Source organism: Amblyomma mixtum, chromosome 1 (genome assembly GCF_055824585.1).
Source record: "Amblyomma mixtum isolate Tamu chromosome 1, ASM5582458v1, whole genome shotgun sequence".
Lineage (NCBI taxonomy): Eukaryota > Metazoa > Arthropoda > Arachnida > Ixodida > Ixodidae > Amblyomma > Amblyomma mixtum.
The window spans coordinates 291,694,723-291,766,811 of NC_143012.1; the positions used below are offsets into that span (position 1 = coordinate 291,694,723).

A 72,089-nucleotide genomic window follows, 5' to 3' on the forward strand; every position below is an offset into this window, starting at 1 on the left:
GAAACGTATATATGGCGTGAATATGAGACCCATTCTAGTAGCGCCATGTTTAAATAGCCATGTTTAAAAAGAACACGTTTTTCCTTTTAATTCTTTCTGGCGGTCAAAAGCTTTCTATATATAACAATAAACAACGCGTTCTTTACCACAGCTTGAGGATGCACAGAAGCCATCGAGAGGCACCGACCGCGTAGTGAAGTGAACTTAATAGCATAGACTCCCTAGTACGCATTGCAGCGGATTGAAAGACAGAGCTGTGCCATGCAAAACAATTCTATCGATAACGGTCACAAAGCCGAAAGTATTGTCAAGGGATCAAACAAGAGAGAACACGAAGAAACCGGTCACCAAAGCACATGATCTGTCTCAAAGGTGCCGCAAGGCGCGAACGGCAAGAAAAAAATGACTAAATAGCAATGTGACAAATGAAAGTTCTTGAAAGGTTTATAAGACGCAAGGTGTCGCCTTGAGTTACGCGCCCCCAGACGACCGTCACTCCCGGCGTAATTTCAACGCGAGCCCTATGGAAACAGCATCACGCTCGGAGCACTTCATGCAGTACTACTGCTGCTGCTTCTATACGGTGATCATGACAACGTATAGGGCTATAAGATCAAAAGATGATTCTATTGCTGCCTTGAAAGCCATCCGTGCTCCGCAGGTCGCCACAGGGCAAAGAACGGGCCGGCTTGAGAGCTGTCACGTAGCGTGTTCGTCTTCGCACGTCCCACGAAGGCAATAAACGCCGTCTAAGCGTGGTAGGGAAGGAACCTTTTCTTTTTCCTTAGCTTCAGAACGATAGGCGTCGGATTCCTCTCAGCGCTTCGGCGGTGGCGTTGATGCGAAGGCTGCTGATGGCAGCGATGCTGATTGACCATAAAACGTCACCTCTAAAAGGTCACTAAAACGCTGCAACTCCTCTGCAGGCGCTGTAAAAGCAGTGTGACGACCTCACCAGCGATGTTAAATTCCGCTGCCGTGATGGCTTAGAGATGAGGAAGTTTTCTCTGAAATTGTGTTCGTTAGGAACGTTGTGAATAAAAAGAAGGAAACCCCGGAGATGACTGCACTACCTGTATTGCAACGGTCAGGAAAAGTAAAAAATAACAGTGTGGTGAGCACTCAGTAAACATATTTACCACCTCTTTATCCTTGTCATACAGCTAGAACGCTTGACGGATAGCGAAATGGAACACGAATCAGAAAATGTTAAGACTAGTTCGCGCGCTTTTCTGAAAACGTTTGACCTTTAGAATGACCTCTGGCGTAGCAACCGTCGCGGTGGACACCTGAACCACACCGTACAAGAAGGGAGGCAGTCGGAGTGAAAGAAGAAAGACAAAGAGGAGCCGTAGTGAAGAAGAAAATGAAAATTCTATTTGAGGAAAGGAAATTCGCAGTAACTGTCTCGCATTCCTCGGTGGGCACCCGTCAACCGTTTGCAGAGGAAGGGAGGAAGTGGGAGTGAAAGAAGGAACATAAAGAGGGCCCGTAGTGAAGAAAATGATTTAGAGGAAAGGAAATTACGAAGGAGGTTGCGCCGCTGCGCGGAGGAGAGGCCGCAGTTGGCACTATTCCAGCGCACGGACGGACACCGCGAGCATGGACGGACGCATGTACAGACAATCCATCGCCGACGGATTGACCATCACCCAAGTTGAAACCAAAAGCCATTTCTTCAGGGATCACCAAAGCGTACTAAATAAGCTGCAACCACAGTAGAATCCATATCTGGCCTCAGTTCAATCACATAGCCAAACAATACACGGGTACACCATTAGCTTGACCCAAAGTGAAAGCCATGGAGAAGGCATGTTTAACCAAGGGCACCATCAAGCTACACCACAAGCCGTACTAAGGCGTAGCCAAGGTGTATTGCTTTCGCAACCTACCAGGCTTAACCAAAGCTAAGCCCCCGCCATTTTTTTTCCCTACATCATAATGTAATGTAATTTAGCCTCCTGCAGCACCTGACGACTGCATAGGCAGAATGTGTTTGCTGAAAACTGGAGTTGCTTGCAATCTAGCAAATGTATAAGCAGGGGAATAAGCAAAATTTTGCCTGGGAAGAATGCATTCCGCGGAAAGCATTATCTCGTTAGGCATCGCTGAAATGCCTTCAATGCGAAATTGAGATACTTTAATAGCGAGATACTAGGATTGCTAACGGTATTGGCATGAGTTATTGAGCAGTTTTTTTTTTTTTACACTGTGTAGTTAACAACACTAGGATTCGTTTCGCTCGTTACATGGAAGTATGGAAGTATGAGACAGGCACGTTCCACTGTAAAAAAAAAAAAAAAATCTACAGTAGAAAAATACCTCACTGCGTTGCTATATAGAACAGAGATTTATTAGAAAGCATTGCATTTTCAAGCTAGCCTTGCTTAGCGAACCGTGCGAACGCGCGCGCAACGGAGCAACAACGTATGCGGGAAAACTAGACGTGACAAAGGCGCCGAGGGCTTTGGCAACTGTCGTCGGCGAGAAGGAGGGAGTGAGAATAAAGGAAAACAGAAACGAACGGGAAGGAGGTATGTAATACGTGCAAGAGGAGTCGTCGTTGTTCGCTAGATAAATACTACATTCTGGAAACAGCGGAGAGGCGAATGACACAGAAAGAAGTTTTGGAAGCTCTTGGCCCTCACGGGGGTTTCCACGGGTCGCGGGACCCGGGGCAAGTACGGGTCATAAATAAAATAGATGAAGGCTCCCGAAAGGGGAAGGCCTGCATGCGGCTAAACCACACTTCAGTGTCTTAATCGCCTGCGTTGCAAGGCGAACCGCGCAGTACGAAGATCATTAAGTAGAAAAGCAGCTGTGCTCCAAGCCGGAAACTTACCGAGGCGGAAAGTTAACCAGCGCGCCACAGTTAGCCCAAGAAGATGGGAGAAGTTTAGAACTTTATATTTGAAAAGTACGAGTTCAGTATCTGTGCTTAGCTCGAGATTGAGATCCAGTTGACACCTAAGACGATGCAGCACCATCTATCGTACCTTATTATTTTCCCTGGCCTGCAGAGCAAGCGGAAATGACAAATAGTATGGCGAGCCGACCTTGATGCACAATGCCTAGGCAGTGTTCAGTGTTTTCAGGAGGGCTGCCTCACTCTTCACAATATTCTCCGGTGCTATCAGCAATAAAATGTCGGAACATGATTCTCCTGTCCTCTGCTGTTGTCACATCACTGCCTTATGTAACTCTATAGGTTTTAAATTTTTCGCGCTCTCTGCAATAAAAACGTCAATACCTTATGTAACGCTATAGGTTTTAAATTATGTGACATCTGAAAAGCGTCCTTTAGACAGAGACAAGGCGGGCTAAGACAACGGCAGCTTTATGTTAAAGCACATGGAGGCGAGATGGCGCTCAAGGTGGCCGAATGCATGCGGCACTTCATGTTAACGAAGTTATTATTGGCCATACCATTTTCAAAGCACGCGGCTAGCTCCATCTATGACGGATTCCATTATGTGCTACGTTAAATCTGCAAAGAATCTGATGCTTACACACGCTCTTTACAATGAAATAGGCACTTTTTTATTATTATTGAGCAAGTGTAAAAAAAGGACATTCAGAAATAAGAACAATACAGTTTATATTGATGCAGTCTTGAGAGAATGCCTGTTTATTTCGCGTTTACTGTAAGTTTTGTAGAACCTCAAGCAAATGTCAAAGCTCTCAGATACTTATTATAAACGAGGCACGTTTTAATTGGCGTCATATGAACTTAACAATAAACTTAAAAAAAAAACGTTTTATTGCAGCTCTTAGTAACTCTTACATTCATTTTGGACATATTGGTGACAAGACTACATAGTCGTTAAGTGAGAACGACCGAATGCGTATTTTAGTGAATGTAACTTCCGCTAGTAGAAACGTAGCGCCCGGATAACGATCAATCTTACATGAAAACGCAGATTATAGGCTATTCAGGAGAATCACAAGAATAGGCAAGGATGTAACCACGGGCTCATTACATGATAGAGGACGAGCGCGCACTGCTCAACGGCGTTGGATGTAGAACTGTGGCACGAGGAGATAGGCATGAGGCAAGAGGGGGACGCTTTCATCCGGACACGAACGACTACGCGAAATCTGGGAAATAAAGATGAGGTAGTTAGTGTCGTAGAGTGGCTCAAGGAGCTGGATGCTGTCTAAATTCACGCTGTCGACAAAGTTCACCAGGCGGCCTCCGAAAACGCGTCACTGCCTGTGGAAAACCGGCAGTGTCGAGGGCATTGCTTAAGGTTGTGTAGATGTTCAAAAAGACGGAAGGAAATCCATAGAAAAACAAAAGTAGTTCTTCAGAAAATCGGAAGGCGCACTAACTGCCTCACTTTTCCTATACACCTCATGCTCGATTTATTTTTTACTTTTTTTCTTACACACGCCCACTGAGTGAGTGCATATTAAACTACGTGCGTAACTTAAACGCCACCTTCAAGAAGAGATTGCCCAAAATACTGTGGTTGCAATCTGCCTGCCCGTAGTAAAAAGTGATTGGTTTGCGCGACTGATTAGGAAACTCCCGTCTGTACTGCAGCTGTCTAGAAGAACTAATAAAATATGCACGCGTAAATTCTCTGTTCTTGAACGGCATCGCCAGAGCCGCGAAACGCCGCATGTCAAAAGGTACTCTTCTACACTTGGCCAACCATGAATTTTCAAAAAATAAGCTTTCATCCTTTTGAATATTGCACAAAGTAAGGAACCAAACAAAACGACTGCGCAAAGGAATATCGAAATTTACTCACTTATTCATAAAAATTCATAAATTTCAGTCATGATTTAAGGTTACGCCACCGCATGCAGTAACAGTCCGACAACAACATGCAAAAATGAGGGCGTTGTATAGCCATCCAGCCATTTTTCGTTGACGGCCCTAACCGACTGCGCTAACTTCACCAGGAGTAGAGCAAGAACCTACTGAGAATGAACAGAGGCGCCGAGTGAAAAATATGTGGAAGGGACTCGTCAAGCTAACCATATCCGCATTATCCTCGCACTACTGGATAAATTCTATTTCAGGCGGCAGACAAGACACATACCGGCGCCAGTGCTGCTTTACGGCCACTATTTTGTGTTTTGTGCGTTCACGCGGGCCGAAGAGAACGCATAAATGGCGGACGCGCCTTCTTGTCCACTAGACGAAACGAAACATGCAACTGGCTTGCGTAAGAAGATTCTCTCGCAGTGAGCTGTTGTGGGCAAATTTACACCTCGCACCGCAAACAGCGGGAGCCATACACGAGATGTTGCCGGGGGAAGGATTTCGCACGTGTTTTCCAGTGTACGAAAACGCGCGCTTTTCTCGGAGAAAAACGGTCGATAATCAGCCTGTACGGTGCAAGCGAGATGCTGCTGTCTGACGGCGAGAGACTGAGCGATGGCAGCCGCCCTGCGCCAGCGAATGCTGTACGGGCACAATATCAGGGCCGCGTATTAAAAAGGGCACAAAGGAGATCAGGGCTTGACCGCCACCACAGCCCGATTTGCTCAGAGGGCGTAATTAGTTCGCACGCCACTTGTATACAGCCATCAAGGGTGGTAAGCACGGCAGATGGGACGTCAGCTTGGAGCATTGGTGCTTTGACGAGAAGCTTGCTGTTTTTATTGTTATTCTAATCTTCGGCGGGGAATTTTCCGCCCGCAAGAGGCTTTGGAGTTGGATGATCCGGTAAACTGCGTATGAAAGTTTTGGACTTAGTTCGTGCAAAGGGGCTTTGAGGCAAAGCCCTCAGTAGAGGCAGCGCTGGCCTCGTCAAGAGCAGTTTGAGCGTTTGGGTTTTCCGCACAATCTGTGCCTGCCGCTTCAGCGTTCTGTGCTTACGCGTTCACGCCCCACGGAGCCCGTACATACTTATGTATAAGCGACTAGACCGCATTAGCCGCCGGGGCAGCCGATCAGGACGCCATCGCGTTTTCACTCCAGGCTCTTTCGGTTGCTTGCTGCAGATGCAAATTCCTGGCTGAAAAATACAGAGTATTGAACTGGCACTGATCAACTCCCCGAGTTCTGATCACTACAGGCTTGTAGCGTGATATATGACTGCATGCACTGCGCACCATTCGATCTGGAACTGGCTGCTCATCAAACAAGAGTAGGAGAATGACGGGCTTGTAGTGACTTGCATATAAGGACGTGAACAGACACGGAAACCAAGCAGACCATTAGGGAAGATTTGTATTACTTTCTATTTATTGTGTTGATCAATCGAAAATTTAGATGTAGTCGCATGCATTTAGATGTAGTAGCATGGTAGTCTCAGCTTCTACTCTTCTGCCGCAAGTGCTGAAATCAAGGGCTACGCTCCTTTTTAGTCATTATCTTGAGAGTGCAAAGGCGCACCAAGAGACAACATTCGGCGACCTATGGAAGATACAAGGTTAATCTGTGACAGGACCTCGAAGTTGATAGGGGGGCCCCAGGCTGTAGACGCTTTTGTTATCGTGTCATTGGTTTTAAAATTCCCAGGCAAGGGTACACGGCTGCAGGTTGAAACTTGATTAGTCTAGTGCATCAGCCGATTGCACTACCTTCTTCTACAATTTCCTGCAATATTCCTTAGCTGCAAGGAAGAGACGGCGTTAAGCAATTCATGCCGACATTTTAAAAACATTCAAAGGTGTGAATTTAGATGCAACAGAAAGGACCATAACGCCAATTAGCCGTTGTGTTTTCATTGTTTTATACATGTGATTTAAAAAAAAAATATTGTTCTTATACTGCGCGAAGAACATAGTGCGTGCCCCTACTCTTCGGACTTAATGAATTCAGCGATGCACGAAGTGCTCGCATTGAACAGTGGAATGCGGCTTGCCGCTCTCAAAATATTGCTACTTTTTTGTAAAAGTTACAGAACACAATATGCGACGTGTTTCGCATAGTTGCCACAAACCGTGCTCGCTTTTTATTTTCTTCCAGGGGCCCTTGATGCCTGTTGAAGCGATAGGGCGAAGACCAACTCTCTAGAGCACAAGTAAACACGCCCAAAGAAAGCTTTCTAATTTAACTTCCGCGCGATTTTACGTGGTCGGAGATTCCCTCTGCACTGCGGCTTCAATTTGAAAGTACCTTTTTAGCTCCCCTTCATGGATGGGTGGCTTGCCCTGACGGCTTACAGTCGCAGATCTCCGAACTCAGACGTGCGGTAGCCGGCCCTCCTTAATCTTGGACGGAAGGGATTAAGCCTAGAATAATAAAGCCAGAAAACGAGACCGCAGGCCAATTACCGGCGGTGAGTTCTTTTTGCACAGTCAAGAGAAACTTCGCAAACTTTTCTTCCTTTATGTTTTTTTCCTTCGTGTTTACTCACTGCTTGGAACGTCTTCTCTCAACGCTGTCGCAACAATTCATTTTCACTCATTTACTTGATTCTAGAATTTCTCAAACACCTCCAACCAATTTTTTTTTTTGCAGAACCTCGATCAGTATGCACAGTAATATTGACGCCAGCGCTCGTGCAGACGGAAGCGCCTCTCAAGAAGAAGAGGAAGTGTGTGTGTGAAAGTGAATGTGCCATTCAGCCCGAGGACATCATCATCATCATCATCATCATCGAAAGTGATCTGGAAGCGCACGTCTGTTGATCCGCTGTTGACCTTCAGCAGCTGATTACCAACGTGACATCTGGTGCAGGTGCTGCGTACGTCGTTAATGGACTGTACGCCCCCTTCAAGCCGCAATTCAAGCCCCGTACAAATACTGAAGGTAGACACGCCAGTCCATCAGGGCAGTCGCCGATTACAGGGCTTACCTCCCGAATTTGGACTGCTCCCTGTGTCCCATTGTTCACGGAGGGCAGGTGCTACAACGATGAATCCTCCAGCTACAGTGTCGCCGGTCCTGCTCCACCACCAGCGAGAGCCACCCCATTTCCACGGTCAACCACACGAGGACGCCGAAGACTGGCTGTACCAGTATGACCGGGTGGTCATCTACAATGGTTGGGGCGCTGATTGCAAGATGCGGCATGTTTATTTCGCCCTTGAAGACTACGCGAGGACCCGGTTTCTGAACAATGAATCTGGCCTTGGAACGTGGGATACGTTCAAAACAGAGTTCATCCAAGCATTCAAGGACAGCACGTTGCGCAGGGAGAAGGCCGACCTGCTTTTAAAAGCCAGACATCAACTCCCCAGCGAGAGTGTGACGGTGTATGTTGAGGAAATGAAGAGGCTCTTCCGGCGTACTGATCCAAGCATGTCGGAGGAGAGGAAGGGGAGATTCCTTACGAAAGGTGTCAAGGAGCAGCGGTTTGCCGGACTGGTTCGAAGTCCTCCAGTCACGGTAGCTGACTTCGTAAAGGAGGCGAGCACCATCGAAAAGTCTTTGGACATGAGGGCCCGGCAGTACGACCGTACAACAGCGTCGATGCTCCCGGCCGCTGTGGAGGGCGCCACGGTGAATTCGACAGACTCCTTACGTGAGATGATTCGACGTATCGTGAGGGAGGAACTGGCGAAGCTCTTTCCGGAGAAGGAAAAACCTCAGCCTAGCACACTTGCTGACGTTGTCCGTGAGGAGGTGCAGCAAGCTCTAGGCACTTGTACAGCACTACCTGTTCCCGGCCCTGTCAGCATCAGCCCCCGAATCTCAGCTACGCTGCCGTCACACGCCGTTTTATTCGATCCCAGCCGAACCGACGTTACGACACACCTGCCTCCGCCGCTACACGAACTCCACCTCGCCAGCCGAATTCTCCACAGCGGCTAGGATGCCGCAGAACGGATGTCTGGAGAATGCCAGACAATCAGCCGCTGTGCTACCATTGCGGTGAGGCTGGACATGTTTATCGTCGCTGTCCATACAAGGAGATGGGCATTCGAGGATTCCCCGTCGGTTGTCATCGTCCGATGTATGGAGAACGACCGCAGGAGATCGCGGACTACATCTCGCAAGCGGACTCCGTACAGCGTACAGGTGATTACCAACCTGACAATATGTACGCAGTTTTACACACCAGAAACTCTCTGCTCTTTCGAAAACAAAACTTCCTTCGTTTTTTGTTCCACGGACAACGAGTGCTATTCGCCTGTTAGATGCATAGTATGGGATTGTGTCATGGGGTTCTCGTCTTTCAACATCTTTACAATTAAGCAAACAAGGGAAGGGGGGAGGGGCTCGTTATAAACATCTTTACAAGTGTAACATGCTATTGTTTTCTTCTGCTAACAACTCCCCCCTTCTCCCATCCCTTGTACAAACAAAAACGCTATTTGTTTCGTCCTGAGGAGGGATAGGGTTGCGAAAACGGAGTGGGGATAAGACTTTCTCGAAAGCTTGCTGCATAACGTCACAGTGAAATTACACGCTGTGCATTTCGGCCTCAATGTAGCAGCAAGGGCTTCGTGACGAATAATATACAGCTCTGATGAGAGCGTCCCGTGTTCAAAAATATCTCCGAAACAAATAAATGAATATTTGCCAGTTTATTCACCTTTCTCTTGGACGAAAGGTGCGCAGAATGCACGAGGATGGCCATGCTTTGCTTCTGCATCAGATCATTTTGGATGAGCAACCTTAGGTTAGGCACTTCATGGAATCTATGACGGTATGTATTTTATGATGCTCAAACAGAGCTATATGCCTAAAAGATAAAACACGATTGCCTTGCGCGTCGATATTAGGCAGCTTCAAAATTAAAACTTCCTATCGACTGGGGTAAGTGAAAGTTTTGTTGTTGGGTCAGCAACCACTGAAATAAAAGAAAGAGCAGAATCTTTGGATTGGCTGAAAGCCTGCTACTACTGGTACTGCGCTGAACACCTCACATACTGCACTGAAGAGGAGTTTTTGCGGTGCGAACATATTGTGCGAACGCGGCATTTGAAGCAACTTCAATTAAAATCTTGCTGCAACAGAATGATAGCTACATTTTCAGCAAATTATTTGAGAACTGTTTAGGAAATGATACAACTGCGTTGTAACTGCCTCTCCATAAACTTTCTCAAGGTGTTATAAATGCTATGCTTAGCGGGTTGAAAAAATCAGCAAGCCAACTTTTCTGATAAATAATTTCACGATGTAGCACATTTATCGTTGTTGGTGAGGTCTAAGAAGGCAACCAACACAATACTTATCAGGATAGTCGAGGAATCACATTAGCTGGCCTTTTTTCTGCAAAATAACATTCTAGACCTCTATCTTTTGAAGTAAGTATGATATGTTTATCGTAGTCATATGGTCGCTGTTGTTTCTTCTTGTGTGACAAAGCTTTGAGACAGGCTCTCGAAGTGCGCTTTAGAAATGTGTCGGATGGTGTTTCTGACTATTTATGTGGCATCATATAACGTACTAGTCCGTGAGCAGAAACAAGACTGGGTTAGTCTGCTCAACTATTACCTGCAGCGAACAATTGTGTATTGGTTGGATGTGTGGGCGCGTGTGTGCAGGCTTGCCTAATTTTTTTGTTTTTCTAGGAACAGCACCACTGTGAGTTTGCTGTTCTGAGTATAATAAACTAGTAATTTTTTATCGCGTGGGGGAAGTAATAAAGCCTAAATTTGATTACTTGAGAGAGACATTGTTCGAGTCATTGTTATTGCTTTCACTGCCTATGCCCTTTTAAGACAGCAGAAGAAACAAACTGAGACTGTGAAGGAAATTATTACGAACAAGCGCTGACATTTCGCTTTTTTTTTTTTAAGCCAGGACACGTTGACGCGTCCTGAAAATTGTTTTAAAGGATACAGATATGGCTAGCACGAGGTCTGCCCCACAATCGCCTGTCAATAACGGGAAAAAATAATTGGGGTTCATAACAGGATGCGCAGTTTTTTCTCTTTACATTTTCGATTACTGAAGGCACGAACAGCACGCTAACGAAGATTGCCAGCGCAACCACATCCATCGCTTTGTCTCCGGGCAGAGGACCGCAATGATGGCCAATCCCGCCATACGCTGTGACGACGGCCTAAAAGCGGCCGGGCAGAATTCGGAGAGCGGCATGTGTTTTGTCTCGAGACTCGAACAGCCATGCAGCGAGGGGTGGCTTCGCCATTGCTTTCGAGTACCTCTCCGAGCAGAAATTATGGATTCCGTAAGTTCACCTTGGCAGAACACGGGACGTGCCCCGCGTGGGAGAAGACCTCCCGCCCACCGTTTGCCTTGCCGTTGATTCGATGCCACCCAGCGTTCTTTTCTTTCTTTTTTCTTCAGTTTTTTTTTTTTATGACCATTCTTCCTTCCTTATTTAAGTCACCGCTGTGCGGTTCTTAGCGGAGAGAAAAGAACGAAGACAAAGGACGAGAACCATGCGTAGCCTGTCTTCCTCTGGGTAAATTTTACCTTTCAGCATACGCCTCGAAAGAAGCAGCAACGCAAGTTGAAAAGCAGGGATAAAAGTTTTCGAAAGGTGTTTTCTTCGCCCGGTGATTTATGGGCCGAAGAGTGTTTCCCTTTACCTGCAAATGCACTGCTCTAAAGTACTGTGGCTTTCTGTATAGGCTGTGACATGTTTACTATTTCTTTCTTGTCTCCTTCGTTAGTCGGCCCCACTTTATGCGGCCTCTCCTCCGTTGTTTATAAAACACGCTTGCTCGTTTCTGTTCAGTTAATCCCCAGAGTTGCTTTTTCCTGGGAAGTTTTGCGCGGTGAGCGCCGCAGGTTGAGTGTCTCTGCGCACGTCGCCACCGTATCTAGACGACCGGCATGCACACAACCAGGACCCAATGTTTTCTCTTTGTTCCACGAAAAGAAACGCTAGCTCTCTTGCTTTCACTTCATTGCCACTCAACATAAGTGTATTTAAGGCCGCATTCAGGTTGCGCTTTTCGCAGTTTGAGTGTGTTTGTTGGAAGACCTTTGTTGTGTCTAATAGCTTCTGGCGCTATTATAAATTCTTCATGCCAGAGCTTTACCAGCTTTACCAGCAAGAGATTGATCAGGTACTCCTGGCGGTAGACCAGCGCGTTACGTGATAAGCACTTGTTCAACCAGTAGAATGAAAGACAGCCCGATGAAAAGAAGGTAGAGCGAAAAACTCTTACATCGAATGAAGAAGCTTAGAAAATTGTGTAACCAAGTCTTTCCAGTAAGCCTGGCTCATAACAACGTAGTGGGCGTTAAATTCGAGACTTGAACTGGTTTGGTTTTGGTTTGGTTTTATGGGGTTTAACGTCCCAAAGCGACTAAGGCTATGAGAGACGCCGTAGTGGAGGGCTCCGGAAATTTCGACCACCTGGGGTTCTTTAACGTGCACTGACATCGCACAGTACACGGGCCTCCAGAATTTCTCCTCCAAAGAAATTCTAGCCGCCGCGGCCGGGATCGAACCCGCGTCTTTCGGGTCAGCAGCCGAGCACCATAACCGCTGAGCCACCGCGGCGGCCAGACCTGAACTGAACGGCGGTACGTACGAAGAACCCTTCAAGAATTTGTTTTTAATTTCCTCATAAGCGCCTCTCTCAGTTTGTGTATCACACTGCATAGGGCAAAAAACAAAGGTGTTAGTAGGCTGCCTTGGCCAACAGATAATTTCTTTGGAGCTGGTATGGTAAGCACATTTACAATGATCAGCTTTGCATTCGACCCTTTGTAACACAGAATTATTTATGCCCTTACGCAATACGTCGAAAATGCTACCAGGCTACAAGAGTGCAAAAAAGAAATAACTACATTTTATGAAACGCCTGCGCAAGATTCGTCTGAATAAAAGCAACTTGCTGAGCGTCATCTGCTACGGTCTCGAACACGGAACGTGCATTGTGGATTTGGTATCGGGTACTGAGGTCTCGACTACCACGCGCGTGATGCGAGTCTTTTTAAGTCCATTTCAACAAGGTGAAGACGCCAGAAAAATCAAGCCTTAGCAATCGGAGCCTGCTCTGGTTCTTGCATGATGGTAACCTACACAGCTATCTCTAGCATATCGGTATCCCCGATTTATGCCGTGTGGCAAGTGTTGGAATTTAAAAAAAATATTTTGTAATGAGCATCGCGCAGAAAATATATCCGTCCACAATCTTCGACTGGGTCCTATACGTATATTTGGTATTAAGTAGCATGTGCACAACTGGTGGTGGGAGGCAAGGAAGGTGCGTCAAGAAATGCTTTGAAGACTTTCATCAAAACAAGCGCAAGGAACGGCGAGGAGCCGTAGGCTACCACGACGAGTATTTTAGCAGGCAGCATCTGGCGCTACGCGTTCTCATCTCGTCTTCTGTATCTTTCATCTGTTTGTTCCTTTCATCAAAGGGAGACTCCAAACGAGGTCCTTTCTTACCCCCTATCTATTATCAAAAATGTACCCGGACATTCCTGGCTAAATTTAACATGCTTGCAATCATAAAGCCGTGCAAAAAGAAAAAACTCGTCAATGCTGAACTGTGGGAAAAATTAACATGCAGAAAACGAAAGTAATGTTCAACAGTCTAGCAAGAGAGCAGCAGTTCGCAATGGGTGGCGTGGTGCTAGAAGTAGTAAGGGATTATGCCTATGTAGGGCAGGTAGTGACAGCTGCTCTGGATCATGAGAGGGAAATAATTAGAAAAATAAGAATGGGGCGGAGAGCATATGGCAGGTTCTCTCAGATCATGGATGGCAGTTTACCCATATCCCCCAAGAGAAAAGTTTACAACCGCTGTATCTTACCGGTATTCACCTATGGGGAAGAAACGGGGACGCTATAACAAAGAGGGTTCAGCTTAAGCTAAGGACAACGCAGCGAGCTAATAAAGGAAAATGATTGGTGTAACGTTAAGAGATCGGAAGCGGGCGGAGTGGATGAGGGAACAAACGCGGGTTAATGACATCCTATATGAAATCAAGAGGAAGAAGTTGTCTTGGGCAAGGCATGTAATGCGAAGGGAAGATAACCGCTGGTAGTTAATATATCTGTGGCATTCGGTTTGCAGCCTTCGGGCTGCGGCCGTGTATCTGTATTTTTCAGCCAGCGTCCGTTCCGGCGGACGCGGTTGTTGCGACGCGCGTCTTTGCTCTGTCCTCTTATCTTTCAACTCTCTTCTATCTGCACGTGGCAGCGGTGGTGGCTCGGCTTGAGCCAGTTGGCAGGCCCGTGCACTTTCCTTTTCATCCTTCTCTCAGTCGCAACCAACTAACCAACCCTAAGGGTAACTGAGTGGATACCAAGAGAAGGCAAGCATAGCAGGGGGCGGCAGAAAGTTAGGTGGGCGGATAAGATCAAGAAGGTGCCGGGGATACGGTGGCCGCAACTGGCGAAGGGCAGGGTTAATTGGAGAGGCCTTTGCCCTGCAGTGGGCGTAGTCAGGCTGATGATGAATCTCTCGATCACCGAACTGGCTGTCATGTCGGGCAGCAACTTAACACTTCTAACTTTGAAATCACGGTAGCGCACTCTTCCTCGCTTTCTTCTCGTGTGAACACGAAGTTGTTGAAAACGTCCAAGCCTTCCTCACCCGCAACGCTGAGCAGCAGGACCGTCTTTGACGCCTCTGATCTTGGTTTGTCATCGCATGCCATGGCTCGAAGAAAAAATTCGTACTTCCGACGAAATAGCTTCCAATTCCGTCCTCCGTCCGTTGTAAAACGCAGGTGTTCCGACTGCCTTACTTGCTCCATTGCATCCCACTTCTGGCGCCATGTATCGTCCTTGAGTGGAACGACAAAAGTGAACAGCCAGGTTGTCAAGAAACAGTGAACGCCCTGATCTATTGATCGGAGTTATTTATACCCGAAGGTGGAAAGGGGTCAGTGCACGCAGATGGCATGGGAAAAGCACGTGGCAATGCATAGCACCCAGATGATTTGCAGGCCACGATTTACGATCTGATATGATACAAGGAGTGCTCCAGCTGGTGCTGTGACGGTAAGCTAAATTAATTCCATAGCGGGTAATCTCAATGTAACGGCTTTTCGTGTAATGTAATCTTTCTGACGGTGTCAGTCCGACTATATCAAGTCGACGAGGGCTGCGTCACCGCCGGAAGCGGTCTTGCTGGAGCCAGGGTGAAAAAAAAAAATGCCCGTGGACCTATTTACCTATTACATTTACCTATTATTATTAACCAATTTACATGGTTAGCAATGCGATAGCATTAAAAGCTCGTGGCGTGTTTACTGAAAGTGAAGTAACTTCTGGCTGGGGACGTCACTTCTGTCCAATGGAAATGTTCCCGTCTTGTGAAGTCAGTTTCCTCCAGCCAATAGGAATGCTGCTGTAGAAGCAGCACTGGTCTCGCGCAGCACCGGTGGCAGCGGCCGTCCATGAAGACAACACCTAGCAGCATCCTGCCTGGGCTCCCTCCTCGCGCTGGACCCTCGCGTATGTTCCTGCTGGCTCAAGGCAGCGCATTGAACCGCGACACTACTGCCACTAAATCAGTCCATGTTTTCCTCATCACGGCCTCATACTTGTTGACGCGACTCTCCCCTATGGTGACGTCAGTTCCTTCCAGCCAATTGGAATGCTGCCGTCTGGTGAAGTCGGTTCCCTCCAGCCAATGGGAATGCTCCCGTCTGGTGACGCCACTTCCCTCCAGCCAATGGAAACGCTATGGTCTTGTGAAGTCACTTCTCTGCAGCCAGTGAGAATCTTCATCATCATCAACCTTAATACGCCTACTGCAGGGCAAAGGCCTCTCCAATGTCAGTGGAAATGCTCCCGTCTTGTCACGTCGGTTCCCTGTAGCCAATGGAAATGCTCCCTTCTGACGACTTCACTTACCTCCAGCCAATGGGCATGATCCCGTCTTGTGACGTCACCTCCTTCATGCCAATAGCAATGTTCCGGTCAGGTGATTTCAGTTCGATCTCAAAATAGAATTTTTTTACCAGCGAAGCATTTTAAAACTCGCGGGCGATCATACGATGTGACGCTGAAAATGGGCGTTCGCAGTATTGTTTGTACATTTCATTTTTACATTGCCGCCTTCACATTGAGTCTTTGAACTTGACTTCGCCTCCGTTTTCGTTCCGCTTCTGCGTGAGCTTCTGGTGGGTGAAGGTTTTTCTGACCGCTCACCCACCGGCGGATGTTGGTGAGCTCCATTTACTTTTAACGCTAACGCTCCTGTTTTGTAGAAAATCCGGCTTCGTCGTTGGTGTCCTCATCGGCACCACTTTTTCGCCCAGGCCCACGCCGTTGGGTGGGTGGGTGGCGCTTCTGGAAGGTGGCGATTTCTCACCCCGAGGCTTCAGAACACCACCGTTTCGCAGGGAATGTCGCAAAGCAGTGGCGTCCCTTCCGGCCGAAGAGTTCTTCATAAACGTCTTCATGGACAACATACATACAGTATTTCTCAAAAATATGCAGCCCATCACCGCGAAGCGGCTGCTTGAGCCGATGGTGGCGCCCGTCTCCCACGCGCACTTGGCACCTGGGTATGGAGCGTGAGGGTGAAAGACTTCCGCGCTCTTGGGCGGGCGAGGAAGTCTGAGTCGCGCTGGCTGGACGACAGTAAGTGCGGCGTTCGCGTTATTACTTCGTTCGCAGCGCCTGTGCGGGGGCGCTTGCATTGGTGCACAGTGGAGACTGACCTTCGGGCCGCGCTTCCAAGCGGGCGCGCGCGGTGCGAGTGGCGAATCTGTTCCGGGCGCTCAAAGATAAGCCGTGGCTTCGACCTCGTGCTAGTGCCGACTATGCCTGAAGAAACTACGAAGATCGAGAATATTCCACGCGTGCTTCGCCAGCGAAAAAAACGAACCAGGGTTCAAGCCCACTTAGCAAATGTCAGCCGTCCATGCGCTGCACTCGATTTCTTTCAGGCTCCTTTTCTGCGGTTTGCGTCAGTTGTCGTGAACTTTTCATATCTTAGCTTCCCGCAGTCATCCTTTCCAACTTACTCTGGTGCATGCCCATGTGCACTGCACGCAATACAATCAGTTACTGCCGGCAGCCCGCTGAAACCAATGAGTGCGAAACTCCTTATTTTCACATATCGAATAAACAGTGGCCACACTCCGTTAACGTAGTTGAGAACTCTCGTGCCATTTTTGCCGCGAAGATGAATGAGAACCTTGGAAGGAAAAGCGTGGGCGTAAGGCACAAGCGGAGACTGGTTGCCACGGGAACCGCCTGGAAGGCAGTTACTCCGGAAGAAGGGGGAGAAGGATGGTTACCGTAGAAGGAGAGAGGGTAGTGTGGCGAGAGGGGATGAATGTAGCACGGTCCTGCTGCTAAACCAACACCCTCTTGTCAAAATTCTTCACAGGGTGTTGGCTAAACGCGCCGCCTGAGGAGAAGGTCACTGGTGACGCCGAGCGCCTATATAGCGGCGGACTGGACAGGACCGCTAGTCGAACAGGGAGTATGCGTAATAAACATAAAAGAGCGCTCTGGAGCAATACAGATATATGAAGTCACTCTCGTATTCTCTACCTCAACATATCGTAAAATATACCATCGTGCGAGTTTTCTTCTCCGTCTCTCTCCTAATGTAGTTTTTGCATTTGGAGGCTGCTTACTTAGAATCTCGGGGCGCGTAATTCACGCTAATGAGATATTTGCGAACACAGGACCTATCTGCCCAACGAACGTTGTGGAAAGCGGGCGCTCAGAGTGCACACGCAGTATTGTCGCCTCTGCATGCAGAACAGCGCCGATAACAAGATACGATGATTATAAGTTTACAGCTTCGTGACTATTGCGCAGAATACGGTATACAGCCGCGTTTGGGCCGTGCGTGTAAATGCTGTTCCCCCCAAAATGGCACCCGGGCAACTGAAAGAAAACAGGCATACAGCGCTGACATTGTGTATGATTTTCCTCGTCAAGCACATTCCGCATGGAGCAACAACGCACTCTTCATAATATGATGAAGATGCCATATTTCCTGAGTTCCTTCATCAGCGAGCGGAAAACAGGGCCAGATGAGAGCCTCCTCTCACGTACGGCCGTGGGTCCCACGAGCGAAGCACCGATTCGAACCGTCAGCCAATCCGTGATTATGGTCCAACGACAAATCCCACCACTATACGCATATGCTTTCGCTTTAATTCTAAGTGAGAACAACTTGAGGTGACGCGACCTTCGGCAATAAAGGGATCTACCAGTCTGGTAATTTTATTGGAAGCAGTTCTGGCTGGACGTCGCACATAATCCATAATTTCAATGGGCTCTCTCCGTAAAGGGTCCCCCAGACCCACGCTGAATCGTTTTAAAACAAGGGTGGCCGCACAAACAGTATACACATGCATAATCTCGCCTACACTGTAATCGCTAAAAATGAGTAGAAAAATTACGCTTTCTTGCAAGAACAGCACCCCGTCAAAATCCCGAAAAAAAAAGTGCGGCCTCCACGCACGTGTCTACACACGCTTTACTCAAGGTTTGGTGCTGCTGGCAGTAATGTTCTTTCTCTTTTTTTTTTTTTGGGGGGGGGGGGGGGTTAACATATTCAGATGCTCTGCCGCAATTCATTTCCGCAAGAAGAGCGGAAAAATATATGCGCATAGCTGGCCCCTAACCTTCGTTGCACTGTTTAAGGAAAGTGATCTTCACTCTAGAAAATAATAGTTCGACCGCTAGAGGTCTGCCAAAGGTCGAAATGGATATTTTTCAACCTTCCTGCCACTGTTCTCGTGATAGTATGGTAACGCTACGGAATCCCCAGTCAAGCGGACTAGCAGTTTCGGCGACAGCCAAGCATGCTCTGTTGCCGTCTTTCCAATCGCGACGGAAAGGTTACGTGGCACTGGTATGCTCCCGTCTGCTAAAAAGCAAAGCAGTCGAGCGCGACTGAACGTGAGCTTCAAACCGAGATAAAACAGTGCAGTCTTAAAACTAAAAAACACGAAAACAAAAGAGTCGCTGCGGCCTCAGCTGCAGCACGCGCTATCAACTCTGCTATCAGGCCTCCCGCTTGTTCCCGCCCGGCGGACGAGAATTAGCGAGACTAGGCCTAAGCCTACCTGGCCGAGACAAGGCGGCGGTTCGCCGTTACAGCGGTGTTCGGATGTCATTTCGTTAATTACTTGTGACGTAGTTCAAAACTGGCATTAATTATTGGACTAATGCGCCCTTTATGCATCTCGTCGTAATGTGACCCCAGCCCCTGTTTGTCATTTCTGTCAAGTTATGGCTTGAAAAATTCTGAAGCTCCAGCTACCACCGGCGCCTGACAACGTCGTGTTCGTGTGAGCTGTTCGCCTGACCGTCGCCATTCACGGTGGATATTCTGTTCTGCGGCGGAAGAAAGAACTCTTGCCAACGTGCCAGTGCCGGCTTGTCTTCGAAGTGCGGTGTTGTTGGCGTGATATCTTCAATGTGTGAACACGATCGGTTTGCGTGAACTAAGCCTTCCCCAAAGCTTCAACCTCAGCAGCAAGAGTGGTAAGTGCGATGGCATCTGGTCAGTTCTGTAATTGGCATTGCTGAATACGCGAGTCTTGCAACAATCGAGAATTTTATTAGCGTAGAAAGTGCTTTTAGTGCTCACGCGAAGAACCCGTAACGACCTTTATTTACTCCGTGAGATTTGTTGCCCAAATCGCAGAAGCACTGGTGAAAGAAAGTGACAGATACAGTCATATACCGCTGAGGGTGGTCGCGTGGCTGTGGCCGATGTAGAAGTGAAACTCAGGCCTTTACGCGATCACGGCTCGCCTCTTCTAGAAAGCACGGATGGAAGTAAGCGCCGTAGTTCTTCACTCAGCGAGTACTGCAGGTTTTCAATTTAGAAGCACTGTTCTTGCCGGTGTTAACACCGGGAAGGTTAAGGATGTTTCAAGCGAATGAGTGGCGCGACGCCGCGAAAACTTTCGTACTTCTCGGAACATCGTCACATTGGCCCCTGTAGCTGTCGCGGCCGCTCGAAACACGTTTTTCTGCTTCGGGCACAGAAATCGCAAGCGTTTTCGCTTGCATGCATGTGAAACAGGCTTTAACTGTGTGAAGAAGTCATTTTGTTATCCGGTACTGAGGGAGAAAAGATTGTGTTTTCGAAAGCCATTTTCATCCACATCGAAGAAGCCTTCAATTTCAAGTTCAACCACCGGCGCTCGCTTGAGTCGCATCTGCATGCGTTCTGTTACTCACTCTTGCATATCGCTCGCAATAGCGCGCATATGTTGAGAAGCAGGGTCTTTGTTTCGCCGAGACTTGAGCGTACTGATGTTACTGCTGACTACCTGCCTAAATCTGATGTTTCATTCTAAGTGCACGCCACTGAGCACGCATCGCAATTATCATCCAATAATTAGTATGCGCACGCAGAGAGCCTTCGCGACGTTGTCCCAGTTAAGTCCTTGTCGTGAAATTTCCAAGAGTTTGGCGATTGCACACATGACCGTATCCTATGTCGCGCAAGGTGGCATTGAATCGTCGGGTTAGAAAAGATTTTTGGACTCGTAATTTTTTTTTATTCCTTTTGAGTTCGGTCGCCTCAAGAAGCAGAACTGCATTCATGCATGTTATCGTAGATGCGATGGACTGCCAACGCTGTTGGGAATCATAAGATTACAGAGAAGCTTAGTGGCGTTTATCTTCACCCTCGGCATTCCTATTCATCGCTGCCAACGTGCGGCCTTTGCGCGTTGTCATTCTGCCACGCCTTTCATGCACCCGCCAGAAGAAACCAGGAGGCTGGCAAGGTATCGCAGTTCTTCGCAGGTGATTACGCTTTTTTCGGGACTGTTCGCGAAGGTGTAGAGCCTTTGTCAAAAATGCACACCCCAACGGGTTTGCTTCCTTGCCACGCAGTATGGATCGCTCGTGCAATCCAAATCTTTCTTGGGCAAGGAGGAATCTCGCCTTCGTCTACCCGAATTTCTGGTTTTCCTGGAATGCCAGGGGGTCCACTACTCGGCTTAGAAGCGCACCTTTCCTGCTGGATATTCATCGGCGTCGGCTGTACAGTATAACGAAACATGAGGGTTCGCTGTCGTTTAGGCCAAACTGCACCAAATTTTTTCTGCTTTCATGTTCACTTAAGCTCTTCAGTAAAAATGGCGCTGCAGAATAGTGCGGACCGTGGGGTGATGGTCAGGCGTCTAGCTAAGCTCCCGCGTATTGGTCAGTCTTCCTGCGATATTGAACCGCGTTAGAGTACTTTAGATTAGGCCTCGAGCAATCATCTTCGGACTGTGTAAAACTTTGGGTTCGGCGCGTGCATTCGGCGTCGCGACCATGCAGTGGCATGCGCTTGGTTGGTTCGCTTTTCGGGAAAGGAAATGGCGCAGTGCTTTTCTCACATCTCGGTGGACACCCGAACCGTGCCGTAAGGTATGCGGGTCGTATGCAGTCCAAGTGAACGGACTTAAGGATGTTTCAGGCCGCTCTGAATGGGCCACAAGCAGCTCCGGCGGATACTGCCGCTCGCTTGCGCCGAGGATAAAGGGCGAGAAATCGATGCCGCTCGCCCTCGGGTGGTCAGCGGTAACCAGTGAACACCAGTGTTGTCGGTAACGCGTTACAAGTAACGGCGTTACCGGTAACGCGTTACTTTTTTCGGTAACTTAGTAACGTACTCGTTGCCATTTCGGACCTGTAACGGGCAACGTACTTACGTTAACATTTTTCGGTAACGTGACGTGTCACGTTACTAGTTACTTTTTATTTCAATTGTTCCCCTCCGCCTCTTTTTCAAAAAAAAAAAACGCCGAAAATGATGGTGCAAATAAACAAAATCTACCGGTGCTCTCGACGACCCTTGTTGCGGCTCGCATGCATGCCAGAAAACACCTGCCCTTGACGACGCACTCAACTAAAAAAGAAAGCACGAACACGCAGTCACCCACTTGTATTCACCCCCAAACCACCCACACATACAACTCTCTAAAGAGTGGACGCATGCCAAGCCACCAATGAACCATTTGGAGAAATCTTTAAGTGAGTTTCTGCGTAAGCTTGTTTTTCAACCAAAATGTATCGTTCCCAGGCGACACTCTCGCATTCTTGGTGGAAGCAGTTCTATCTTGTGAGCAAACTCATGAATGTCGCCAGTTCACTTCAAGTTGGCCCCAAGAGAGCCATAGAAAGAGTACAATGATACAGCACAGAAAAGGGGATTGCAGTCAACCATTTGTTTCTATCTGCAACTGCGGCTAAGTTTTGCGAGCGAAGCTGACCTTGAACACCTTGACGCAAACACACAGCATTTTTGCAATAATTATGCAGGTTCAAGTAAAAAAAAATTGTTTATGTGCGCAAATATATTTTTCTGAACTATGACATTTAAGCATTTCGTTATTGCTACACAATTTCCGCGTAATTTCGTAAGCAGAAGCACACCAGAATTACTGTAAATTTGTTCAGTTCAGCTATGTTTTCTTTGTGAAGTTGGAATTATATGAAGTATGAGCTTTATAAAATTGTTATCTTGAGTTCTTACAGCGAGGAACCACTGATTAAAATTTATGGCCATGGAGTAACGGCAAAGTAACGTGCGATCCTTTTTTCGGTAACGGTAACGGAAATGCGTTACCTTTTTTTGTAGGTAACGTAGGGCGGTAACGCGTTCTTTTTTTGTTAGTGTAACGAGTAACGCATTTAGTTACTTTTTTTCGGTAACGCCTACAACACTGGTGAACACCTAGTGCGGCGTTCGCTTTGCCCGCTGCGTCCATGTCTTGCGGCCGCCGCGCTACGGCGCTTTGCGCGAGTGAACACAGTGGCCAGGGCGATGCTGCCCGGCGCTGTAATGATTTCTAGCGGCCGTGAACATCCACGTAGCCGCTGCAGCACAGATCATCGGAGCGCTATTTCATTACCTTCTCATTTTTGCTTTCCGGGCTCATTCACATGGCTCGTCTACTTTTATACACTTTTTTGTTTTTTAAAAGAACGGAAAGGAAAAATTTAACGTCCATTACCTCGCTAACAGGGACGCGTTCATCACCTCGCATCTCGTGGCCGTGGCCTTTACGCGATTCCGACTTAGCGGTTAATGTTAAGGGTGATAACTTTCACGTTACCGTGGACCCTAATGAGGACAGTATCCACTTGTGCCTCGACAGTGTGTACATTGAAGTTGGCACTAAAGGCATGAGACAGCATTGTCGACGTCATCGAAAGAGGCCGATGCTGTGGCGCCATATGCTCTGTGTCGCTCCGCTCCCGCGTAACATGGACATGACTTCACATAAAGGCAGACTACAAGCCCGGGTTCGCACGCTTGAGAGGCAATATGGATCTAAACAGGGCGTCTACTACGCAGACATCACAGGGCCGTCGGCCGCGGGATTCTGCACGGCTGTCGTAGTCCCCCGGGGAGTGAATGTCGATGGCCTATCGTTTAGGGCACCGAATTCAACGCGAGCGGAGGAAATAGCAATAGCTCTCGCTGCCACCGATCCAAAATCGAGAACGGTTAGCACAGACATTCGCCGGGCCTGTGAACGCTACCTTGCAGTGGAAATATCACCTCTTGCCTCCCAAATTGTAAGACGGGCTCTCGCCGATCCAACTCGTTCAAATGTAATCTGGGCTCCTGGCCACCAGGGTCTACGAGGCATTGAGGCCGCTGATGCGGCCGCCCGAGCGATCACACACCGGGCTCCTCATTCTAGCTGTCCTGGCTGAGTAGCTCATAAACCGCTTCTGCGGTCCCGCGAAATCTTAATTCATTACTGCGACAGCCACCGTCTCCACCCAACACCTGCCAAGGGGCTGAGCAAAGCGGAGGAGCGAACTCCACGGCACCTGCAGTGCAGACAGGAACTCTTCTCTGTTCTGCCATCGCCAAACACTTTGATCCGTACATAGATGGGCGCTGCCCGCACTGTGGGGAGATATACGATAGCTTTGACATGGTGTGGCCATGTGCTCAGAATCCTCACCTTCCCCCACACCCACCTGAGAGGCATGGGAGACTGCCCTGCGTTTAAACGTGTCAAACTGCTCAGAGTGGAAAGCCTAACACACTACGCTATGGCGTCGTACACTTTTTTGCTAAGGATCCGTCGGATAAGGTGTGTGAGATCTCGGCAGTCTTTTATAACAAAAGCTTAACGGCGCCGGAGCCTCGAGAGGAGTAGCAGGCGGTTAGCAACGGCGTGACTAGACAACGGATATGCGTCTGGAAACAGGTGGTCGCAGCGCCGAGCTCCGCGCTTGGCCGCGGAGTAGCGCCGCAGGATCGCTAGTCTTATTGCATCTAGGCGTGTACTAGTTACTGTGGTTGACCATGATGACGTCATAGTATAGTAATGACAATACATTGGAGTAAACAATGTCCACATGTAATGCATCATTGTAAAGATGAAGTTTTGCCTAATTAACAATAATTATACAATTTAATTGCAACAATTAATGAGTTGATATGTTTCTATAGCAGTGGATAACTACAAGTGCTAAACACGATGTGACCTTCTGCTTGACTTTGAAAAATTTAGCAAAATGTAAGAATAACAATGGGTGAATGGATGACGTCATATACCCTATAACAGAGTGAAAGTCACGTGACCTAGCATAACGTCACTCTGCGCGTTGAAAAGGTGCCTACCGGGACTGATCTCGCCGCAGACGGCGCTGACGTGGAAGGGAACGAAGACGCAGCCTCTTCGACGAGCTCCCGTGCTGGTAGTTGTCCGGAACGTTCTCAGCGTTACTGACGCCAAGCCGCTTCTAGTTACTCGATACACTAGAGCTTTCACTCTCTAACTAGGTTGAGCAGTAGTTAAACCACAGCTAATTTACTTTTTTCACTCCCACCTTCCCCTAAGGCGTGGTTGAGGCGTCCATCGAGGCGTGAGACAATGACCGCGGCTTTCACTTCCTGATAACCAGTCATTAGCCTGGAGCTGCATAGGCATGATGCCACTCGCGGTCACTGAATTTCCGTTCGCAGCGCAGTAGCCCTGGCTTCAACTGTCTTGCGTTCTCATCCTGTGAAGTTCATTGCTCGAGTATCGTTTCATAAGAAGTAGTTCGAAGAAGTGCGTTTGGGCGCTGCATCAACCGCACCGTATGGTTTGTTTTCCGTGACCCCAGGTGGTCGAAATTTCCGGAGCCCTCCACTACGGCGTCTCTCATAGCCTTAGTCGCTTTGGGACCTCAAACCCCATAAACCGTTGTTGTTAATGTTTCGTGCTCCTTCAGTCATGTGGCTCACGCACTGTGCGGTACGAATAGGAAAACTTTTTTGAAATTGTACAAGGTTGCAGTTTGTATTGTCGTAATCGTGTATTAGGAGTCCGAGTATTCTACACGCTGTCACCTTTGGTACCTGTCTGCCGAGTAGGGTGAGTTGTAACAGGGCGGTGGTTTTGTTTTGGTATTGCATTCGATTCATCAGGAGGAATTCCGACTATTCTGCTGACGGTTTGAATCCGGTTACGTGGAAGTGATCCACTATGGTGTGTATGCTTTCCTGGAGGGTCGTTTCAACGTCCCCTGGACATCCGGATTCGTTCCACAAGGTAACGGCGTAGAATGTGGGATGACGGTTTCAGATCGTGGATAGAGCTCTCAGGCATATATTAATGAGGGTTGGAGATATAATGGATCCTTGAGGTGGTCCACGGGTAATGTTGACTGGGGAGGAGAGAGAGACGGCGCTGCCTTGAAAAGGGCTACCTTACCTTTGAGAAAACTGCGTATGTAATTGTACATGTTGGGGCCGCATCGTGTGTCTTGAACGGACTTGAGTATGAGATCATGTGTAACATTATAGAGGGTCTTTTTTATGTCTGTTGCGAAAAGTGCCTGTGTCTGTGCTGTCTTTGGCTGCAGAAGCGTGCTTTGTAGTATGAGAAATACGTCCTGCGTGCCAGCATTATAGCGGTATGAGCTTGTGCGGAAAATGTTTCGTGTTTCCTAGGTGTTCTCCTTGCCTCTTTTGCGACTGAGAAATGTACGCCATGTTTTCGCAGCTAAAGTTTTCTTTGGGAGAAGGCGTTCAAGCATGCTCTGGCGTGTTTCGTTGCGTTCGTTGGCTGAGTCAAGTTTCTTTGCAGTGTCAGTCAGGCGGTGAAGTCTGTTCAGTCTTTTCAAAGCACGTTAACGGGATCTCTGTTTTGTTCATATCAGATTCTAGCATTGACGGTATGTGTTGGATATGTTGTTGATATTGTGGAGCTGCGTAAATGGTAGTAGTAGTGTGTGGTTGTAACATCGAAGGAGTGCTTGGCTTACCAGTCGGCGTAGCTGCGTCACTTTTTCTAGATGCTAGGCTGCGCACAGGGCCTTTACTCGAGGCACATCGTTGCAGGATGTCAGCAGCATTTGCCGATGCCATTGGCTACGACAGTGGTGCGTTAGGCTGCTTGTCCTGTGCTTCTGAGACTGCGGCGTCTTCGCTGTTTGCGATGGCTATTCTAGATGGTAATCGGGTGGCGTTGCGTTCCTGGGTGTGCTGCAATAAAGTGGAGTCTGGTGCTGGTTGCGCAATTTGATGCGTTGTATATAGATTCATTCAGTCTGCTTATTTTTTTTATGGATCGTTGGCTCTATGATCTCCGGGGCAGTGCAGGCAGAGGAGAAAGTACTGGGTCTTCAGAGTGGCCGAGTTAGATAAGTGAGACGTCACGAGAAAGAATATCGTTCAGGCGTGCTACCGGCATCATTATCATCATCAGCCTGACTACGCCCACTTCAGGAAAAATGCCTCTGCTGTGTCTCTACAGTTAACCCTGTCCTTTGCCAGCTGCGGCCACCGTATCCCCGCTAACTTATTTATCTGATCCGCCCACCTAACTTACTGCGTCCACTGCTACGCTTGCCGTCTCTTAGAATCCGCTCCGTTACCTTTAAGGACCAGCGATTATCTTCCATTTGCGTAACATGCCCTGCCCAAGCCCATTTCTTCCTCTCGATTTCGACTAGGATGTTATTAACCCGCATTTATCCCCTCACCCTCTCTGCCCACTTCCGGCCTCTTAACGTTACACTATAATTATTCTTTCCGTAGCTCACTGCGTTGTCATTAACTTGAACTGAACCCTTTTCGCTAGCCTCCGCGTTTCTGCCCCGTAGGTGAGTGCCGGTAAGATACAAGTGTTGTATACTTTTCTTTTGAGGGATATTTGTAAACTGCCATTCATGACCACAGAGAACCTGCCATATGCGCTCTGTCCCATTCTTATTCTTCTAGTTATTTCCCTCTCACGATCCCGATCTGCGGTTACTACCTGCCCTAAGTAGACGTATTCCCTTACTACTTCCAGCACCTCGCCACCAATTTCAAACCGCTGTTCCCTTGCTAGAGTGCTGAACATTCCTTTGGCTTTCTCGTTGTAATTTTTAGACCCAATTCAGGATACCGGCATGGATGTGGAAAAAAACAGAGGTGCCCAAATCTATATCTTCCCAATCGGAAGTTGAGGATAGCTTTGAATAGTTCGTACAAAGCAGGTTTTGAGACAGAAATGAGCTAGGCGAGCCTGAAGGCAGTCAGGAAGATGCGCCAACGGCAGAGGACAATCATCCAGCTTATATAATCGACATAAGCTAACATAATCAAGTTAATAAGGGAGTAATTACTCATTGACGTCCACCCGAGCGCAGCCGTACGGCTACAAAGGAAAGCTATACAGCTTTCTCAGAAACTTCGTAGTTAAAGAAAAATTCGTCCTGGTCCGGGGTACGAACCCAGGACCACCGCTACACCGGAGCAGTCGCTCTACCAATTGAGCTAACCAGGACGGCAAGCTTGGACCTCAATGAGTAATTACTCCCTTATTACAAATCTACCACCTTGGGGGATTCTCCGAAACATTTGGTCATAATCAAGTTAAATTTGAGTAACTTCGTTCTGTTTCATTACCCTCACAAATTACTTCCTCGGTATTTTATGCTGCCGCTTCCAATCGCTTTTACGAGTGAAAGTTCCCATCTAGTTGTTCATCTTGCCTCATTCATACATCATTTTGTTTGTTTGTTGTTCTTTAACGTGCACGGGGCTTTAGCATCTCGCTCCCATCACCGCAACGCCACCTTGAGTCTCAAGGTGATGGTGCTTGGTGCCACCACGGACCCTTAGCCCCCTTATACGGAAGCTGTCATCCGCACCGTGGCGATAGTTTTTAAGGTGAATGTTAGAAACCATGAACGGCGGCGGTTGGAGCCATGGTCAAGTTCCGGCCGACGGGCTCCCCGTCTGTTTACGAGTCAGGGGCTCCGGGACCTTTCTGTAAATAAGAATGGGCAACACAGGCGACATTTCAGGAACCGTCAGCATACCTATATCGCATGAGTTCCTCTTCCTCCAAAAAGCCTGATGAATTCCTGAAAAGCAACTGCACCGTAGAAGGCTCCACTAGAAATCGACCGCACTGTGACTACTTTCCTCGTTTCCTGATATTTTTTAATTATTTATTGCAAGTACCTACAGCGCCCATGAGGCATTATGGGGGGATATTACTACATACAATAACACATGCACAGAAGATATTGGGAAACATGTCAGCAAGGATAACACAGCATACTAAAGGAGTTCACAAGTAGTATGAATGGTAACACATCGGCAAAGCGCTGGTAAACGCATGAGACCTGGAAGAAATACATCACGTTATCATTTCAACAGCACTTTGGAAACCAGGTGAACAAACCACATCAATCGGAAGCTTATTCCAGTCCAGAATTGGGGTAGGAAAAACGAATACTTAAATACATTAATGCGGCATTGATAACTCTTCATCTTTTTCGTGTTGTCTAGTCTCTCTGAAATGTAATACGGCTGCTTTAGATAAGTGTTTTTATCAATACCGGTGCAATCATTGTAAATGCGGTTATTCTCACTCCCTAGTAGATAACGACAAAGTTCCTGCAGTGTCTGTTTTTGTTATTGCTAGAACCCTTGAGAGAATGATAGGAAAAAATTACAAAGCAAAAACACTTTCATCCGATGACCTTCTGGTTGAAGTTTCGCAGGAAGATCACTCTGACATCCTCTCAAGCAAAAGCAGTTTGCTCACCATCTGGTGACAGTCACCCCTCAAACGGAATCTAAACACTGTACAAGGTGGTATATCAGAATGCCATCTGACCCGCGAAACAGGGTCTGATCTTCTGAAATGCTTCCGAGATCAAGGTGCGATTGCCCTTCGCCGCATCACTATGAGGCGAAACGAGGAAGAGGCGTCCGATATCGCCTTAACATTTGAACGGTGCCGTCTACCACATACTGTGAAATCGAAATCATCCACTGTAAAATCTGTCCCTATATCCCAAACCCGAGAAGATTTTTCAACTACGAAGAGTATGGACACGGATCCAAAACATGCCGTGGAAATCTCATCAATGCAAAGAGCGGTGCCCATGAGCGCCTGACTGATAACTGCAGTGCCGGTCAAGCAGAATGTCCCAACTGTCACAGGACACACGCTGCGCATTCACGAACACGTCAGGCGTTCCAGAAAGAGAAAAAAAAAGTAATCCAGATAAAGGTTACAGAAAAGAACGTTTTCTGAAGCCCGGACGAAGCTCTAGCTTCTCTCCGGAAGATCCTACGCTGACGCAGCGTGCAGAGGCGGGCGCCGTCTGGGCACGCAATACACCATCGCCAACATTCCCTGTCCCAGAGGTCAACTTTTCACAGAGCTCTGAGAAAATACAGGCACGCGAGAGAGAGTCTCTCCCTCTTGACGAATCCACATCTGCTTCCGCGTCTCCAGTGGAGGTAATACCAGGCTTCTCAGCGTCGGAGACGATGAAGGAGTCCCCCAAATAGAGGCGGATTTTCCAAGACCGTCTCAAACCGAAGACATCTGTCAATTTAGCAGGATAATAAATGCGGCTATATGTGAATAACTCCGGCTAGTTTTCGCGTCCTCGCTTACAACTATGGCTGTCGAAAGCATTATGCACTGGAACTGCCGAGGGCTACAAAGAAGCTGGTTGGCATCGAAATACTCGCGCAGTATCAACCAAACATAGTTTGCCTACGGTAAACTCAACGAAACTTTCTGGAGAAATATGTAGTGTACCGGAAGGACTGGCAAGGAAGTACCTCCTCATCAGGTGTCGTTGCTGTTGTTTTTCAGAATTCAATTGCCTCTCAGATTTAGAGGCAGTGGCAATACGAGCACTAACATGTAGTAGAGTAATAACCGTATGTTGCCTATACATACCACCACATCATCAACTTTCCATTGACTAACTTGAAAAACTCATTTACCAGCTTCCGGAGCCGTTCCTGTTGGTCGGCGATATTCACGCACACCACCCATTGTGGGGAGGTATTAGAACCGATTCTCGAGTTGCGCTAGTCGAAAAATTCATATTGTTATCTGGGTCATGCATATTCTACAGAAGAGAACCAACATGCTTTAATGCAGCACACAGCTAACGCGCTGCGATAGACCTTGCAGCTACTGTGAGGGCTGTTGTAGATAATCTCTATAGAAGTGACTTCTTTCCCATATCTCTAAAATGCACATAAAATATAAACCCGAAGGTAAATAATCCTAGTAAGTTTAAAGAACGGATTGCTGATCGAAAGATGCTCCATTGTCATCTTCATCAATTTCATAACTAGGTATAGATGAATTTCAATTTTTGGTCGCACTGCGTATTATAGGCGCTGCACAGAAATCCATCTCAAAGACACCAGTTGAAATACAAAGCAAACGTAGAGCGGGGCAGGATGCACACTGCAGAAGAGCTCGTGAGAACGAAAATAATTCGTTGTAAAAGTTTCGCTATAATTCTACGGTTGGCAACTTGAACTTTAATCGAGCTAAAGCAAATGCAAGCGTACTCGATGTATCCAAGCGGGAAAGTTAGCAGTCGTTTCTCTCCTGTGTAAATTCTTACGCAGATACGCATAAAGTGTACTGTACACTAAAAGCACTTCGAGGGCATAGTGCACGTACATTACCTCTTGTTATCACTGCTGGCGGTACATTTCGGCACCAAGCAGATGCACTAGGCAAACACTTCTAGCTCAGTGCATTATGCAGAAAAAATCAGGGGGCACTTTGGCTCACTAAAGTGCTGCAAGGCGAAAGCGTTTCCTGGCCACTGTTTGTTTTTATTTACTTTTTTATTTTTCATATCTTGTTTTTTATTTATTTTTTGCTCCTATTCTTAATTTTGTTTTTTATTTTTATTTTCACAACTTATTTTTAGTTTTTATTTTCTTTTCCTTGACTTTACTCCTTTTATTTTATTTATAAAGCCCATGCATTCACTAGATGCGCCTTTATTAATGCTGGAACCTTGAGCCTATTAAGCAGTGACGCCGAAAGGCGGACGAATCTGCCGACGCGTCTGTCGACATTCCTGCCGACGCGTCTGTCGACACGGCTGCCGACGCGTCTGCTAACAACAGTATGGGGCATTAAAGGCTTTCGCCTTAATAGCCGAGCGTTCGTTATATCTGTCGCAGTTATACGTGTAAATCAAACGTGTGTTGAATCGGTAAAAATGAAAGTGCTCGTAGGTTGGACAAGTCCAGATCTTGCAGAGATCGTCCTTCGATTAATATTTTCGCTTCCTACGCTGAAAAGCAGATTTTAAGGATTGCTAATTAACAAAAAGAAAGCAAAGTTAGCATTTAAGAGGATTTTTGGGAAGGGGTACGCAAGGAAAAATAAAGTGTAGGGAGTTTCGCGAAAATCAGTGTCGAAGAAGTCAATCTCACGCACGATTCTTCATAAACGGCAAGAAATACGTGTACCACGGTAATAAAAGCCAGGTCGCACCGGTCATGTGAAAGTCAGCATAATGAAGCGGTGATTTCTTTTCTCAAAATTAATTTCCGATGCATTAAAAAAAAAGGTTTATGAAATTGGTGTATTCGTTGATATGGTTAGGCCGTCCGTTAATCTGGTAACGGGATAATGGTTAGGTAGTGAAGTTGCTGATTAAGTATAGTCAGATCGCTTTCAATGTTACAGAAAGCATAGAAACTTGTATGGCAGAGGTGCGTTCAAGATGTGTTGTGGGTTACATGAAATAATGCTTTCTTGTCACTCTTGTGAAGCTGCACTCTTTTTTTTTTTGTTTCCTGTAGCCCCACTATAATGCCTTTGGCGCTATGGGTTTCTGGAAAAAAAAACCCTAGATGCCCTACAGGTGCGTCAACGTAGACGTGCTGGACCAAAACTGCTGAAGCGAGCATAACGCATTAAAAGGACTTACCGAGCGCTAAAACTTGTATTGGGAAATTGAAAGCAAGTTCCGGCATTGGCGTCGTGGCATTCGTTGGTCGCTCCGTTCGCACAGAGAACAACCGTGGATGTTTAAATCGCGACGAAAAGGAATATAGATAGGCACCCTACGTCACGTAGAAAGCACAAACAACGTATACTAGTGCACGGAGTCAGAAACTAGCCAGCTGATGTCCACGGACGTAATGCAAAATATGCTACGTTTTATGCGCAACAGGAGCTCTGTTATTGGTAAGCGCAACATGCGTTGATGAGGAATTCTATGAATGGCATCTTCTATTAATTTCCTGAACATGGTCGTCTTAGTAAATTACAAACGCTACTGAAGTTTCTTTCTCAGTCTCCAGCCAGCAGTAGGAAGTTCTTTTCTCATTTTTCAATTTCTGTTGTTTGCAGTCTATTAACCAATGAGTTTTATTTCATCATCAGGTGTCAGTGTGGTGCTAGGTTCGGAGACATTCTCGCAGAAAAAGACGTTGCCTGCTACAAAGAGTAACTGAAAGTACAAAGCGTCACTACGAGCAATGCGTGCTTAACAAAGCACCCTCCGTTACAGCTGTACTGTCTCAATCGGGAAATAGTGGAACTTGAATACTTACAGTTGACGTATTACTGCCCTGCAGCCTTGGGCAGCGGAAAATGCTTTGGTATACTAATCAAGACAACGACAATATGCAGCGCATACTTCTATTTATTTGTGCACATGCCAAGAGGGAAACACTATTACACGAATGCAGGCACTGTTGCTTCTTCCGTTGCTGGGTTCATAGGGTCTTCCAGAAGCTGCTCGAGGGCTTGCATACTAAAAAGAATGGACTGCCAGATTGCGCGCAAAGAGGGAAACTATAAACATTTGAAAAAGTCCTAATTTGTAAAGAAAAAACTTTATTCCGTTATTCCAAACCCCAAACCTAACTCTGACACTGAAATGAAAGTATAGGTTGCAGCAAGACAAAGCACGTTTCATTTATTGCCCCTTCAGTCCTTCGAACACTTTGCCTCAGACAGGATCCCCGTCAGAAAATCGACAAAAGAGAAGAAAAGCAGCTCGGAATGTTGCTACGGTAGCTGTGTGCACCGCGCTGGAAACTGCGGTTTCACCCTGCTGAAAAAAATCTATGATGCAATAACCTCATAGAGGCTTCCTCATAAAATATTACACAATTCGTATAATATTCTGTGACATCTTTTTGATGATTGCACGACTTTACAGAAATGTATGACATTTGTATGATAATTTTCTATGATTTGTATGATAATTCTATGATATTTGTGTGACGAACTCTATGAGCTTATTGCATCGTACAACTTTTTTCAGCAGGGCAAATCATCAGTGGCCAACGCTTCCATAACTGGCGAAATGCTGGACACCAATCAAAGTTTGTGTTTAGATGTGGTGACAGGCCAACCATTGGCCATTCTAAGGAAGGCCAAGCATGGGCAACAATTGGAAATGCCTTGACCATCATAAGGCCTTCACTCTAACACCACGTTAAATCCAAGCAGTTTCTTTGATTGTAGGCCAATCATCTTGGTCAATTAGTATTTTAGCTTTTTCCTAGAACCATTTTTTTTTACTAAATGCAGCTGCTTCTAGATCCCTGGACCCTTCTGTGAGATTTATTAACTGTACACATTAATTTTGAGGCCACCACTTGCCAAACACCTCAAATATATACAATCCCTTCTAGAGGATCTCAGTCTCAAAAAACACCAATATCACCACATGACCGGATGGTGTGAAATGCAGCAGTAAGCAGCTGACAGCATTGCTGCAAAAAGACTTCTGTAAAGAAAGGTGCAAAGTACTATTTGAGCCAAGAACCTAAAGAATTACACATATTTGTAAATTTGCCAAAGGCTACACGCATGTCTTTTTTTTTTTTGCTTCGCATTTACAGCACATTTCAATTATGGTGAGGCACCGTAAATTCAAGGACTGTTAGATCACTTAGTTAAATCATTTAATTTCACAAAAGCCACGATGACGGTAACGCTACCAAGGCATTCAAAAATCTTACCCGAGTATAAACACTGCTAATGAGTTATCTCGGAAATGTCGTTCAAATGCAATATAAATATTATTTTACGGAAAATACCGCTTCTCTTGCTTGACAAACCGAAAAAGTAGCCGTAAACTCGCGTGTCAGCATACATGCCGAGAGTATCTGTCAGAAGTGCTGGTAAAAATTTTTTTACTTATTTTACAGGCCTAAGATACAGGACTTAGGCAGGAGTGGACAATACAAATCAACAAATTCAGAAACAGCAAACAATTAGATACAGGACGTTGAATGATAAATCAGAACAAAGACACAAGACACTGTTTACAACATGAATGCATTTTGATGGGGGGAGGCACAAGGGCGCAGAGGAATCACGAAACCGTTGTACAGTTGACCGTATCGGCGGATAACAATTCCAATCGCAAATAGTGCGCAAGGAAAGGAATTTTTAAATGCGTTAGTCCTGCACGAAAAATCTAGGACTCTTTTGGTGTGATAGAGCGCGTAGAGCGGCGGCGCAGGCTGCCGAGATTTCGGCTTCTACCCGACGCGCTGCCACAGCTAGCTCGTTCAAGTCGCCGCAGTGACTTCTTCCGCAAATAGAGAGCAAACGTGGGGTGGCTCTGTCGGACAATCCTTTCCACTCGCTCCGCATTCGAAGCTCCGGGATCGGCGTAGACGTATTGCTCCTGCATCGCCCTGACGTTCTGGACCAGTTCCAACTCCCTCTGCATCCGCAGCATCCGCACACGAGCGGACCGGATCGCGGATGGTCCGGGCGCGTCAGCGCTGTCCGCGTGCCACGTAACGTGAACGTCCCTGCTCTGAGCGACCTTGAGCCGGCGGCGTGCACTTTTCTGGGCCCGGACCGCGGACCGAATGAAAAAGGCCAGAGCCTTTTTCAGTCCGAGGGCTTGTCGGCGGACCGGGATTGTTTTTGCTTCTAGGTGCGCTCGTCTGGCTAGCTATCCTGAATGAAGTCGGCTTTGCTCCGTGCTGGCGCCTTTCGTTTTGGCGCGCTTTTCGCCGCATTTGCAGCTCGAGTGCAGCATTGTGTGTCCTCCTTTTCGTATTTCTCTCACTGCGTCGTACTGTGTATTTGAGCGTGTGCGTAAATACCCGCTTAGCTTTGTTGTTTCTGCTTATTTGAGTGAATATGGAGAGAAGGAGCTCTGTGAGCCAGTATCTGGTAAAACTGCTCTGGACTAAGCCGCAGCAAGCGTTTGTACTCTCCGGGTCGCATTCAAGTAGGTCCTCGTACAGCAGGTCCTGCATGGCCAAACACTGTTTTTCCAACCTTGACTTTGTCCAACATAACCGTTTTAGACGCGAAAGCTTCCTTCTCGCCCTCAGACGCTTTAATGGCGACAACCAGTGCGGCGAGACGACGTTTTCGTTCGGCGTTCATGTTTAAACTCTCGGCAGCTGAGTTTTCGAAGCCACGCTAACAGCGCAAGCCCGCTGTGGGCGAGAGTATGCGCGGATTGTCCGCTGCGTTCGTGTGAATGCCCGACGTTCAGACCGACTCCCGGATGCACGTGTCACGATAACCGCGCTGACGCGCGCGTACCATCCGCGATTCGGTCCGCACGTCTGGACCCACCATCATGGAGATACGATCACGTGGTGGGTACACCAGTAATGGCAAGGCTTTGGGTTCGGTTCAGCTACGGTTTCGGGTGAAAATTCGGGTTCTGTTCCTGTTTCGGGTTCAGGTTCGGTTCCGGTTCGACACTATGCTTTAGGCAGTCAAAGTGCCCCTGAATTATTTGCTGTCCTTTTCGCCAAAGGTAGCTTCATATTCGCTACTGAGAGCATAATTAGCATTCGACTCGAAGAATTTTTTCTACTGCTAATTGCAACGAAAAATTTAGCGGCAACAACGCGGCACATAAGAGAGCGCGAAGAGTGAAAGAACATCTGGCGAGCGCGGCGCCTTGGCTTTCATGCTCATTGATGGCAAAATCACCGAGGTCCTTATCTGTGGGAATGAATGAACACCGTCCTGACGTACTTCCATCTCTTGGGGACACAGCTGGAACACCTTGGTTACTCTACTGTTGACTCCGTAAATGCATCTCTCAGTCAGACCGCTATCTCATATGCGGATCTGTCCCGCAAATAATGTCACAACTTCGGCTTCAGTGCCCATGGGGATTCTAGAGCACGTCAGAATTAAGCGCTCACCGTCAAAAACGTGACCGCTTTCCACAAACCAGCGCGAATTTCATCGCAAGCCAGGAACAGCAATACATTTTCAAAGCGACCAGTTATATGCATGGACACATCCACAGACCACGTACGGACCTTTGCAAATACATCATCTTGCCCAGTGTAGCAATATATTTATGATGACGATGATCACGTCCACGTTCACACCCCTTTTCAACGGGCTGTCACGTTGTTGTGAGCCGCCAGACATCACAGTGCCCCCTTACGCTGAGTTTGCTCGCGAATAGAGGGCAGAGCGAGATGAGCGAAAAGGACAGCAGTTCCTAGAATTTTCCTTCCCTCGGTGTGTTGTCGCACTCGGCACATCACTCACGTGACCTTTTCTCCCGTGCTCCGGTCCGTCGTGTGGACACTGACGTTCTAGAAGACCGTGGTTACCGCTCCAAACAGTGCACATCTCGGAGATACGGTCACGTGGTGGGTACACCAATAATGGAAAGGCTTCATCGCTCTTAGGCGTTTTTCAATGCCAAATTAAAATTATATATTTTTGTTTCCTCCGATATGGCACTGCTCCACTCTTACATCATGGTACTTTTTTTTCGAATATAATCTCATGACACGTGTTTCAGTCAGTAATTAATATACTGTCTCTTTAATGAGCACAGACCTCGATGTTTCATAAATGCTGCACTTACCTCCCAGTATCCAGCGACCTAGTACCAAGCACCCATTGCCAGTAACCCTGCGTTATTCCCAACACTGCTTCGTTATCAGATATGGCAGCTGGTGACTGAGTTCCAGTTCCTCTGGGAATGGGTATTCTAGCCAATATCGACGAGCAGTGCCAGAAAGGCGACAAATGCAAAACAAACCTGTTCATTTTGGCGAAAATGGTGGAGCGAGAGCTGACACGCTGCATGAGACACATTCACTCAAGGCGCAACGCTGACACAGTGCAAATGGTGAGAATTTTGTAGCCCTCCAATTTCCGAGATTAGACATGAAGGCATGCTGATGTCCTGCTGCATCCCAGTCTCCATGGGTCACACATGAAGTATTGCTGATGTCCTGCTCCATAAGGTCGGTGGTCATGTCTTCATGCAGATGATGTTAAACTAGTCGCGAAACCTATGCCGGGTTTTCTATCAGTGACCTCACCACATTGCATACCTTGAGAGCCATCCCTAAGCTCATACCCATGGCATTTGTTAGGTAGTCCTCAGTAAACATAAACAAACCTTCCCTGTCAGTTAGCTGTGCAGTGAATTCTTCGACGCATCCTGTGCAGCTTGGATTTTCCGCGATGTAGGGAATAGCCTCCGGAACCGTCCAGCCACGAGGGCTTTCAGACCAGCAACGCCAGATGCTCCAGCAGGTTTTCCACTTTCTCTTCGTCAACCATGTTCCACTGAGGATCATAGTCAGCAGTCGTGTTGTCCGGGATCCAGGCAGCAGGCGGGGTAGGGGTCCTGAAGCAAGTGTACTCCTGCGTAGAGTAAATATGCCGACTCTAGATCGAGAGCTCCACATTCTTGGAACTGCTGTCGCAGCCTTTATGGCAACACATCTTAGCCAAATTATAGTGGCAATGTATTCTAGACACAATGAACAAATATTACTATGCAGACCAAATACAGCGCGTACTCAGTAGTGTTCTCCAAATTATAGTACCAGTATAATGTAAGCACTTTGAACAAATTTTACTGCACACAAAATGCTGAGCGTACTCAGCAGCGTCCTGCCCCACCGCGGTGGCTCAGTGGTTACGGCGCTAAGCTGCTGGCCCGAATGACGCGGGTTCGATCCCGGCCGCGGCGGCTGAATTTCGATGGAGGCGAAATTCTAGAGGCCTGTGTGCTGTGCGATGTCAGTGCACGCTAAAGAACCCCAGGTGGTCGCAATTTCCGGAGCCCTTCACTACGGCATCCCCCATAGCCTGAGTCGCTTTGGGACGTTGAACCCCATAAAACCAAATCATAAACCAATCAGCAGCGTCCTGCTCCGTTGATGTGATCACGTTATCTAACTATTTCCGTGATAGCAGGACTGCGACGCTTTTAAGTCCTCAAATAGGTAAAAAACATTCTCCTTAATAATACTTAACTGGGAACGCGGGCAGAAAATTTTTTACTGGGGAGGAGCGGAGAATTAATTTTTACGTAGGCATGGTGCCTGCGTGACTGTTTTTGCCGCTGCCCGTCGCGTACCCTTGACGCCGTCACTGATTTTCAACGCTTGTTGAGCCTCGTTTTGAGCAAGCATCGCAGGAGTTAACTAACACGACTTCCCCTCAGCGCTTTTCCACCCTTCTTCCTGGACCACAGCCAGTAATTTTTTCTAGGGCTATCTGTTGTTGTTTTTTTTTCAATACATAATGACATGACCATCGACCCGCAAGCGCTAGATTGATTTGTGATTTTGTGACTTGTGATTTTTTTTTCCTTTCAAGAACGCTTGCAACATCGAATGGCGATTCATTCCCGCCACCTGCATAGAGGCGATTACAAACCCCGCCAGCCCAGGAGAAATAAGCCGGGTGCCGCTTCCAAACCTGTCTTCCAGCTTAAAATAAATAGAATTTGCACATGGCATGCTTACACGGAGAAAAATTTGGGATTTACCTTTCTCAGCTCGAGCAGAATACGCCAACGCTTTTTCGAGGTGGTGATCCTGCTAAAAACAATCGCCGCGAGAGGCGTCAATCGTCGAAAGCACGTTGTGGGCATTTAAAGCACTGCATCCAACGCAAAACTGTCGCAAAAGTAGGCCCTCACAGCATACATGTATATTTAGCCGGGGTATGTTGCGTATTTAGCGAATGGAACATATGTGATCGTGCACGGTGGCCAAAGAGTTGCGAAGTCATCTGACCAATGGTCGTCCTATTTAGTTTCATTAGCATGGTATGCAAACCATTTCCTATCAAGGAAGTAGGCTGCTAGCCAAGTGTGATGGACATTGAGAGGATTCCGAGACGTGTCCAATGATAAATGATCGGCCACTGCAGTGTCCCCTGCGGGAGAGGAATCAACGCTGGTTCACGGGGCTTTCGCTTGTGCCCCACTAATGGATGAAATAGCATGCACTTCTTTCCATCTGTTCTTCCGAAGCGTACAACTAGTCGAATATTCTTGAGAAATTGGAAGGCCCAGCATCAGGTTTGAAGTGCTCTCGTTTCAATGATGTTTTCCGAGGGTCCTCAACAGTGTGAGACTTGTCCTGCCGCCGACGTTGACGAAATGGTCCGAGCAAAGAAAGTCGTTTTCGGAAAGTGTCTTATGTCGATCGAGATAGCTGTGCCGCACTGACCCATGCCCTCTAGAGATTGCTATCCTTTCGAAAGGGTATCACAGCTCGTCAGCGCCACACACGATGTGTTACACGGTGGAGGCACACTCTAATTAACTTTTGCAACAATTTTTATCCGAGCAAATACCCCCTGCGTCCTGTTTCGCCGGTCACAAAACTACATATTGCAATGCAGCAGATTGAAGTGGCCAGCTACCATATAGTACACCAGGTGACTGTGCTATCCGTGCTTCCGCTACTTGAAGGACGCATCGATGCAGCTGCAGCAGGGGCGCGCCGTAGGTGACACCGGGCTAACCGCGTGCTGTGAAAAAGTGTGACGTCATGGCTGCCAAGAGGCTGCTGTGTCAAGCCCCCCTAATGAACTTGCGCAGGTCACGACTGTACGCAAAAGCGGCGTTGGATGACTGAAGGTGCTGGACGCGTTCTCCAAGTGCGGCTTCGGACGGCACAGAGCTCACCGTCGCCGAGGACAGGCACACGGTGAGCAGCTCACTCATTTCAGCCCGCGCGAGAATGCCGCACCCACAGCTATACGGTCTGTAGACGAAGCACGAGCACGTACAGTCGGACGAGTAAAAGCAGGACAGCGTAGAGTGAAATTTTAGTGCGAAACACCGACTAAAAAATTTGGCTGTGGCTTAGCTAAGGTTAAGCCTGGATATCTCAAAGCGAAAAGCTCTCGCTGCTTTTCAGCCAACTCCCAAGCTACCACTTCTGGATCGGTGTTGATGATGATGACGATGTCCTCAGGCTTAATGGCACATACCCATGGCGGGGGATTGGCCAGGGTGTTTCTGCGCCGTCCGACTGTTGCTTTTTCTTCTCCTTCTATGGCGAGTGTCTGCGCCTGTTCTATGGGGAAGCGCGCCTTATGTACCCCTCCTTACAAATGCGCACTGCGCACGGATGTGGCGAAAGGTCAAACGCTAAACAGAGCGTATTTCTCTTTGACCAAAAATGCCCTACATGAGGCACACACCCTGCCCACGGTTTCACTCAACTTTGTACCAAAATCTATGTCCAACCATAATTGACCAAGCCAAACACGATGGCGACCTCCAAATTTGAATTGAGGCATTTCCAAAGTATGACCCGGGCCACACCCGAAATTTGACCTTAGCCTATTGGGACCAAAGAATACTTGGTATAGGCAAAAACTAGAGCTTTCGCACTAGTAGGTTTAACCAAGTTAAAACCCTGACATCTTTTCTTGGATGCGTTTTGTATGCGCTCCCCGTACTGTCACACTTGTGTTGTAACCATATGTTTATGAACTTTCACAAGGCAACCATTTTTGGTGTATTAATGATGGACCAATCAAGCTCTTCAGTGTGATTTTTGCAATGGAATGACTAATTTTCACAAAACTACCTGGGGAAGAGAGACGACGACAGAACGAGCGTTTTCTCTAAAGTGCTACTTATAGTATACAAGCCACGAAGCTATCCAAACTTGCATTACTGGAAAGACGCGCCGACGCAGCTGCAGTAGGGGCTCGCCGTTGCTCGCACCGCGCTAACCATGTGCTCTGGAAAAGTGTGACATCAGGGCTGCTGTTTGAAGCCCCCGTAACGAATTTGCGCAGGACACGACTGTTTACGAGCGCGGCGTTGGATGCCTGGAGGTGCTGGACGTGTTCTCCACGTAGCTCCAAGTGCAGCTTCGGATGGCAGAGCTCACCTAAGACAAGCACACGGTGAGCACATCATTCATTTCAGGCCGCGCAAGAATGCAGCACAGTTTACTGAATGGTCTGTAGACGAAGCACAAACTCTGACAGTGGGGCGAGTAGCAACAGGACTGCGGAAAGCGCAGTTTTTTTATATGTCTATAGTATGTGCTCCTCATGCATACAGCGACAGCGGTGTTGCAGCCGTGATATTTATGAAGTATCACAAGGAAACCTGTTTTTGGTATACTGAGAGAGCAATCATGCTTGTGTGTGATTCTTGAAGTGAAGCGATAACCTTGACAGGAAGGCCTGAAGCAGAGAGACGACAAACAGAGCGAGCGATTACTTTCAACCGTTTTATTTTTTTGGCGGGAAAAGCTTTTCTAGGAATGGCGGAGGGTGGGCACACACAGTTATGCCTGTGCTGTCTTGGTGAGCTTGACGGATAGGCTGCTCACATAGTCATCCGTCAGTGCATGTCAGTAGGACACGCACGAAGGTATACGTCGTCCAGAAAGCGTAACCCCCCCCCCCCCCCCCCCCCAAGAGGCCATTCACAACCAACAGGCTCATCTCCACCATCACGTACACCATATACCACTCACCAAGGAGTCGAACAATACATTCAGACAGAAGAATTCTACACCAAACGCAGTTACGCAGGAACAAGCAACCTGTACATTAAATGGGTCATTTATGATCTCCCAACAAATCGTGGCGTTCTAGCCACGACCGTTGTTATGCATACTTAAAAAAAGAAGCAGGGCTCTACGTGGGCATTTTAGCTAAAAATTGCAATTTGAAGTTGACTCTAAGCACCTCCCCCGACAGCGCCGCCGTCTGGTGGAAAACCGATGCAAAATCACCTTGACACATTACAGTTAAGCCGCCGAGATCGGCAGTAGACAGAAAAGGGAAGGACACGGACCTCTGTTGCCTTTGTCCCCCTGCCGTCACTCCCCCCCCCCCCCCCCTTTACCCTCAGCACTCCTATCCCGAACAGCGAGCCACCCACTCCCCTACGCTCGTTACGAGGAGTGCGCAGTTCACTCGTTCAGTTGAGAGAAAGCACGTGAGCGTTGGTTCACGGCGTCATGAATCGCGACGCGTTAGTCTTACCTGACTACCACACGGTACAGCACAAGTTTTAAAAATTCAATTACAAATTACTCGTTGCACCAAATGACCTCATTCCCAGTTGTTCCGAGAGTCATAGCGAACAAAATGAGTCTGAAAAACGCAGTCATAACCCATTTAAATGTTATTCGGTGACAGCACCCACACATCACACAGCCATCCTCACTCCTTAAACCTTACCAGTTATCAACAGTACACCGACACAAACCTAAACACACCCGCAAGAATCGGCACGTGTTACATGCGGGCCCTCGGTGACCTTGCTTACATATGCAAGCCCGCACGTCTTGGTTAAGCCACAGGGTGTCTTAGCAGATTATCTCGGCAGCAACCTCCCCATCTTTATCACTACCCATACATTCAAAACCAAAATATTTCTTCCCCACTCTTCTCTTCCGTGATATGTCAGTGCACATTAAAGAACCCCAGGTGGTCGAAATTTCCGGAGCCCTTCACTACGGCGTCCCTCATAGCCTGAGTCGCTTTGGCACGTTAAACTCCAATAACCCAAAGCACTCAACTCCTCTGAGAGCGAGACAAACTTGGCTCTCATCTTGCGCCAGAACCAGCTCCCTGGGCGAGTAGGATTGAGCAAGCTTTACACACCCCCAGCAAACGAGTCAAGAAGATTATTCAATTTGATCTACAAAAGACACAAAGTGAACAAGGAAGGGGAAGGGGGCTTCTGTTCACCTGGGCCATACGAAGTCTTCTTGGCGAAACGCTGGCAAGCACCCTGAGGCTTTCCTCTTCCTTGTTCTCTTTGTGATTGCGAGAACCGTCTCGCTACCTTGATCTACAAAAAGGGCACTGACATCAACCGAACTCTACAAGACATATGCACTGCGAAAACAATTCTATCGATTGGGACGGAATCACTTGTCCTGGGCCCCCTCGGCCTAATCCGAACCTCGACAAGGACAACACCCTTGATGAAGTCGAACGATCACTGATTACCATACGCCGCCCAACAGCCCCCGGACCAGACCACATGACACACAAGGTCCTCCGCAACCTTAACGACACCTCACTTTAGGAACTGATGGAGGGCTGCCCTCCACCTGGAAACATGCACACATCACTTTTATTCCCAAACCCAGCAAGGCAGTCATCCTCCGAAACCTTTGCCCTGTCTCCCTCATCAGTTGCGTGAAAAAACTGTTTGAACATGTTTTCCAGCCAGCACTATACCATCCGTCCCCATCCAGGTCAGGTATGTTGGTGAGTTGTTTAGCCAGGAACTGCACCTTGTGGAGTGTTCTGGATTGGGAGGGTTAATAAAGGTGACACTCCACAAGGTGCAGTTCTCTGCTCCCTCCTACTGAAAATAGCGTTAGCCCACTATCATACCTGACCTCCGCGCGGCACTATACACCTACGACACCACTTCATGGACGACAAAAGGCTCCATAGGAGAGGCATAAAATACTTTACAATATACAATTGATATTATCACTTCGAAACTGACCTTTATGGGCCTTAAGTGTTTTCCATTCAAATGATCACTCCACGTGATCAGACAACTTCCTCGGGTTCTACGCATACACTGCGACACACCCCTGGCCAACAGACTCGGAATCCTTGGCCTCTATATATACAAGACACTTTGGGTGCCACCCTCATATAGAACTCCTAGACAAGGAAACCGAAATTAACGGCAGGCTTAATTCGCAGATTTGCTATATGCAATCACGGCCTGTCGAAGAGGGGAACCCTTAACATGACAGACGCCCGAATCACCAGCCGATTTAGTTATCACCTTTCCTACCACTTTCTCATCAAAACACAACAAGATAAAGCTGATGTCCTTATCATAAATGCGACCGCCTGAGCACTCCGCCTGCAACTGTCAGTTTGGTACGTTCCTTATTAGATTATGGGTTCACTGTACGGTTGGGCAGGTCTGTCATGCCGTAAAAATTGGATCGAGTACAAAACTGAGGCCTAGCGCTCTCATGTGGCGCATACAGAACAACTCCCATAGTCAACCTCTGTGCAGAAATAAATGAAACCTCCCTTGAATACAGAAGAATCGCTACCAAAACATATATACTATCGAGTTGTGGCGAAATGTCGTTGTTGAATATTATTTACCCACAAACCGCAAGCTACCTGGCCACTGGTATTGCGATTCGAAGAGATATGCCAGAATCTCAATATACAGGACACATTACCTGACAAATAGATTCACAACAGCGCTACGGAACGAGGACAGAAGGAACACGAAAAACACAGGACGGGCGCTGTCCTGACATTTGTGCAGCTGCAGGAAAAATAGTAAACGAGAATCTCACGAACAGTATTATTTACACAGGCGCCCTAATGGTACTGACATCTCTTCACTCTAGAAGTGCAATCACTCCGTCACTGGGTGACACCATTCACAACATAGCAAAAGACAAAATTATGCTGGGTCCCCAGTCATGTCAGAATGAAAGGCAACGACAGAGCAGATTTGTGCGCTGCTGAAGCTTGTGGGAAGACAAAATAAACAATGTATACCATTTAAGGATTGCACGAATTTAGTACAACGTAAATTAAGAAAAAAAAAGGGCATTCGCCTTGGAAAAATGAAGTAAATAGCAAACTGCGCTTGGTAAAGATAGCTTTAGGGTGAATGGAAGTGATGTGTGCAGCAGGAACGTTTCAAGCAAGTGGTTCTCTGTCATCTCCGAATAGGCCACACACACCTTACGGACCAATTCCTGCTAACAAAACAAGACAACAAGGATAGCTGCTGAGGTGTCCAACCCCCTTTAAAGGTTTTAATATTAGCCATTTCTAGAAATTCTTTCCTATGTGATCACTAGGTCGCACTAACGTTTTAGGCCCCCTACACCACCGATGATTCTTCACTTTTCTATAAAATTCAGCGGAAAAATTTTCGTAACACCGTATGCTTGGCGCATGATGGCCTTAGTTGCCTGTGCGCCATAAAACACTACACACACACCAACCACCCGATGCATCCCGAGGTCTGATGGCAACATCAGACAAACCGTTGCATCTCCCCCTCCGTCCCAAAGCAGAAGAAGCCCCAGCTTGTTCATCCTCAACACGTACAGCGCGCCAAAAAGCAGCGGAGCCCCCCCCCCCCCCCCCTTCGCCCCCTCCGCTTGCGGTTATTACAAAAGTGCTAAACAACCGCGCGAAGAACCCGAGGAGATTTTAACGCAAGAAACGTAAGCTGGGGTTACAAGCAAAAGTGCAGAAAAGAATCGCAACACTGGACATTAATGCAAAATGAGGCCCTAACCCGTTAACGATACACAACAGCGCGCAGCTAAACACCAACCGAATCCCACGATCACCAAAAACATCGCACAGTGTTTGTGAACCAACACGCAGACCTCCCTAGGCAGCGACGACTACAACATTCAAACAACTTCCGCACTGAAGTCAATCTCTCCCTCTGTAAAAAGGACACTAAAAATCACAGACTGGGATAAATTCAGGAATCTCCGGAAGAAATCCACTACTGAGATAGAGAACCTTGCAAACTGGGTGAATGCACTCACATAGGACGTCGGAAGTGCCACATCACGAGTAATCGGGAAACGAAAATCGTGGACAGCAGACTTGTCCACATGTGGGAAACACACTCCAGTATGCAAAAAAGATGGCTGAAAAACAAACACGGCCTCTTAAACTAAGGATAGCAGCCTTAGGAAAAAGATTGAAGCACACGCAGTACACCTAACCCGTCAACAGTGGGACCAGATTTGCAACTGCATGGAAGCAAATCTGGATTTGCTTCCATGCGGTTGCAAATCTGGGACTGAAAAACACGTGGAAGCTTCTACGTTGCCTCTTAGAAGCATAAAACACTAAAGACTCCCAACAACGTAACGTAAATCGCAGCGCCAAGAAATTAAATGTGGAAGACAGCGCTTTGATCCAAAACTTAAAAGACGGGTATCTCACAACCACAGCTAGAAGCCTACCCCTCAAATACTCAAGCCCTCTGAACCCCGTGTTTGACGAAGACATATCGACAAGGGAAGTGAGAGTAGGTATGCACAAGCTGCGCACCATGTCGGCGCCGGGCGCGGATAAAATCACCAACAAAACATTACTGAACCTGGACGAAAATTTGGTTCAAGCCGTAACCAAGGTTTTCGATGAACACTGGAGAGGGGCACCCCCTCCCGGAATGGACCTACGCTAAGGTCACCTTTATTCTAAAACCAGGTAAACCAGTTTAATTGGCAAGCCTCCGTTCCATGTCGGTCACCTCGTGCCTAGGAAAACTGTACGAACACGCTATCCTCGGCCGTTTCCAAACCCACATGCAAAAACACGGCCTCTTCCCCCATGTGAGGCTGGGATTTAGAAGCAAACTGTACACGACGCAGGACGTGATGCTTCAAAACTCAGAAGTAGGGGTGTGCGAATATCAAATTTTTCGAATACGAATCGAATACGAATAATCAAGGACAGACACATTTAACCACTACAAAACATTTATTTGAGCACCCAAGAACATCACAGTTCAACTATCAGTGATGAAATGAGCACGAAAGGTGCGTGTGGCTGCACAAAAAGTATCAGTCTCGAGCACTGTTCTTAGAGGAGTGAAAATATCAGAGAAGGTGGCTAGGACACAGCATTGATCAAGGCTAGCTTGCCATAAGCACAAAAGCGCGTTGCTGGGATGAACATAAAAGGTTGTCGGCTGCTCTACTTGGTCAGGCATAAGTAGTTCCCTTCTAGCTGAAACAACTTCTCCAGCTACAGAAAATGCCCTCTCAATTGGCACTGAACTGGCTCGTATTGAGAGGTATTTCGTGCACTGCTCTGACTATACCAGCTTCGCAGGTATAGCCACAAAAAAGTTCACCAGTGCAGTCAGCGACTGCATGGCCTAACTGTAGTGCCTAGAACCCAACGTTACGCATTGCTCTGGGCGCCGCCATGTTGTTATGTCTCTGTCGATAGGACTTGCGGACCGAAATGAACGCCGGTGCTCGCAGTAGAATATTCGGCTAGATACGAATATTCGCGTCGTGTCGAATAATCGAAACAACACGAATATGTGGATTTCGAATCGAACACGATTAATAAAAAAATAATATTTGAATTATATTCGAAAATTTCGAATATTCGCACACCCCTACTCAGAAGAAATTCTACACCTGAGACACGGCAGACGCACGAAACCAAACTAAACGCACTATCTTACTGAGGTGTAGGGGCTAGAACACACGCGTATTTAACCGCCTTTATGAGTAACAGGACGGCGGAGATATGGTTTGGGTCCACACAATCCCCCTCGTTAGCTCTAGAAAGCAGGGGCACATCTCAAGGCTGAGTTTTATCTCCACTACTCTTCGACACCACACCCATACCCATGGGCCGAAAATTAGAGCGGATCCCACTCCTACGCAGACGACCACGGCGAAATGGAGGAAAGCCTCCAAGCGGAAGCGGTACGGACTGCGTGGCCTGTATAGGCCTTGCACACTCGCTGACCGAATCCTGCTGCTCCACCCGACTGCGGGCCGTCACAAAAAGGGAAAACCCTCTATACAAGTGACGGTCGACGGCCTCCCAGTATCGGAGGTACAGAAACTCCGCATTTGGGAACGTTTGTCCAAACACACGGTCATGACACATCAAAGCATCAGGCTAATAAAAACAATACCGAACAAGCATTCGTGATTAGCAGAATGGTATACTCACTGCCCTATATTCCACCTCACAAAGATAGAAGAGGAAAGAGTTGTGGGTTTCTAAGTGGACACAGGCCACCACCCACCGCGGGTTCGAGCTTCGCGCGAGCCAAGGGCACCGATCAGCCGTCACCACACACACACTGGGACACCGATGCGGCGCACTCAACCTCCGCTGGGAGGAGAGCGATTCGCCGCAAAGAAATAGGCCTCCAAGTGCACAAAGGAGACGTTTATTCACGTCTTCCTTCAGCAGGTACACAAACACTCAATAGTCACCCCGTCCCGGGGGCGCGCGAGGAGCAAGGCTCCGCTGCGCGCACGAAGCGACTCGAGTAATGCGCGCCGCTAGCACGCCGCTGCAGGAGAATGTCCCCGCGGCAGTGCTGTGATTTCCCTCTCGTGTCGACCGTTGGGCCGGTTGCGAGAGAGAGTGGGCAATCAACGCAAGGTACGCCTGTCTGAGGTCGCTGGACCCCGCTGGACAGGCTCGAGCCGCTGCAGGTCAGAGGACACGTGCGGGCGAGCTCGAGTAAGCACTGGTCCGAGCGGCAAAGGCCGGCAGGGACAAACAGTAACGTACGCACCTTTCGCTGTCTCGGAGGGATCTCTCTCTCGGCCCCGCTCGGACGGTCGCGCGGCGCGCGGCCGCCCAAAGCGGTTCCCGAATTCCAGCCAAAAGGCGCCAATGGCAAAGGCCCTTGGCTAGCCGGGGCGGAGCTGTGGCTAAATGACAGTGATTAGTCACCCAGCCGCCTCTCCACCGCCTGAGGCGGGAGCAAGGGAAAGAGGAGAAACAACGCGGGAGGCCGGCACAGCCGCGCAAAGGCGACGGCGGAAAGCCAGGATTCCCACATCGTAAACGTGCTAATAAGACAGGGAGAGACGATCTCGCCTATGCTATTAACCGCATGTTTACAGGAGGTATTCCGGGGCCCGGAATGTGAACAGATGGGGATAAGATTTAGCGGAGAATACCTTAGTAATCTGCGATTCGCTGATGATATTGCCTTGCTAAGTCGATCAGGGTATGAACTGCAAAGTATGATGAATGAGTTATACTCAACCGTCTAGGAAGAAAATATGGCTGTTTAGGGCAGGTAGTGACAGCTGATAATGATCATGAGAGGGAACTAACTAGAAGAATAAGAATGAGGTGAAGCGCAAATGGCAGTTTACCAATACCCCTCAAGAGAGAAGTCTACAACCAATGTATCTTACCGGTACTCACCTATGGGGCAGAAGCGTGGAGGGTAACAAAGAGGGTTCAGCTTAAAGACAACGCAGCGAGCTATGCAAAGAAAAATAATAGGCGTGACGTTAACAAATCGGAAGCGGGCGAGGGAACAAACGCGGGTTAATGACATTCTAGTCGAAATCAAGAGGCAGAAATGGGCATGTAATGCGAAGGCAAGATAACCGCTGGCCCTGATGGGTAACGGAGTGGATTCTAAGAGAAGGCAAGCTCAGCAGGGGGTTGCAGAAAGTTAAGTGGGAGGATGAGATCAAGAAATGTGTAGTAATACGGTGGCCGCAGCTGGGAAAGGACAGGGTAAATTGGAGAGACATGGGAGCGGCCTTTTTCCTGCAGTGGGCGTAGTCAGGCTGATGCTGATGACAAATCGGGCCTAAATCCGCCTCAAGGGACTTCAACCAACAGGCTCCTCCGCATGTGGGTCCGTAACACTCTACAAGAACTGTCTGAAGCCCGTTGTACTGCTGGCTATCCTCCACAAACACAGGCAGATACATCCCAAGCCCCCCCCCCCCTCTGGACAACACCCTCAGCAAATCACGGAAAACCTAATCGTCCACCCAACCAACAACCGGGAAAGAGCTGATTTCACTTCAGTTTTTGCTTGAAAGTAAAGTTGTTACTAACACCATGCTACAAATGCTTTTCCCGCCTGAAGAATAAGTAATGGAAACCGAGTGCTCGTTCAGTCAAAGGTAACGTTTACATTTCGAAAATGCTATAGCAACTGGCCCGAATAATCGGGTGAGTGTAAGTGTCAGCTCCGAACTGAATTCTCGAAAACTGCACAAGTGTGCTTTCGGTGAAGAGTGAGTGTTATGAAAAGTACGAGAGACTGATGTTATATTCCGAGGGTTGCCTGGCGTGAGCAATTCGAAGTCGAAGGCAGGATGAACGTTATAATTGTAATAAAAAAAGAAAAAGAAATGAGCACAGTTTTTGCATTGACTGCTGCGCAGACATACAGGCCGGAATGTATTGCGAAACCTCCCCCGGTCTGGTTCCGGTCCTAGGCCCGAGCTAAATGATGCAAGTGCTCTCAGCAGGTGTGTGGACGACCGTACGCAGAAAATGTTTCAGAAGGCTAGGCCATTAGGGTGTGTCCCCGAAGGCAGTACAGGATTTCTTAAAAATAAAAGTAATGAGTTAGAACACTTTTTTTCGGCTTAGAATTGTCAGCTGAGTATTACATCAGAATACAGCTAACACATTCTAAATAGCAGGCTGATTAACAAATACTCATTAGCTGTCTTTTTAACTATTACTAGTAGGCTGCTTAGTTATTGAGACCCCTGTAGCCTATCGTAATTTCTACATCAGTTTTTATAATTTCGAAAATACGCTTACCCTCGACGGTGTGGGCCAACAAATCTTGGCTATTTCGACGAGTTACGTGGCAACATCGAGGCAAAATGCACGCTCTTTCAAGAAGCTTGGAGGCACAGCAAACTCCCTAGTGCATGTAAGACGTCGAAACAGACAACGTTTGTTGTGCCACAGAGCTGAGGGTAGCCGTTATTATTGTAAAAACTTTGGATGCTACTGTGGGCTGCAGGCCTCTTAAAGGTGCAGTGAAACGAAATCTGAACTCGTCTTTTTGCCGCGGGAACTCAATCTACACGTTTCTCGCATTCTTAGAAACTGCGATTTATTGCCCTGTGTGGTCGATTTCCCTAATTAAATGAAATTAACGTCCGGCTCCCACCTTTTTTTTTGTTTTGAATTCTCCCCGTACGGTGGGCGGAGTCGACCAACGCGCCACCCAGTGCCGTGGCGGCATCGGCGGAGTAATACGTATGCTTCGTCTGACAAGATGTTTGCAGCACTACGGAAGGCAGAGCACTCTCGTCCAATCAGGGCTGCAGGAACACAAAAAATAGTCCCTCGAATATTTGAGCAGTGTAGGACTATTAATCAAACAATGAGCACAGCAATTGAAAGCATAATGTGGACTAAGCCGCCGCGGTGGCTCAGTGGCTATGGTGCTCGGCTGCTGGCCCGAAAGACGTGGGTTCGATCCCGGCCGCGGCGGCTGAATTTCTTTGGAGGAGAAATTCGAGGCCCGTGTACTGTGATATGTCAGTGCACGTTAAAAAACCCCAGGTGGTCGAAATTTCCGGAGCCCTCCACTACGGCATCTCTCATAGCCTTAGTCACTTTGGGACGTTAAACCCCATAAACCAAACCAAACCATAATGTGGACTGGTAGATTTAGGTGGTATAGAGTGCTTCAATCACTGGTGAAATTAACAAAGCCCGCACGAACACAGCTCTGCGGAGGCTTGCTGCGAGGTAGTGATGCATCGCCATTTTCCAACATGGCGCCGGCCGAGTCGGTTGTGTCGTCAGTGTGCCCTACACCGACAGTGCGCTGTTTTTCTAAGCAGACCATCGCAGTTGGCTTCTTGAAGTGCTTCGTGTCGAGAACGGGGGCAGTTCAAGTACGAATGCGCTCACCAAGAGGAGGGTAAAACTCACTCAGGTGAGCGAGCGAACGCTTTACCAGTGGACAACGCAGACGGTGAAGGCGGGCCGAATGTTGTCCCTGAAGAAGCCGGCTGCGTTACAGCGATGGACAACGCGCCATATCATTCTGTGAAGCAGGATAAAGTGCGGCGGATGAGTAGCCTCAAAAAAAGACATAGACCTGGAAAACGGGTCACGTGGAGTAGCGACATGGTGAAGGCCGAGCTCATGAAGCTTGGCAACAACGTGAACACAGGTGGGGACCGATACCGTGTGGACTGCAGCGCCGAAGCTGCTGGCCGTCTCGATGTGCGCCTGCCACCCTACCACTGCCAATCGAACCCGATAGAGTTTGTTTGAAGCGATGTCAAGGGCTTCGTCGCCAGTCAAAACAAGACGCTTAAGCTCTAAGACGTGGAGCCTCTGGTTTGGCAAGGCATCATGCAAGTGACTACTGAGAAATGGAAGAATTACGTGCAGCATGCTATTAGTGAGGAAGATGGGATGAGGAAACTGGACCATGTCATTGACGATGCTGTTGACCAAGGACCATCTGTTGTTGTCAACCTGGACGACGACACAAACCAGCAGAGTTGAGTGGAGTTGTGATGAGCCCCATTAATGTGCTAACGTACGCGCGAAAGTCGGAGTACCCTCGCAGCGTCTCTCATGAGATATTGCAGACACCGTAGCAGACGGCTCCGGATTAATTTTGACCGCTTGTGCGTTGACTTTAACGCAGCGCATGGGGTTTTGCATTTCGCCAACATCGACATTCGGCTGCCCCGGCCTGCATTTGACCCTTGCATTTGCTTAATAGTGTAGTGGCCATGCTGGAATAAATAAATTCATTTAAACATAGCAGGAACATTGAAAATAACTGTGACGTGACAACAGAGGAAATGATACAAACAGGTGGCGACAGAAAAAAAAGAAAAAGTGGGGCCAGTGCGTCTGGAACGGGCGTCTGCCTGTACAAAAATAAACAGACATCAAGCGCCCCCTGCTAGATGTACAAAGAAGCTAATTAGCAGTACGCCTTCTTTTATATGGAACGAGCCACCTGATGTCCAGCCAGGTGGATCGAGCAACAGGCGCGTAGGAACACACTAATGTAGTGCGCGCCATCCTGATTGGACGAGAGAGCTCTACCTTTCGTAGTGCTGCAAACATGTAGTGAGACGGAGTATAGTAGCAAATAGTCCGCGCGTATTTTGCGACTATATTATCTGCGAATGAAACTATTTATTCGCGGAAACCAAAAAGACAAAATAAAGCGAAAGCAAAGCTTCCACGGGACTGGCTGAAGGCACTCCACGCATTGGTCGACTACGCCCACCGTACGGGGGAGCAGTAAAAAAATAATGGCGGGAGCCGGACGTTAATTCGATTGAATTAGAGAAATCGGCCACACAAGGCAATAAGTCGCAGCTTCTAACAATGCTCGGAACGTGTTCAGATTTTTCTTCACTGCACCTTTAATAATCAAGGTTCGTAACAGTAACAGTTTAGAAGATAACTATTGAATATTGGTTTATCGTCTTGCTAGATAGCACGTAGTAGCTGCATTCTGATGTACTACACCGCCGACAGTGCGAAAAAAGTGCTTTTTGAACACAGAAAGCCTATTTTAGAAGAAAAAAAGATGAGTAAAGTCTGAAGTTGAACACTCACTATATACATCCTTCGCGGTCGCGTTTTGCTAGTTTCCCGGCAGCTGCGCACCACTGCCTGCAGGCTTCTCTAGAGCGAAGGAGTTGCTATGGAGGTTAAAGCATGCAGAAAGTGCAAAATCGAAGCGGCGGAATGTCGGCGCGAGAAAAACGGGTTTCCACGGGCCAAACCAAAGATACGGTGTACGCGAGACGACTGCGCTGCATGAGTAAATTCAGCGGGGAACTACTGATTGCGACCGCAGGACGTTGATTGGCACGGTGCTGGAGGTGCCGTGGAGGACAGCTGCGAGCGTACATCGACCGGACATCCGGAAACGCGACGTACGCGTCTGGTTTTTTGTTCCTGGATAATTGTTTTAGCATCCTCTCATATCCTGATGTCCCGTCAAAAAAAAAAAAGGTCTGCCTAGTGTCTTTCTCATGTGTGCTCGCTGCGGTCTATTATGGTATTTGCAGCGGCATGCCTATTAGTATAACGATATAAAATGATCATCATAAAAGGAAATTGTTTACAGTGGCTGCGGTCCTCATCGACTCTCTGCACTTTCCCCATGTTTGTGACATGCAATATTGCTGTAGCACCGCGTGAACTGCACAATGTAGAACTACGTAGCGCATTCAAGACGGAGGCCAGTAATTAGAGAAGACTCGCTAAGTGTTAACGGTTCCACTTACCGGATTCTCGCAGACTTTTGTGGCAAGTGGCCATCAATTCGGCAGTAGCAACGGACTGTGATAATTGGAAGTGGTGAGCCATTCGCACAAGGAGAATAAATTCCAATGATTGTCTGCAGCCTGCACCTTACGTTGCTCAGTTGTAGCAAGGCGATATGGACCAGCTGGCAAAGCAATAACTAGAGCTAGTAAATTTTACGTTGTGCAGTGCGCGCGCTAATACAGCAACAGTACAAGACACGAAGATGTTGACAGTGCAGAGAGAGACAATGAGGAGTGCAGCCGCTGTATTGTGCGTACTTTCATGAATGTGCTAGATATTATGATACGACAGGGCACGCTGCTGCAGGTGCCTGAAAGACCGCAGCAAGCACACACTGGGCAGAAATACGAATCACACTGCGTACGCCCTTTTTCTCTTTTTTTTATGGAACATTAAAAAAAAACCGTACGCAGCGTTTTCGGATGCATTTCAGTATCAACATGCTGCTGCAGGTACCGTAGAAGTCCGCAATAGCAACCAAACACCGGCCAGACATCCGAAAGGCATCACGTACCCTTCTTTTTTTGTTTGCTGGACGTTTTGTTTTTCATGAACGTTCATGGAACAAAACGTCCAGTAAAAAAAAAAAAGAGCGTGTGTACGTGGTGTCTCTCGGACGTCTCGTCAGTGTGTGGTTGCTGCGGACTTCTGCGGTGCCTGCAGCAGCGTGCGCACTCCTCCCTCGAATTCGGAACGATGGGAAAGAAAAAAAAGAAACTTCCTCCCCCGGGGAAACCTCCGCAGGAGCAACGGGCATCCGCCCTCTGGATACCCGGGGGACAGCGAGAAGAAGAGCTGTGCGAAAAAGCACAGATCCTCCCCTTGTCCTCCACACACGGCGGCCGAGCTGTGACGTTGGTGGGATCACCAGCCGCAGTTTTTTCGACAGCGATCCGCTGTGCCTGCGCTGGGAATCGAACCAAGGTCGGTGGGGATATTTGCCCAAGCATTGCAAACTGGCGCGCTAATCACTCGGCTACCGTGCGGCTCTGTTTCTTGTCGGCGTCCGCGAGTGCTGATAGAAGGGAAGCGAAGAAGACCGAAAGCGAGCATGCGCGGGGGATGCGGTTATCTCGCCATCGGGCGTGGAGCGGCCGCACTAGGGCGGAAGTGCGATAGCGCGAGGCGCGGATACCTGATCTCAATTCCCGGTTTGAGCTTATCACTGTGCGGACATTTTTAAGGTCTTTGGAGCCTGTTCCTGGATTGGCTAACCCTATATTTACAACGAACCCAACTCTCTTCTTTGGTACTCCCTGGCCTCGGTATAAGCTCCCTCAGGTGGTGTTCACTAACTCCCTGCTGTCAAATATTTCTGTATCAGTGAGATCTTTAGTACTGGTCAACCACAGGCGGGCTGACACGGCGGTCTTCTTTGACAACACCCTCCCAAGGAATGCTAAGAACCTGCCCGCCAATATGTTAAATGGGCTCATAGAGGAGTACCTAGACAATTTTCCTAACCATATTGCCGTCTATACAGATGCCTCCCAGCAAAATGAAAAGGCCGCTATTGGTATTTACTCAAGGGCTCTTGATTGGAGCTACTCATTTCGGGCCCCTGATTATACCCCTATTTTTGTAGCTGAGTTTCTGGCCATTGAGTTGGCCTTAATAAGGATTCCCTGCAGTATCACTCGGGTTATTATACTCTCAGACAACCTTTCTGTTTTGGCAGCGCTCGAAACCTCGAGTGATACTCCTATGAGCCGTTCCCTTCAATTTTTTATTCCTCCACATGTTTCAGAAGTTCGCTTTCACTGGGTCCCTGGGCACTGTGGCATTGTTTCTAATGAGAGGGCTGATTTTTTAGCGAAGTCTGCCCTTGATGGTCCTATTGTCCCTTTCGTCCCAAATACTATTTACTTGACTCTAGCACGCTTTCAGCGATTCCAGCGTTTCCACACCTTGAGCCATGAGCCTCTCCTCGCTGCAGCGGATTTTCAACACCTGGCATTTCCTTGGAGTGTGCGGATGTGCAGTTCGAGGCAATGTGAGGTGTCCATGACCCTTTTGCGCTGCAGGATACCGCGGCTAAATCTTTATTTATGCCGATCGGGGCTTTCGATATCAAACCTTTGTGAGTCTTGTGGCGAAATTGAGTCTATAGAACATTTTTTCCTCTCCTGCAGGCGGCTCGCTGCTCTCCGTAGAATTTGCTTGGAGATCCCCCTCGCTCGGCTTGGGCTTCCTCTATCTATTCCGATTCTCTTATCCTTCGGGGCAAGCGCCAAGGGATATGCCCTGAAACCAGTGTTCGATTCTATTCACAATTATATAATTTCATCTGGTAGATTCCTCTGCTAGAATGTGAATTCACAACTTTTCTTTCTCCGTATTTTTTGTATTGTACAAATTCTAGCTCTGTGTCCCAAATTTTAGATTTAATTATACTCCATTCCCTGTACTTGAGTGCGTTTGTATCCGCTATGCACCCTGGCCAATCCCCCGCCGTGGGTATGTGCCATTCAGCCCGAGGACATCATCATCATCATCAAATGGGTACTAAGGATGCAATGGAGAGAATTGATGTAACCTATGGAGTGATGGAGTGCATAGTCCGTCAAATGGGCTGACGAAGTTCACTGCATGAAGAATGCATGAAGGTGACGTGCAAGTGAGTTTAAAGCTTATCAAGATGTCCAATGTCTTTTAAATATGTGAATAGAAAAGTCATTGCAAGTCTCTGTTGCCTAAGGCAGGCTAAGGGACCTAAAACTTTGTCCATTGTAAGGGGCACTGAGCAGAGCTTCTGCATGCAATGTTCATAGTACGCACGCTCGTTGGCATATGCAGGGCACTCAAGCAAGATATGCTCCACAGTTTCTATCGCGGCACAGTTGTCACAGTGCGGACTGTCCATTTGTCTAAAACGGTATCGTAAGCCGTTTGTATATGCAGCATTAAGACGAAGTCGATGATAAAGTGTTTCCAGATGTCGACGAATTCTGGGTGAGAGTCTTGATCTAAGATGTGGGTCGATTGAGGGAAGAAATTGGTACTGATATGTCGGCAAACTCCAAAGCCGATACATTTCTTCGGAAGCAAAACTTTTGGCCACCTGGGACGCATCAGATTTCGTAAAAAAAGTTCTAATGTATCTCCGATGTTGGTGGCCCTTACGGGCCGCTTCATCTGCTTTTTCATTAGCCTGAATGCCACAGTGAGCAGGTACCCACTGAAATGTTATGCAGTGGCCTGCGGCAATAGCTAAATGATGTAGATATCCGATGTCCAGGGAAACTGGCTGGTGATTCGTTTTCTTCAGCAGGTTGGCCAGGATCTGAAGAGATGCTTTCGAATCGGTGAAGATAACCCAACGGTCGGCGGTTCGGCGCAGGATGTAAGAAACAGCTTCCTTAATGCCGTGAAGCTCAGCTGTCGTAGAGGATGCCCTCCGCTGCAGCCGGTAAGAAAGGGCATGGCCTATTGAGGGCACATAAAGGCCACATGAAGAGGTTTCTTTAGTAGTTGAACCATCGGTGAAGATATGGGTGTGCTGCCTATATTCCTCCGTTAAGTAGGCGAGAGTAGTTTGCAGAAGAGCTGCCTGTGGCATGCGGCTCTTTGCATTCACACCTGGAACAAACTTCTTCACCTTTAGAGGAGAGAGTGTCCATGGAGGAAAGGTCAGAGGTAGTAGTTTCTGTGGCTGATTAATAGTAGGGATGGGCAGGAGCTGCACTGCCTGGCCAAAGCTAGAGTTGCTGTGAGTTAGGTGGACACGGTGCAGGAAGTGCTTCTTCCCTTGAAGAACATGGCGGAGATGGGTACGCATAGTTTCCTGGGCGGCAATCACCTCTAGTGGGAGACATCCTGCCTCCGCTACTGTTCCTGATGCAGAGGAACCCTTTGGGAGGCCAAGGCATATTCGCAGGCAGTTGTTCCGTGCGGCAACGAGAGACTTATTGCTTGATGTAGATAATCTTTGAAACACTGGTAGACAGTAGCGCAAGGTTCCTTCAACGTAGGCTTTTTCAAGCAGAAGCATTGATCGGCAGTTGCTACCCCACCTTGTTCCCGCCATGAACCTAAACACTTGCGATGCTGCAGTGATCCTCTCGCGTAGTTTTTTGATCTGAGGTGTCCATGACAGATTATAGTCGATTACAACACCCAGGAATCGCTGAGATTGTACATATGGTAGCGATCGTCCGCCTAGGAGCAGCGGATATCGGGTCATTGTTTTTCTTGTAAACGCCATTGCAACACTCTTTTCCGGCGAGAGACGAAGACCTCTGGAAGCCAGGTACATCGAAATGTGCAATAGCGCTCTCTGTAGACGTTGCTGGGTAATATAGCGCGAACGTGATGCGGTCCAGATGCAGATATCATCAGCATAAATTGTTATACGGACCCCTCGCGGAAGGTTTCTTCTTATGTGTATAAGGGCAATATTGAACAAGAGAGGGCTGAGCACCGCTCCCTGTGGTACGCCCCTCTCCACTGCGTGAAAGCGTGTCGGACCGTCTGGAGTGGTCATAAAAATTTGCCGTTCTTTCAAATAATGCCCAATCCATTTGTAAAGCTTTCCTCCAAGGCCAAGACTGGCAAAGGTGGCGAGTATTGCATGGTGAAAGACAGAGTCAAAGGCGGCCTTGATGTCTAGGAAAACGGCTGTCGGGATGTACCCAGCATGAAGGTACTCCTCAATTGATGAGACGAGGGAGATGATATTGTCAGTCGCAGACCTGTTTTGACGGAACCCGTTCATTTCTTGGGGTAACTCATTTCGGCTTTCTAGGAACCAAGGAACGCCGCAGACGGTAGGAGGAGTCAACTAACGCGTGAAGTGCCTTTCAGGCGGTCGTGTGGCGGCTTCGCTTTCGCTTGTATTTTGTTTTTTAGGTTGCCGTGAATAAATTACTCCAGCCAGAGGCTACATAGCCGCAAATTAGGCCCACAGAAATAAAAATACGCGCGGACTCTTTGCTTTCGCCGACCGGTACGTATCATTCCGCCGATGGCAGAGCGGCAAGCCGCCACGGAACTGGTTGAAATATCGGTTGACTCCTCTTACCGTCTGCGGCGAGTTCAAAAAAAGGCGGGAGACGGAAGTTTAATTCGATTTAAATTGAGGAAATCGGTCGCACAGGACTATAATTCGAAATTTCTAAGAATTCCTAGAACGTGTAGATCGAGTTCCCGCGGTAAAAAGACGAGTTCAGATTACTATTCAGTGTACGTTTAAATTACAGCTATATTTACTTTTTCCTAGACAACGCTCCACCAACTAACCTTGCGACCGCGTAGCGCATACCGCTGCATGGTCGACGTCGAATGCAGGCGCTGAACTGCATGCTGAGCACGATAATACGTAGTCTGGCGATTTGCAGGCGATCACTTCGGGCCTAATTCACCTAAAATAAAGTACTCTAACGCTGTGCAATGCCTCAAGAAGGCTGAGTACAGCACACATCAGCACAGCTAGTCATTAGGTTTCTCAACACTGTACCGCCATTTTTATTATTGGCTGGCGAGTAAACGAACCTTACACCAGTAAAAAGTTGTTGGTGCCTTTCGGCCTAAGCGACAGTGAACCTTCATGTTGCGCTGGACTATCCAACCGCTGTAGGAAAACAGCCAAAAAAAGTTTGTTTATATGTCATGTACTGGGGCTGTCTATAGCACTCTGGGAAGTCCCGGACAGGTGAGCAACAGTTCGCCTCACAGCCGACAGATTTAGACCGCCAAAGCGAGCCACGGTGCATGGCCCGGATTCGAACTAGGCAGGCTGTACTACATACCGAGTTTTTCACTTAAGAAGACTTGCGAGTTTTGAAAATGGGCTTTTTGAGCTACACGAGCGCTTTTTCAGCACAGCATTGTCCGCAGTGCAGCGCATCAGAATACAGTTAAGAACTACTAACTAGTAGGATGGTAACTGATATAAAATAGTGAACTTTTAATTATTACTGTTAGTCTCCTTATTTACTGATAGGCATGTGGCCCAGCGCAAATAATATGAATATCAGTTTTTAGAATTGAAACGCAGCTGCTCTCCGCGCTATGGCCCAACATATTTTGGCTATTTGGACGAGTTACGAGCACTGCAGGGGTTGCTTCGCCTGCAAGCTTCTCGAGAGCGCGTGTATTTTGACGCGACGTAGGCAAAATTGTTGGCACCGAAAGTAAATGCTTTTGGTTTGGTTTATTGGTTTATTGGGGTTTAACGTCCCGAAGAAACTTAGGCTATGAGGGACGCCTTAGTGAAGGGCTCCGGAAATTTCGACCACCTGGGGTTCTTTAACGTGCACTGACATCGCACAGCACACGGACCTCTAGAATTTCGCCTTCATCGAAATTCGGCCTCCGCGGCCGGGATCGAACCCGCGTCTTTCGGGTCAGCAGCCGAGCGCCGTAACCACTGAGCCACCGTGGCGGGGCGAAAGTAAATGCGTTTTCGAAATTCTAAAAACTGGCATGGATATTACTCACGAAGGATTTCACGCATCTCACTAAATAAAACTGAGCAACAACTGCAAAGTTTAGTTAACCAGCCTACAAGTTAGCATGTTTTAGCAGTACTCTGATGAGCTATACCGCTGACAATGTTATGCAGATAAAAAGCACTCTTCTAACTGAAAAAGCCCATATTAAAAAATTGCTGAACATCTTAGGTGAAACATATATGGTGTTTTTGGCAAAGCCCGTATACATACTTCTCTGCGAACAGTTTCTAACATTGCGAAATCATAAGTGAAAAAAAATGGCAGTGGCTTAGCTCTGGTTAAGCCTGGATATACAAGCGAAAAGCTGCAGTTATGCTTTGCTTGACGTCATGGCTGTCGCAGTTCGCGCACAATGCACTGGGAGCACCACGATAACGGTGTAGGCAAGCGCGTTATATAGCCCTCCTTGCGCATACGTAGTAACTGTGGTAAACACGCGGCTGCAGCGAAAGGTCAAACGGTGTCGAGGAGGCGAGCGCGCAGTAGTAGCGGCGGTGAGGAGGCGGCGCACATGCGCAGTAGCGCGCGGCTGCGCCGAACGGTCAGGCGGCGGAGTCGGCGCGGCGGCGGCTGCGGCCACCTGCGCCGCGCGTGACGTCGCTCGGTTTCGCGCATGCGCAGCTTCGGCAAATCTTGGCTCCGACGGCTCACGCTAAGCGCGGCTGTAGTGCGGGTAGTGAAGCTTTTCGCTTCAAAACTGCGATATTTCGCCAGCCTTCTAATCACGTCTGGCGCGCATACGCGAGTCCTGGCGAAAGACGATTGCTAAGGCCGCGCGTCGGCGGTGATGAACCTGAATGGTGACTAAAGATAATCGCAACAAACCGCTACGTAGATAGGCGAACAAATCCCGATAGCATTGGAACTTGGCAGCGCATCGTGTCTGCGACAGCTTGGCATGAATCTGGTCCTACTTCTTGTTGTGGCCGATCAAAAGGTATCAAAAATAAAAGAACGCGACTAGTTAATGAAGATCTGTGCGATACGATCATGTATGCCGGAGCCGAATAGTTAGGAATTTCACGCCAAGGGCTTTTTTGGGACAACTTTGCGAAGGTTTTCTGCTTCTGCGTACACATTGTGGCTAATTACAGGGCCGCGTACTCTGTTGTGCGAACGCAGAGCGGCACATCAAGCTGAGGCAGGCAGCCGGCAGCACAATGCCCTCCACGCAGTTCAACAAAATGCCCACCCCCCTCCACACAGTGCCAACAAAATGCCCTCGACTTAGTTCATAGTAGCGCAACTTGAGTGGGCTGAAGTCTCGGCGAAACTTCGGGCCCCCTCGTCAATATATGCGTGCCAGTGCAATCGATGCAAAAGACGGAGCATTCGGGCCGATGCTAGCCAATCTCGTGCCTTTCTATCACCTAAAAAATGAAGGCTTCTAAGGTGTTACGAAGTGGAACGGCTCTTTCATTCTTTAGAGAACAGCGCTTTACCGTTTCTCGTGCACCTTGACATCCTCTCATTCATTTCCCCCAGTGCAGGGTATCGATCCGGTGTCCTCTTCCAGCTAACCTCCCCACATTTCCTTTTCTCTCCTAAAGGAGAATGCTTAAACCCACTGGTACGAAAGTTCCATCCCTGCGGTACCGGGAAAAACAGTGCTTCTAATTCCTTAATCTGCAGTAATCGCTGAGCGACAACTTCGGTGCTTACTTCCCTCCCAGCTTTCTAGAAGAGACGCTCGTCTCAGGGCGTGCCTTTGACTTCTAGATCAGCGATCGCCTCTCAGCTACACATCACTGCGTGCTGCCTATCGTTGCTTGCAGCTGTGCCCTAACTTCTAGACCAACAACAGACACGCGATCACCCCTCAGCTACACATGATCGCATGTTGCCTATCCCTGCTTACAGCTAGCTGTGCTTCTGCGACTGGCGCCAGAAATCACTCCGGATAAAAGTTGTTACGCTATCTTCGTAAGTGCGTTCAGCGCATTTTCTACGCTAACAGAAGCTCGAGTATTGGAAAACTCGCGAATCCAGCAGTGCGAGTAGCAGAACGGACCGATTGTAATCGCACTTACCGTTCTTGCTGCCGCGGATGAAGCTTTGAGAAGGCATCGTCCATGCAAGCCGAGTTCCCCCTTTGAAGGGGCGACGCCGAAAACACCGCACTTCGTTGACAGGCTGGCAGCAGTGGTACCTTTGCAGAAGTTCGTTGTTTCGTGATTGAAGAGGTTATCCGCCGTGTTTAGCGATGGACAGGCGAACAGGTGGCACAAACACGACGTTGTCAGGCGCCGCGGTAATAGCTGGGTTCTTCAATTCTGGTCCGACTCTAACTTGACAATAGTTTCAAGGCCCCAATTAATGCAGGGCTTCAGGAGACATCACAGTTCGACGAGCGAGGCAGGAAGGGTTTCATTAGTTCACTCAGTCAAGGTCAGTTTCCAACAACGTCACCAATAATTAAGATAATTACACCCGAGCACCACTGAAAGGGCGCGGCCATGCTGCCGCCGCATCGCTACTGCCCGGTAGACTTAGGCCTAATCTCGCGAATTCTCGCCCGCCGTGCCGAGAACAAGCTGGTGTGACCTTATCTTTTGCCTTACTTCGCACGTGTTCCATCTGAGGCTACAGCAAAAACCTTTGTTTCTTTTTTTTTTAGGCGGCGATCGCATTGTTTCACCTAAGTTTTAGGCTCTCGCCCTACCGCGCTCGACTGACTTTTCAGGCTGCTTCATGCAAGTGCAACGTCACCTATTCACCCCGATAGGAGAGACGGCAACGGAATAAGGCAGGTTATCGATGAAACCACGCTCACTTGAACGGGCGCCTTGGAACGTTACCATTTTATCACTAGAGCATAAACAGTGAAGGAAAGCACATTGCGAATATTGTGGATATTGCGAATGTTGCGAATGTTGCGAATATTGCACATTGCGGGGTCAGTGCCAGAGCACCCCTTCCCCCCCCCCCCCCCCCCCGAAATTTTCTGAGTGCCGCATCTCCTCTCTCTCACACACCTTTCGGCCTTTTTATTTCGCCGATGCTATTTACACACCGCATCGATATATTAAAATGTAAAAGCAAAAATAAGAAGAGTGTCGGTTTATTCCTGAAAAGATCGATGTATGTACTACGTTGTCGTGGCTCTAGAATAGGAAGCGGAACTTACTGCTGAGAAGAATCACACCTCTTCGCTACCGCACGAAGTATGGCACTCCTTTTAACAGTAGGCACAGTTCACCCGATTAAACATACCTTTTCACGTCAGCCTACTTTTTCATCCTTTGCGTTGTCCTCAAATGATCATAAACTATTACGAAAATAAAAAGTGCTTTTTTTAAGCGCCTCTGCGGCCGGGCGCAGGTTTACATGCATGAAGTATAAATTTTGACAGATACCATTCGTTCGCAGTTGCTGACTTTGCTATTGAGCAGAAGCTCTTGTGTTGTTGTAAATCACATGAAAATAGTTGAAACTGCCGCGACTTTTCGTTTTTTACGTATGTTCTCTGCGAATCAAGTTCACGCAATCCTGTGTGCACAAGTATTTTATGTAGAGATTAGAGTGAACGAAACGACGGACCCTTCGGCTTTATGAAAGCAATTAAAAGTATTTTAACTCTATGGACTACGATACTGTTTGGGCGCAGGCTTTCTTTTACTTTTCTACCGGCGGCGATTGACACCCTCGAAAAATATTTCTGGCTACCTCTTGCACTCTTGCCACGACCTTGGACTGTACGCTTCCCATGCTTTTGAGGGAGCTATAACCAGGCCTGCTGGAGACAGATCCTCCGCGCAATCCCAAATTATGTGATCCAGCGTTGCTAGTTCACCGCAACGCTGGCAGTAAGGATTTACTAGATCAGAAATATATTCGCACTGATCCATGAATTTGGCAGCGACCGTGTCTGCAGTCGCCTCCCCGTGGTGGCTTGATCTCGGCTCAGCGACGCATTCGGGGGAGGCAGACTCGCCCCTAAGATCTCTGTAATAACTCGCAATGGCCTGGCAGCTGTCCAGCGTCTCAATTCGCAAGGTCCCCGCGTCGGAGTCTTCCTCACCAGCACGGCTAACAAAACCTCGAGCGTACTGGTGAGCGGCCCCTTCATGAGCCGGGACCCAAACCAGGCCAATAACTTTCCTGCCTTTTGGCATCGTGGTACTCGGTGGCGGAGATTCGCCCTCGCGCAATGTTGCGGAGGACCGTCTTGTAATCGCAAAGAATGGTGCTGGCACCTTCCTGAGTAATTCCTAGCGTTGTAGTATCCTCTTCAGCCATCCCAACTCTGCTCGCGTAACTGCCGAGGCTACTACCTTGCGGGAAATGCTCCCAGCGGAGACTCCACGGTGCTTCCATCCCCCGAGTATTTTTCTCTAAGGAGCTGCGCCTTGGCCCTCTCCGTCCATCGTGACGACCCACCAGCACATTCCTATAGGGAGCGCTCCGACTCTAATGCATTGACGGATTTCTACCGGCAAAACTACCCGGTAGAGGTAGTTTCCGTCCCTAATATCCTGAGACGAGTCCCGCCTACGTCGTCCGAAGCCTCTGTTCATGCGACGTCAGCTCAGTTACTACATGGTACTGTGCACCCGCGGTGCCGCAGTGGAGGTCTCCGGAATAATTTCGACCACCTGAGGATTTTTAACATGCAATAACATCGCAGAATACGGGCGCCTTCCGCATTTCGCCTCCATTGAGACGCGGCCGCCGCGGTCGGGTTCGCACCCAGGTACTGCGGCACAGTAGCCGAGTGCCTAACAATTGAGTCACCGCGGCGGGTGCAAAGCAGTCACCGACAAAGGCGTTCCAAACAGCGGACACGTAAACCGCGCTAAGCCTTCCCGCGCATGTGCAGCCCCTCGGCACTTTGCAGCAGCATGTATCAGATTTAATATAAAGGCGCAAGTTTGCGCAATCGCCGCAGCATTCCCACCACTGACTTTTTTGTTTGCCACTACAAGTAAATCGTTATATTTAGCTCTGATTTTCTAGATATATATTTTTTTAAGTTACGACTGCCACCACGGTAACAACGCAGTGACATCACGTCCACAACTGGGCGCCTCGATGGGGATACGAGTCACCCTAGTCCAGGACCAGCAAAATAACAGTTGCCGATATTGGTGACAGAAATAAATAACATTGTTTCAGTGATAAACCACTCTAGTGGTTTAAACTGGCTATTTCAGCGCTGGTGACAGTCTTCACTCCTCTAATGTAAGTCAATGTGCGAGGGTTTCCACAAAAGCCGCGGCAGAGTTTCGTGAGACGTACTCGCCGTCTGCTATCCCAGTGTTGCCATACTATTCTCACGAAACTCTGCCCAAAGCCGCTTACCAAGCGGAAAGAAACGTTCCTATGCCCAAAACATAGAATTTAAAAATGTTTTCCTACGTTTCTCAGCAGCACAGCTGGGCTTACGTTTATGTTCGCGAGGAGCTTTCGGTTGCCGCAAAGAAACCATGGCCAATTTCAGCGCAGCAGACTGCGCGTGGCAGCTTATGCAATCGTTCGCCGTGGTTCGCCGTGGTTACTCGTTCGCCGTGCGACCACTCAACTTCTGGCCTGCGGATGCCCGATGGCAAATCTCAGCTCAGACTGAGCGAATTAACAGTGGCACTCGCTCGTGCATTCAAATTAGTGGGCATTTTTTCTTACTGAGATACACGTAATTCAGACGCGGCCAATTCGTCAGTTCAAATGAACCAAAAGCTCGATTCTGGCGAGTTCGAATTTTCGATATTCTAATTTGAGTTCAGCTAATGCAAACAAGGAAAATATTGGATGAAAGTACTGTGAGCATTGAGCTCCACTTACTAACAACCAATTTTGCTTCTTGAAATCAACCAAGCTGTACACTTTCCATATGCAGCTAATGCCTGTTGCTTAAAAGCTTATAAGCTCAAAAGTCATCCAGCAAAATGAAAACGGAAAAAGAACAATTCACAAGGTCACTTCAAAAGGGGTGCTGAAGTGGAGACAGTACAGGTGTTCAGAGTTAAACATTCATGTTTATTGAATAAAATAAAGAAATAAAACAAAAACAAGTAAGTGATAATGGAGTTGTTTCGGCTTTGTCTCCTGATCAGTGATACGACGCACAAAGATGGCGTCGTGCGGTTTTTTATGAATCTCGCCCTATTCGCAGAGGAATGAATAACCAACAGCGAGCCATCATGGCTAAAGGCCAGGGATGCAATGCTCGATGGGTACTTGTGGAACTGACAGAGACGCTTCTTGTTGAAACCGTCCCAGATGTTCACGTGGCCGTCACTGTCTCCCGCCGCAAATGTGTTGTACAAGTTGTGGAATGCGTTCACAGTTGCGTTCACAGGGTAGATGAGCTCGATGCCATTGCTGTCTTTGGCACGGTGACACTTGAAGGCGTACTTCTTCTGCACTTCGGGGTTTGGATCCAAGTATTCAATAGCCACGCGCCCTGTGTAGAACCATACAATCAGCAACTTGATGCAACAAGTGAAGCCAGGACAGACAAGAGTGTCAACCACTGGAAGTACAGTGAGAAGTGCCCTTCCTGTTGTGTTCATTATTCTGACTGCTCTAAGTTCTCTCTCCAGTGGATAGACAACTTGGTCGAAATGAAACAGCCTAATACATCTTGCCACCAGAAAACAAAGTTAGGCAAGTTGATTACTAAGAGGCTTATTATACTTAGCTAGTACAAGCTAAGCGCCCTAATCCAATGTTTACACAAAAACTCAGTGGCTTAGGCACTTAGCTGACGAGCACCACACCACGGTTTCAATGCTCATATCCATTTAGCTAGGGACAAAAACCTGATGGAGCATTTAAGCCCCGCCTTCAGGGTATGATGTGATAGCGTAAATGGTCCCTTCAGTGGCCTAGGGTTTTCTTGGCATATCACTTCACAGCCATGGAAACTATTCGTTCCTTCGCCATCATGTAAAGCTTAACCTACACTTAAGAATTCCTACGCCATCATGTAACGCTTAACCTGAACTTAAGAATTACTTCGCCATCACGTAACGCTTAACCCACACTTAAGGATACAGTGCAATAGCATTACTGATACCTCTCGCACAAGTAGTCCTTCTCTGTCGCCTAGGTTCTACCTACATGCCCAAGTATGCAATATTGGCCATTCCCTACTTTACATTTATTGAACGGAGGAAGTCCTCCTACCGATCCTGGCACAGTGGAGGAGCGGTTAAGTGATGTGCCACTGCCACAGAAGGTGGCTATGTTTGGAACAGCGGCTGTTTCAAACACAGCCACTGGTGGGGTTTCTGAGATCCAGGTTGTGATAACGTCACAAGGTCACGTGACTTAGTGACAGGAGGGCCACCGGAATTTTTTCTCTTAATGCCGACTACACTGACAGCATTATTTATGCATTTTAACAATATTTTGTTAAAATGCATGAATGCCAGTACACATTACAAAACTGCAGGTGGTCAAAAGTAACCTGGACCCCGCAGCAGGGCATCCTTCAATGTCCTCTGTCTAGCTTTGGAGCATTAATTGGCAAGTATTATGTACTTTCCCACGACTTTTCTTTGAATAACAAATAAGGAGATCTGGTGCAAAGCCCACAGTTTGCATTTGTAACGCCTTGATGATGCACAGTCTTTCTTTCTACTGTGTCAAGCTACAAATTTGCAAAGGACGTCGCCCGACAGTGAAGCAAGAGCATTACGTTTTGCCCCAAAAAATAATTCATTAGTACAAGAAAATGATAGCAGACTGCCAATAAATTTCGACCACCTGGGGTTCTTTAACGTGCACTGACATCGCACAGTACATGGGCCTCTAGAATTTCGCCTCCATCGAAATTCGACCGCCGTGGCCGGGATCGAATCCGCATCTTTCGGGTCAGCAACCGAGCGCCATGACCACTGATTCACCGCGGCAGCAAAAAAAAAAAAAAAGAGGTGCCGTTTTGGAGCTCTCGGGAATAATTTCGACCACCTGGGGATCTTTAACGTGCTATGAAATCGCACAGCATATGGGCGCATTTTTGCATTTCGCCTCCATCAAAACGCGGCCGCCGTACGGCTGGATTTGAACCCGGATACTCGGCTCAGCGCCGAGCACGCTCACCACTCATCCAGGACTTTAATTCTGCTATTCAAATGCGCCTCGTGAGGGCAGTAGTAAACGTTCATCGTGTAGTCAAATTAATTTTAACAACTTTTAATATTACCCTCTCGGGGCACTAATTAACGAGTGTTTCTATTTCGTAGTCGCTGCCGAAGCACCCAGCTCGACTGTAGGAAGCTAGCTCAGCCTGATTTTCTTTAATGCGTTAGCATTAAAACAGTGCTGCGAACAAAAACCTGTCTGTCGGCTTGTGCACGGTGTCAGTGAAAAAGGAAAGTAGGCGGCGCACGCAGCGCGCTGCAATTTAGCTGCAATGCAGCCTCGCATGATGTCGGTCGGCTCACGCGGCTCTTCCGTGGCGTTCGGCGCTCGGGCACCGACGGACACGTGTCGCGCGTTCCAAGAGCCCCGTAGTGTTTTGTGCGCAAAACTAATGCTACTGCGTTACTGTTACACGAATCCCATTGATCGCACTTCGTTCATTTTAATTAGGTGGAATTACAATGAAACATGGGATACATTCCAGTAGTGGTTTGGTTTATGGGGATTTAACGTCCCAAAGCGACTCAGGCTATGAGAGACGCCGGAGTGAAGGGCTCCGGAAATTTCGACCACCGGGGTTCTTTAACGTGCACTGACATCGCACAGTACACGAGTCTCTAGAATTTCTCCCACAAAGAAATTCAACCGCCGCGGCCGGGATCGAACCGGCGTCTTTCGGGGCAGCAGCCGAGCGCCATAACCACTGAGCCACCGCGGCGGCTCGAGTAGTGCAGCAGGGGGCACGTGGATCAGTGGAGGAAAAGGGAGAGGGGACCTAGATGCGCATTAGCCCAGGGCCCCCACTTTTCTTAATCCGGCCCTGCCCGGTGTTCACCAACGAGTATCAAGATCTGACAGCTCTAAGGAGTGCTTGAATTTGCTCTTGACCTACTCCCGCGGGGCTCTAACAGCGCATCGAGAACGTGGAGCTTACCAGTCCGCGGGTGACGATGTATGTAGGAAGCCAGAGGATGGGCACCGTCATGAGGATCTCAATCTACACCTGCAGGGTGGGCGGGCTCGCCGAGAACACCAGCAGGTCCACCGCGGTGGCCACCAGGGCGCCGATCACGCCTGCGTCATTCACGGCACCATGAAGGATAATTTTACCCGGCTCCCCACGAGTAAGCCTGGAGTGTTATTGCGATGGCAATAAAAGTGTCATCGGGGAAAAAAAAATTGTGCCATCGGTCATAAAATTATACCGCTGGCCGCAGGAAAACGACGTCACCAGAGCGAATAATTCCCGTTGGCTGTGGGAAATGACGTCACCAGACCTGATCATTCTCGTTAGCTGGTGGTAAGAGACCTCACCAGACCGGGTCATTGGCTGAAGGAAGGTTACGTCACCACACCTGATAATTCCCATTGGCTGGAGGGCAGGGACATCACTAGACCGGAAGTGACGTCACATCCCTAAATATATCAACAGCTTGGTTTGGTTTATTGGGGTTTAACGTCCCAAAGCAACTCAGGCTATGAGGGAGGCCGTAGTGAAGGGCTCCGGAAATTTCGACCACCTGGGGTTCTTTAACGTGCACTGACATCGCACAGCACACGGGCCTCTGGTATTTAGCCTCCATCGAAATTCAATCCCCGCGGCCGGAATCGAACAAGCGTCTTGGGTCAGCAGCCGAACACCATAACCGCTGAGCCACCGCGGCGGCCCTCAACAGCTTCTTATGCTATCGAATTAAAAGTCAATGTAATTAGGTGTTCCTGTGCATTTTTTGCCTTCGTGACAACATCTGACTGTGCGAGTATATAAACAGAAGTGCGGGGTGTCGAGTGCTATCACTTCACCGTAACGGACCACCCACATTACTTTTGCGGCGAATACTGCAAACTTATTATTCTATACCTCAAAGTCTTGCTAATGATTTTGCCGTTAGATTATTTCGCTCGCACTAAATTTCGCAAACCGAAAATGCAGGTCTCTATAAGGCAGGTCTCTCTATAAGAGGAAGGAGCGCACAGAAGGGCACGTAAACCCCAAGTACATGGACTGTAGTAAGTGCCCGTGGTGTCCATGCGCCCACCTCGCATGGACACCACGGGCTGTGGTGTCCATGCGTTACCGTTTTAATGTAGAGTTGTCAACCGAGTACCGTGATCTAAGGGTATACCTCCATTCTTAATCAACTTAAAAGTTGGAATTTATTTCTCAGCAGGCTACAATAGGAAAGAAATGGTCGAAGTACTGTGGCCATCGCCTACGTGCACAACGCTCTCGCCATCTATTTAGAGCTGAGGAATGCCGGTAAGGTTTCTTCGAAGTTGAGCCTTTGGATGATGAGCTTTATAATGTATACTTTCAACCAACGTTTGGGGATGGAACTAGGCCGTTAATTCTGCCCAGAAATTCTCCCCTACAAAAGTAGGATTTTCATGGGCCTGCCTATGGGTAAGATCTATCCTGCCTATGGGTGAGAACTATTCAGCAGCCTATAAACTTCTCTCTGGAGCACCGGCCAATGGCAATTACCCGTGCATTTACGGAAGAGCTATAACAAACCGCCGTCCTGAAGATCGCTAGCCTAACCACCAGCGTCCATCCTGCACCCCGATTAGAAAGGTTATAAAGCTGGGCAAGTTGGTCAATTCACTGTGATATACAACGAGACAAGCCAGGAATAGAAAGGAAAAAAAAAAGGACCATATGGTACTTCCGCTGTGACGTTTCCTATTCACTGCACCTGTGGTTTATCGCACCGCATCTCATATGAACGGCGGTCCTTGCGCAAGATTTCATCAACGTTGATAAACCCAGCTGCACATTACCCGTCACGGACGGTTTCCCCAAGGCGGGACCGAGAGTTGAAAGCGGTTTGAATGCGTGCGCACTTCGTAGTCCAGCTCCAGATTTAGGTCAATTACGGCCGCTCAGTGCAGATCGACCTGAGTTATACCCCCGTGACGTACAGTGCTTCCAGCCCGAATGCAAATATGGCAAGAGGTTGAAAACAAGAGCAAGAAGTGGGCTTGGGCAGGGCATGTAATGCGAAGGGAAGACAACCGCTGGTCCTTAAGGGTAACGGAGTGGATTCCAAGAGAAGGCAAACGTAGCAGGGGGCGGCAGAAAGTTAGGTGGGTCGGTGAGATAAAAAAGTTTGCGGGAATATGGTGGCCGCGGCTAGCGCAGGACAGGGTTATTGGAGAGACATGGGAGAGGCTTTTGCCCTGCAGTGGGCGTAGTCAGGCTGATGATGATGATGGTGGTGATGCTGTACACTTAGAGCAACGCCCAGTTAGTCCAGATCCGAGAAAGATGGCTGCTAGGGAAAGCGACCAGTCTTGTAGATGGCGACGTGGACTGCTGGCTCGTGCGGCATGGAACCATGAGTTGGTTGGACGGCCTCAAACAAAATGGCACATACCCACTACGGGGGAGTGGCCAAGGCACAGAAAAAAAAAATGAGCGCAGCCGCGAGCATGGCTTCTCGTCTTCCTCTTCTTAATGCAGAAGTAGGGGGCCAATCTACAGA

The 72,089-nt window shown here is 48.1% G+C and overlaps 1 long non-coding RNA gene across 1 annotated transcript; it reads left to right on the forward strand.

Moving 5' to 3' along the window:
- Nucleotides 1-18,923: 18,923 nt before the first annotated feature.
- On the forward strand, nucleotides 18,924-41,149 carry LOC149372034 (uncharacterized). Its single transcript, XR_016292180.1, has 3 exons — nucleotides 18,924-19,256; nucleotides 39,840-39,948; nucleotides 41,054-41,149. It is a non-coding gene; the product is annotated as an uncharacterized LOC149372034 (long non-coding RNA).
- Nucleotides 41,150-72,089: the final 30,940 nt, after the last annotated feature.